Raw genomic sequence first — 72,089 nt, forward strand, 5'->3', positions numbered from 1 at the left:
CCAATATTCCAGTGTTTTCCAATATTTATATCCGACCGACTCTACCCCGGGCACTACACTCCCTGTGGGGTTGTCGAACGCATGTGTCTAATTTGAAGTCAGTGGGGCGAAAGGTTCTTATGGAGTTGCGTGGATTACACATGTACGTACAGACATCACCTAAAATGCCAGAATTAGTAGCTACAAGCTGCTATAAAGGCTCATAAAGGACTATGAACTCACACAGCACATTTAGCATAGTATCACAAGAATTGTCATTCTGCTCCTGCCACTAGTGGTTTCACACTCACTAATTATGCCTGGGCAGGCTGGGCTATGCTACGGTGGTTGAAATTCCAGTTACCAGCAGTACGCCCAAATCACTTCTTCTAAATCTGAGACTAAAAGAAAGCATAAATGGCAGCACTTTTGTTTTCAACATCTCAGCAATTAGAAACCACTTAATTACAATGTCAAATCCCCCACTCATAATTGCAACAACAGACATGCAGCAAGACTCTCTTCCATTGTGGAATTAAAACATGCAGTACACTCTGGTTGCTGAATTTCTGTTGGATTAAAGGAGTAGTTCGCCCAAAAACATGACTTATTTGTTATCAATTACACACCCCATGAAGCCTTGAATTCATGATAGAAATGCTTTGGGGTGAACTACTGCTTTAACCTACACCAGTTCATAGAACATTGCACCAATTATCACCCAGTCGCTACACTGGATAAGCACTGATGAACTTTGCCCACCGAAAACTCTTCCTGTACCATCTGTCAGGAGTGATAATACACTCTACTTAATTGCACCTGTGATCCATGCTCCACACCATTAGCTGGCTATAAAGCCTGGCTTCTGGGGTTTCCTTCTATTTCTGTGAAGAGTCCTTCATCGTCACCCTAACCACAAAACACAGATGTCACATACTTTATTACTGTACTGTATCGGTTTCTAGGGATTGATACAATTCTTCCAAACACATTTAGGCTTTGTTCAGAATACAGAGACACACATCCGATTTGCTTCTCAAATCTGACCTTTACGGCCGACTGTCCACACTAATATTTGCAAGATCAGATTTATCGTGTATTCAGATTTATCGTCAACCGATCTTAACTTGTGCTCCGTCCTACTAACGGTGAAATATTTTCTGTGAGCAAAACAGTCATACAATGAAGTAAAATCAGACTTCCTTTTCTGATTGTCCAAACTGAGACAATATTTGTGCTGTTCCAACTTGATAAAAACCCATCTGGTTAGGTAAAAATGTAGCATTGTTTTGTTTAAGTTATCTGCGTGTGGTGCTGAGGGTAAGCCTTCCTGGCAAACCCCAATATTTTACACATTTTCTAGAATAAACGCAAGGCAGCTAAATTATACAGCTAGCAAGAAAGGCTAACTGCTATGTCCCCAGCTGTAAAAGGTGGCTTTTAAAAAGGGTCGAGAGCATGTCACACTGTGTTTTAGCCTGTTGCGTGGAGACTGCAGTCCAGGTGATGCATCAGCCAATGGCAGGAAGCCAGAGACAGCGACGGGCATCAAGGTTGGTAGTGCTGATGGATGATAGTGTAGCACCAGCACTTGCCCAGCCATTCACACTGCCATAAATTACATGTTTACGGCTGCCTGTGGCTCTCTGCGGTAGCGGACAGTTCTTCTGATGTCAGCAGAACATTATCATATTTAATCGTCCCCAGCAACCTGCATTAAATTTGGAAGGGATTGAAGTGCCCCCAACGTTACATCTCTGTAAACATGATTTACATCACAAATAAGAAAATTTCTATATTTATAGACCTGTTTATTAAGTTCAGCTCAAACTCTGAAAGCTTAATGGTTTGTTTTTCAATAACATTTTTATTTAATGTAATCCTTTTTACGATGACATACGTGTTGTGCAACCCTTTATCAGAAGTTGTAAGGCAGCAAATATAACTCCTGTTAAAGCATGTACAGTTGGACATCAGTTCATCACAGAAGAACGAAAAGGATGACTGGTTCATTTGAACAAGCATGGCTAACAACCAGGGATATTTACAGCTGTGACTATCTGTAGAAAGATGAATGGAGGTATATGATCCTACACAGCATGCCGTCGCTCTCACACTCACTCTCTCTCTCACACACACACACACACACACACACACACACACACACAGTCGGTCAGAAAGCCTTCTAAATTTCATCTGTGTATTTTGTAAATGAATGCCCTATTCTACACATCATATGGCAGTGTGTCACGCAATAGTAGCGAAAAAAAGAAGAAAAAATATATGTTTTTGGGAGGAAAAAAATTGAAATGTTTGAACGGTTACACCCATAATGACATTCCACAAATACGGACACCAAGTTCAATGTGGTTAAGTCTGTCTATAGGTTTCATAAATATTTAACCAACGGAAAGTATTAAGAGCTTGTGACAAAATAACTACATTGGATCCATTTCCTGTAAAGTAACATTTTGGACACATGCTGTTTCTGCCCGACAGTGATGCCTTCTTACACACATACTCGACCACTTGAACCCTCCTTGTGTCCCTATTCTGGGGCGAAGACCTTTGGTGTAGAGGGAGATACTAGTGGCCCTAGTAAGAGCCCTCAAGTACCTGTATATAGTGGATAACATGGGCATACGGCTGACTTCTGCTGGACTCCACCACACACACTGAACTGTTGAGTTGCGGCTGGTATGGGGAAAATCATGTGTTCCTGAAAAGTAAAGAAAAGCTAATACGTTTCCACTGATGGTTAAGCAGCAGATTAAAGGGGGAAAGGCAAAGCTGAAAAGGATCTACAGCTAGAACTGGCCAAGTGATCCTTGATATGAACTTTAAGATAATTTCTTGTAGCAACTGCCCCTATGGACTATATTCCAAAAAACAAAACAAAAAAATGGATCAAACCATAGCATCCTTGTACAAAAAGAAAATAATTCAAATATGGTAATAAAAATAAGAGTACAGTGTAAATATATATTCATATTTATAAATTTCTAACTGTATTTACAAGTCTGAATGATGCAATGGACCACTGTGCTAACATATACTGTACAAGGTATGCACGTCCCCATGGTAATATATTCTCTGGATTTGGTCTGAAATGCAGAACAGCCTCATTCATTATTGATGGAAAAATACAACCGTTGCAGTCTGAACGCCCACTGAATTCATAGTCCTTTTAAGTCAGTCCTTTTGTAACTCTTGACCCGTGGAATGTGGTGATAAGAGTGGGAATATGTCCCTTTCCAGCACTGTGACAAACCACCACTCTTGGTAATACAAAGTGCCCCATGAACAACGTAGCCACCTCACCACTAGGAGAAACGACTGCATTCTTCCGTCCTTTCGAACCCAACAAGTTCCAGAGGGTGCCTCCGAACCCCCCTTTCTCCGCAGAGCACCAGTGTTCTAGCTTCATCTCTGGGGATGTAGGGATAGAGTCCAACCCTGTGAGGAGGTCACTCAGGAAGAGGAGATGTCAGGGTTTTGCTCAGAAAGAAGACAAGGTATCAGCGTTTCTTAATGGCTGCCCCATTGGGGTGGGGAGGGAACTTTGGCAAGCAAGGCTCCTCAACTCCGGCGTCATGGGAGAAGACCGAGTCCTCACCGGAGGAGCATGTGGAACTGCGAGTATCAGGGTAACTGGGGGAATACTGGTCCAGAGGCACAGACAGCTCCAGGTACTCCTAGGGAAACATTAAGACAAGATTATTCTATTGTCCAGGCTCCCATTCTATGCAGTGTGGGTATGCTCACTGGGATAAAAGATTTACAATTAATGACAGAAATGCCAGCATTTTATTGGTATACATAATTTTGGCATAATGTTACCGATGCTGTTTACCGTTACGATAATGACTTGCTTATGTAAGAGACGTAAGAGAAGTAAAAAAATTAAAAGAGTGCCATCTGGTTGTGTTCTTGTGTAGTCATTCAGAGAGGGATTATAGAGAGAGCCTAACCTCCCCAGATAACCTTTCTTCAAAACTACTACTGTCCAACTATGCGAGTTAGTGTAACACTTATTAGTGTGCTGTGCGTAGGGGAGTGGGTAGGTAGGCAAGCGAGAGAGAGATAGTTAAATTACATGGTCTGCCAGCCTGAGACGGATATTTATTGTTTCCGTTCTTCCCAAGTACATATTTTATCATCCCCAATTGTCTAGTGTTGCGTGCTTATGACCCTGTATTTAATGATCGCACCTCTTGTGCGACCATTAAATATATAATGCAGGGCAATGTGGGAACGACTGCTCTCCCACTGCTTATGCCAGCAATTTATCTTCATGTTTTACCCAGCAATGTACGTTATACCAGTGGAAATACCGCTACCAAAGGGCTACTAATAGGACTGAACGGAATAACATTTTCTATACTGTATTAACAGAATACAGTATAGAAAATTGCACAGATGCAGATATAAGAAAATCTAACTCAGATTTAAACTAGCTAACGTTAGCGAGATTTAGGCTTTTTACTTAGGGACACAAATATTACAAGAAGTGAAGAGCAGTCTGCATTTAGTACGGATAGAAGCTGAATTTCAATGTGTATAATAGCCGGGGAGTCGGGGACCCATTTTAATGCCAGGTGTATCCAGGTGTATTAATCCGGTTAAATAATATCTGGAACAAATTCTGGAGGATACCAGACACATGTTGATGCCAGGTGCAAAGGAGACCATATTACATCACAGACATTTCAAGAAAATACAAGAGAATGAGAACAGCCAGTTTCCCTGTTTGGTGGTAACTGACCTGGTTGGATGACATTGCCAGAGTGCGGTCTAGGTCCTCCACTAACTGTTTGAATGTGGGCCTATGAGAGGGGACAGCATGCCAGCAGTCCCTCATCATCATGTACCTGGACAGAAGGAGAGTCGTTTTAATTACAGAACTGTGTTAAAGTAATTGCATCTTATGTGTGTTTAATGTACAATTCAAGAAAACAGTCTTACTTGAAATGTGGAAAGAAAATCTACCTTTCCCATTAATGCAGACATTTATTTTTACCAGTGGCTTGTAAAGCGCTGGTCAATGAAAGCCCATGAAAACTAGACGACAGCTCGACATGCTAGTCTGACGAGTAGTTCTGATTGGCTGCCTCGTCTCTACGCAACCAGATACTTTTAATGCCATCGTCTAAACGGTCACGTGCACGAGTGGCACCGCCGCCATGATGCCTCAGAATTCTTTAGGCTAACTAATTTCAGCATAACAGTGCAGCGCAGCAAAACAATGCGTAGACCTGCATGAGAGCAGAGCACACCGGAGCACACCCGCTGATTTAACAGTAACACATTTGAGTCTCAGTCGAGTCACGCAGACTACCGCGGACCCCCGCGCCGACCTCCGCGGGGACCCCCGTTGGACCCGCAGACTCCTGCGATTTTGACACATATGAGAGAAGTTCTTTAATACCTGCCAAGCCAATGTCAACACTACAACCGACAGCTGTGCGTGAGGTGTGACATATAATGGTTTGGAGAATGTGCTACCTGTGAGTGTACAAATACAACCAAATGGACCCATAACAGTCCATTTGTACAGTCTCAGAGTTTATTGTTATAAAAGGGTTCCATTTGTAGTAGGCTAAGGCTACACTGTCACAGTTACAGAGTCACCTTGACAGATCCTGTTGTTGTTAACTAGTTTCCACACACACATAAATACAGATATTTACATTTCATAGCACAATTCTGGAGATATAAGGCAGCCGCTGGTAATTAACTGATAATTGATCAGTTCTTGTTTTTATATAACTGAGAGGGGCTTTGATAGTCTTTCTATTCATGATTTAACTAACAAAGGACCATTCTATACTGTTAAGCAGAGTTACGGTATTTGCTAGACTGTGAGGTTTTCATATGAAAGCAACATTTATAAATCACAAAAGAGTGGACCCAACATCTGCCCAGAAATGTAAACTACACAAAAACCATGTCAGTCAATGAATGTGACAGAATGGTGTGCTCCCATCCTTACAGTTCATGAGTGCACGTTGAGGGCTTGTCCATGCGGTGCCCCTCCTTCAGCAGCTTGAACAGCTCTTCCACGGGAACCCCGGGGTATGGCGAACCCCCCAGGGTGAAGATCTCCCACAGCAGCACTCCAAATGACCAGCTGCAGAGACAAACAAGACATACACTAGTCAAGAGGCCTTGGGATTTGCGCTAAGAGACGTTGCGCTGGCAAGCCATCCGGAGTGAATAGGGGCAGAATCATAATGATATACGATACTCACACATCACTTTGGTGTGTGTATATCCGGTCAAAGAGAGCCTCGGGAGCCATCCACTTCACTGGCAAACGACCCTGTGGGGAAAGAGTACGTGTTATGGCAACCTGCAAGGAACATTAATGGATGCTGCAGGAGTGAATTTGTACAGTTTAAAACCACAGTAAAGGTGTCTTTCCATTGCAGTCCCGGCTCAGCATGCCACAGCTCTACCCTTATCTTTTGCCTTTCCATTAGTACCTGGTACTTGGAGGTACTTTTTAGTGCCAGTTTTGTTTAGTTTAGTTAAGGGAGTTAGGTTAGATTAACTATATTTTTCTTTTTCTTTCTAGCAGAGTTCAGGTAACCCGTTTTTCACAGAACTAGTTTCGGTATTTGTTGTTAGTTTGGCCATGTTCACCATGACGTTAAATGTTATGAATATAAAGGTCACTGATATCTTTTTAAAAGGATTGACATGGGCACATTTTCCCAGACACTGCTCCTGCTTCAACGTATAGGAAATGCTGTTGCTCTAGTCTTATATTAGTTTAGTAGCCAACTTTGATATTTAGATTTTATATTAGTTTGTATTGGCCATTTTATTAGATCTTCCTGTTCTTTCCTTGAGCTTCCTAGGTAGTGGGCACTGTGATTTAGAAAAATGGCATCCTATATTTGTTACTGGCAGAGTTGTGTAACATTATTTGCCTCTTCCTTTGGCCAGGTCACACTTGTAAAAGAGACTTCAGTCTCAATGTGTTTTTTACTGGTTAAATTAAGGTTAAATAAATCTTGATGTTACCAAAAAAAAGGGTTTGCTGGGACAGTTTGAAATAGAGATTATGTCCAGATGGCACTAGCTTTAGCGCCGGACAGTAGCCAGTTTCATGGCATAGTTGTAAGATGACGACCAGTTGTGGGGTATAAGGGGTATTCAGAGGGTTCAGTGAAATGAAAAACAAAATAAACTGAATAGAGGTGAGCTCAGCTCAGCTGATACTATGTATGGAAAAACGACATAAGCCAGCGACATGAATACACACATTGGTGGTCTTCTTGTAGTAATCAATATGGTGGATATCTCTCGCCAGGCCAAAGTCTGCTATCTTCATTACGTTGTCATCCGTTACTAGAACATTACGAGCTGCCAGGTCTCTGTGGATACACTACACAAAACACAGTACAAAACGTTATTAACGTACATGCATACATAGATACGAACAGTTCTTAGATCAGCTGAACCCGTGCTTTCATTTCACCACTGTAAGATGGCAAGACATTTTGTTTTATTGCAAATCCATAAACAAGTGTTGATTGGGGTCCGAGGACTGTGTCACTTTAATTTCACCATGTCACATTTGCACTTTTGTAAGCAAAGAATTTATTTTTGCATCAAAAGAGCCTCGGTTTTCATCCTTCAGTGTGCAAGCCCCTTCTTTTGTTTATGGACTTTCATGCTGGCATCTCCTGTTTACAACCCTATAGTAAGCCTTGAGTTTAGAGCGCAAACTTCCATACCGCCTTCACTTAGTATTATAACTTTAGTATTACCTTCTTGGAGGAAAGATATTCCATGCCACGGGCCACTTGGTAAGCACAGGAGATCAAGTCTTTGATGGACATGTTCTCCACGTGCGCCTGGTCAGGGTTGTAGCAGTACTCCATGCCTGGTGGACGCCGAGCTCGCAAATACTCCCGCAGGTTGCCTTTGGACGCGTATTCCACTATCACATACAGCGGACCTGGACACAACGGAAAGAACCAAATCATTATATAATCATAATATTTAAAATCCAAAGTGTGTGTTTTAAACGTTGGCCCCAGTTATTATAAGACATGGGAAAATCATCGTTCTTATCATAGCAGAGGATTTCATGGAGGATGCCATTCATCACTGCAGTGTCATATGTGAAAGATGAATCCTGCATAATGCCAAACAGCTGGGCGATACGCTGCATCTGACTGCTGCTACACTACAGTCGTCAAGAGTGAAGGAAAATATTCAACAGGACGAGAACTCATTTGCCGAAAAAAATGAAAAACGAGATAAGAACCCTTCATGTCAACGCTCAAATGTATCCATGGAATGGTCTCTTTTTTTTTGTGCTTTTTTCACCGAGATATGGCACATTTTCAATGTCAGTTGGCAGATAAGGCTTTAAGGTACAGCCATTTACTTATCAAGGAAGTGGAGTGGACAGCGAGCTTGTTAAGCATGCAGTGCTTTTAGGACAGAGGAAGCAGAGCTAAATAAACCACTGGGTCAGGAGAGGTTAGCTTCCTTCCACAGCAGACGTTGGTGAACAGTGCCAGGCCTTGTCAGGGATGATGTGAAAGATATAGCGAACCTGGCAGCAGCTGTGGTCATTTCAAACTGAGAGCTCGGAAGCCAATGTCAGAATCGCTTAATCATGCTGGAATACACATATCTCAATCTGCTGCTGGATTTGTTATACTCCTCTGCTACCATTTAATAGCGGGGTTCTAGTAATCCCGTGTTTGGGGGAGAGCAGTGTGTGTGTGTGTGTGTGTGTGTGTGTGTGTGTGTGTGTGTGTGTGCGTGCGTGCGTCTTGTCTGGGTCCTACCATCCTGGGTGCATGCTCCAAGCAGGTTAATGATGTTCTTGTGCTTTCCAATGATCTTCATCATCTCCATCTCTGAGATGAGGTCTGACAGGTCCTTCTCTGTGGCATCAGCTGGAGGGAAGGAAGGAACAGAATCGGCATATAACATCATGGCTGTAGAGAGTGATCAAGGATGGCTGAAGGGACTACTCCCTGTGGGAGGACACTTATACACAATAAACGCTTGTCCCCACTCCTTGCGGTTTTATTGGCACCATCATGTGGGATGTCAAGAGTTTCTATAAATTCTTATACTGGTCTCACATTTGCGTGGTGGCTGGGAGCCAGTGGCACATGCCCATTACAGAAATCAGTTCATCAAAGCTCAGACATTTTATCCTCCCTGGAGCTTACAAACTCTAGCTGCTGTCCATTAGATTTTATTAAGTTCAAAACCATAGGTTCAGTACCCATCAGCTTTAAGTGCAGTTCAAAACCATAGGTTCAGCTTTAAGTGCAGACCCATTTGAACGACTTAACTTACATTTAAGCATCTTCACAGCAACATTGGTCTCACGGTTTGGTTTGTCCTTGTCCAAACCCAAGGCCTCACCCATCACCACCTGACCGAAGCAACCTTCGCCCAAGGGCTTCCCAAGGACCAGTCTACAATACAGAGAAGAAACAACAAATCAATGCATGGTATTATAGACAGACACATTTCATCACAATCATTAAACTCTATCCAGTGGCCTGGAACCAATATCCACATTTATTTCTGTGTTGACTATGAGGCTCTTTGTGGCCCATCAGTGGAATGTTGAGTGTCCATGATATCCCCAACAACCTGTGGTTAGCTTCACCACTCATAAGCGATGACGGACAATCCCAGCACAGTTGTTAAATTAAAAATTGTGGTTTCTGGTATTTATTCTGGTTGTGCTTCATTATTTTGAGGAAGGAATGTATGCTGAAACGCAACAACAGACAATTGTTTTGGGAGCTACATTGCAGTGTGCTAACATTTCAGATTATATTTATTTCTGTCCTGTTACTGTACCTATTACATGGTTAATGCATATGAAGCTCTGTACAATCACCAACCTGCTCATCAGAAGCAGTCAAAGGTAGGGTAAGTGATATTTTTGGTGAAGTGAGGGGCGCTAATATATTAAAGCCTAACTCATGTTGATTAGGTGATGTAATGGTGATGTAAAACAAAACAAACATTAAACCCTCTTCATTGTCAATGGCATTTTTAAAACAAACATTGAACTAAAAACAAACATTAGAGGCTAGCGCCCTTCAAAAAAAAGAAACATTTTGTGAAAAGGTTAAAGAAAGCTCTATATTAGTAATTATAATTATTAGTAATAGTAATTATTGTTATAGTGTTTGTTCAGTCTCTCCAGCTCTTTAATAAACTAAATTTGTTTTTTAGGTAGGTGACAAAATGTCAGCCAATCAGGAGAGAATACCCCTTTATCAGCTTTTTATAGTGTTCCAATTTTGTGTTACCACTTCCAATTTCACTTTAACTTTAATAGAGTTCTCTATCCTGATTGGATACATTTATTATGAATTGTTAATTCATTCATTGTTATCCTGACCTGAAATATGCATATTTTGCACACTTATTTTAACCAAAGGAAATCACTTAACCTACCTTTAACCCAATTAGACCCGAGGTTGATTCTACAAATGCCTTCTAAATCCTGAAAAACCTATGTTTCTATGTCAGTGGTTCTCAAAGTTTTTCATGTCAACTTAAAGGAACCAAAATTATGTAATTGGCCGCTGAGCCCCATCTGCAAAGGGTTCCAGGGACCCCCCAAGAAGTAAAGATGAGTTTAAAACGTTCGCTCTGAAAGAATATACAGTATATTCAAAGATTTGGACCACATTTTCACAAATTTTCAAAAATAGCAGATCTACAAGCTATTTTTCAATAGCTAAAGTATAACAATGTTTAAAACACCAAGCACCAATTCCCGTCCAGAATGGGGTAAGGCTTAAATGTCAAGCTTGAGAATACTTCGAGACCAACACAAGGGGGAACCAGGGATCGAACCAAGAACCTTTCGATTACCAAGCAAATCCTGACCCACTGCCGTCCCTGGTTCTTGGTAAATGTGCATAATTGAACGTGTGCATGTTTTTGATTTTAAAATGCTCATTTGATGGTACCCTGATAGAGCGTCCTGGCCATACCTATCTCTGGGAAGCTCCCAGCGGGGATCCTGAGGCAACTCATACTCAGACACCCCAGACAGCATGGGGGATCCACTGGATGAGAGGCGGGAGGGACGAACCAGCATCACCCCAGAATGGATGGAAGAGCTGGAGTCAACTGATACCTGCAGGAATGGAAGTCCGACATTACTCCCCTAGTACTGGAAACAGCATGGCTACAAAGAACTGATCAAATGAAAGGTATTGCAAATTGACAGAAAAGAATACAAATAATAAACAGCATAGTAGTACCGGTAGTCTTTATTTATTTTTTAAACATTACTTAAGAACAGTGGACACATTATGTATCTTAGCAACAGGTGTGTAGGATAATATAAAGATCTAAGTGTTAAATGAGAGTGATCTCGCACACTTACTGTGGTATCAGCTAGAAGGTCTAAAGCTCAGTCCACAACAAAGATTTGCAATGCAACTAGTCGCAAATTGTAATATTATCCCTAAACTGAAAGGTTTTGAACAGGTTGCAAGTTGCAACTAATTGCACTGCAAATCATTGGTGTGGATTGAGCTTAAGGACCAAAATGTTGTTGAAGGGCACTAGCCCATCCTATGTCCAGCTTTGAAGGTGTGTGTGTGTAAACACAAACAAACATTGTGCTAACGTACGTAATGTTTGTGTTTAGTCTGTTTACACATTAAACACAAAAAAATGGCCATTCATTGTCAATGGCATTTGTGTAAACACACACATTGAAGACAAAAGTGAGGACGCAAATTGTGAATGGCCGTAATGAGATGATGTATGATAAGAGCGTCCCTCACTTCACACGGGTGATTTTGCAAGTTTCAGACAGTGTGTGGGATCACTCTCTTTTTACAGTAGTAATTTTTGAGGCATGAAAATAGGCTACATTCACCCGTGCGTTAACCACATAACCTACCTGATTTAGTAGACCTCAAGGATTTTCTAGGAACCTGGACGCTCACTGAATGAACGCTTTTTATTTTACCCAACAAATAGAAACACCATTTGGTAGTGCATGCAGTCACGTAAACCCAAAGGATATAAACACTATTGAAAACACTGAGGAAAATGGATAGGGTTACTAAAATAAACTAAGAAAAGGTGAAAGGTATAAATATTCCAAACCCCCTATCTACTTTCTGTTACCTGTCTGCGTAGGGGGATGCTCTTAGCCAGCTTGTGGACAGCCAACTGGCTGTTGAAGTCACTCTTTTTAGACGAGGTACGCATCTTGAAGATGACTGCCGTGGCCACCATCACCACGATAATAAAGAATCCCACACAGTAGATCACTACCTCCAGGTATGTGTGGTTGGCTGGGGGATACTGTTGGACTTCTAGAGGGGGAGGGGGGGGGGGGTGTGAAGTGAATGAAATCCAACTACCTCGGAGGGAGTACATATTCCCAAACACACCACACATACCCACGTGTTGTGGTACACTTAACTCAAGCAGAACAGATAACCCTCCCCATCACACACACACACACACACACACACACACACACACACACACACACACACAAACCTGCCATGTCTAAAAACCAGAGCCTTTTGACACAGAGACACACGGGTACAGAAGGCCTAGGCACAAACTCCTATTGTGGCACTATAATCACTTCTTTGAAGCATTGAGTTTCAGTCTACATTCTTTGCCAGTGTGAGAAGTGGTCATAGTCCCTAGAATCAGAGAGCAGCCAAGTTCTTGACAGGCGCATGCTAGCATTGCAGAGGAAGCGCTTGGACCAATCCAAAGGATTCAAATATCTGTGTTACGCAAGCTAATGGCACTTGAGTTTGGATTTTCTACTGTTAAAGATTATGCCGTGTTTAGTTTAAATGATAAATATAAAAATCCTCTGTAAAATAGCAGTTAATGGACATTGGACAATAGTGCACAAAGCCTCAATAGTGTACAAAGGCTCTGATTTTTGTGTACAAAATAAAAAAGGGGGCATTTTACCCATAATAAATAATATGAATAGTATTTTCAGTGAATCCGATTCTCTCTGAGAATTAGATACTTGCAATTCCTGAAAGGCCAAACTTACTGTGCTATGTGTCAAAACAACTTGTAATCGGAAACCTGTATGTTCCCAGAAGTCTCCCCCAGATGCTATGCCAAGCCCCCCTCCCCCCAACATTTCAATGAGCTCTATTTAATATTACATTATTTCATCTAAACTCTATCAACTCAAGACGATGAGTTAGTATGAGGCAATTTACAGTTTTGGAGATATGTGTGAGAATGTTTGCAGATAACCAGATGCAGATAACCAGATGGAATATTTTGGTAAAATGCCCCTTTTCTTTACACACAAAACAAATTTTAACTTGTAAACGCAGAGCATCACTTCCATTTCAAACATCTCATTCATACAGCCTAGCTAGCAAGACAAAATACAATTCAACAACATAATTACTCATCTAATATATTGGATATGTCCCATTCTGACTCGCTGCAGCATAGCATACTTTTTTTCCCTTCTATTGTAAAGACAATAACTGTGTGTTGGTTGTTGGTACTACCCACTATGGCTGGTGGGAAATCTTTTGCTGTTAATGTGAAACATACTGAAATTAATATGTATATCAGTTTGTGCAACGATCCAATTCAGTTTTTTTCCTCCCCTTGAGAGAAAACACCAACATTTAACGATACCAAAACGAGGGGTGCAACGGAACATATACTGTATACACTGTGTGTATATATATGTATATATATATATATGCATGTGTGTGTGTGTGTGTGTGTGTGTGTGTGTGTGTGTGTGTGTATGTATTACAGTACGATTGAAAAATGAAAATCAGCCCGATTGAAAAAGTAGCACTCCTGCTGCATAGCCTCCTGCTCGCTCCGTCTCGCGCCCATCAGAAAACAAGCGCTCCTTTCTCAATCTGACTGATGTCCCACATGTACTGTAACACATATATTTATATATAAGATACAGTAGGATAATATATGGCAATGTAAGCACTGCCTCCTTGCCAAGGCAATATATGCCACTCATGTATCTCAAGACATCCACATAGTTGTTGCCTTTGTTCATCTCTAATATCCTAAATGCTTTACGTTTTAACACTCAAATAGAAGACCTAAATAATGCTGAAGGCTTTTTTTATTTTGTAGATTCAGAGACTACCTCAAACAGGTAGTAAATGTGTTTTGGGTTGTTTAGTTTAGTGTGAATGTGCACCGTTACACCCCTAACCAACACCAGCAACACAAGTGAGCTGAACTTGTGTGAAGAAGCTGACTGACAAGCAGCTTGATAATTGGATAAATGCCCATTCCAGCGCTCAGGAATGAGACACCTCCACTACATTGGGCCAATTATCAAAGCCAGGAGCTGTGCTCACAGCAGGAAATGACATCAGGGATACATGCCATTTGTGGTGCTTGTCAAAGAACATCAGCTTTATACCACATCAAAATGTAAACACCAATTAAAAATAGCAGAATGGGAGACACAGTTTAGAGTGAAACCCCAATCAGAGCTGCCAAACAACCCCGCTCTAAATGTGTAAATATCTATGTAAGAAAATCAAGGACGATGCTTTACACATAGGCCGTGATTGGAGCATTGGCTGGTCTGGATTTAACTGTAAACATGAACATTGTCATAAGAGTCCATGAAGCTGAGTCTCATGGGTTGTTTGGTGTTCTGTGGTTTTGTTTCAGACAGAAGAACATGACCCATGAGCTCCCATCCAGAGAGTTTAGATGGAGCAGGGGCCATGTTGAGCACAGTACAGGAGGAAGGGGAGATTTAGTAGAGTAGTAAACCTCTCCTGGCTTCCCTCACACATTATTTTCACAGAAGTAGAGTCAAGCAATACTCCATTCTGGCCAATGTGTGGATGTCAGATAGCCAGGGTGAAGACAGGAGGAGAGACAGAAGGAAGAAAAGAGGAGAACAACCAGTAGAGAGACAGAACCACTGATACCTTCGCGAACGGTCAACCATGCAGAGTGATGAGAGAACCCGATAGAATTGCCCGCCAAGCAGGTATACTCCCCAGCGTCATCAAAAGACACATTCCTCAGTTGGAGGACTTCCATTTCCTTGTCCGTGGTGTTAAGGCCAGCGGTCTAGAAAATAACAAAAAGGGAAGCAGACCCAATAAAAGGCCCAAGAGGAAAACACAGGGAGCCATGAGTAAAAGAGGGATTGTAAAAGAGAAAAGCCTTATAGTAAAAGAGAGAACAGGATCAGAAGAGAGGAGCATTCCCCCTCCTCAGTCCGACACCAAACTTGCTCAAAAAGATATCACCCAGAGACCCTGCGGAGGACTTTGTCAGGGAGAGCCTTCCAGTCGCTGTTAGTGGAGGAACTGGTTAGATAGAGAGATAATGGCCACAATGCCAAAACCCTCTATTGGATCCATCCCATCACCAGACACTTTATACCTCAGTCACATCTCTACATGCAAGAGATGGGTAACATGGAAACCTCCACAGCAGAACAGCGCGCGCGCACGCACACACACACACACACACACACACACACACCCTAAATGGACAAATAAAGGGGGGAGTCATTGAAAGAGGGGTAGCAAGACAACTGGGGAAGAAAATGGTTGTAAACAAACCAAAGATTAGTTAATAGAGGGAACCAAAGATTAGTTAATAGAGGGTGAGGTAGGAGCAGAGAGGACATTGAAGCGCGAGGGAGTGAGAGGAATAAAGAGGATGGCAAGAGAGGCCCTTATTAGGAGGGCACAGCAGAGGCATGGGGCAGGAATGAGTGAGAGAGGTCCAACAAAAACCTGCGACTAAACACTTTCAACTGTTCTGCTGGGAATTTTCCATAGCGTCATTTACAGTCAGGAGCACTGAGGCAGGAGCGAGAGGGAGGGAGCGAGGGAGGGAGGAGAGAAACGGCAGAGGTATATGACCCTAGCTCTCCACGTGGTCCTAGCAGCACCTCAACTGTGTGGCCTTATAGTATGTTAGTGTCCTGTGCTACTGCAGTGGTTTACCTTGGGGCCTGGTGACAGCCAGCCAGGCCGACTGATTGGCCTCTCCTATATAATTGGACACTTTACATATATACTCCCCGCTCTCCTCCTCAGTGACATTGTAGAGGGTCAGCACCTGAGTATCCGAGCTATTGACCCCAGAATGCTGGAAATAAAAACAGGTCATATATGCAGCTCAGACAAAAAATAACACAGAAACATTCTGAAAATGTATAAAGGGAAAGGCAAGTCAAACTGAGCACGGTAAAAGGAAAAGCATGTGTTCGTATGGATATGATTTCCATTTTCCTTAGTTACAGTGATTAGAGACAAAGGAAACTTTCAATTCCAGTGGAGAAATCAAATGATCAAATCAAGTCCTTCAAGAGGGTTACTATGAGTCAACGTTTTAGCAGACAGACAATACTGAGATAGCAATAGAGATCACACACCTGGTTGCTAAAAAACTTTTAAAACAGTGTTTCAGTAATATCCACCACAAGTTGCCAGACAGTATTACATTACATTACATTACATTAGTATTAGTTTGGGTATTACAAAGACTTTTCAGCTCAGATGAATTTAAACACAGCTTTCCATTTTGTCACTTTCACTAAACAGGCACAATTAAGTCTCGTTGTTGACAGATACCAATACATTGTGGTCAGACTAAATTCCTACCTTGAGTATACGGACATACGGTAAGCCATCAGGGCCAACACTGCTCCCATTGACCTCAATGTGTTTCAGCCACTGGATGTGAGGCTGAGGGTCGCTGAACACTTTACACTCAAACTCCACATCGCTTCCCACCACCACCGTACGATTGGCTGGCAGGCCAGCCTGTAGGATCGGCCTGTGGGGAGAGCGCTCTGGAAGACAACAGTCGAGACGTACAAGTTAGTTTTCAAGTATCGTGTAGCCTATACACTATAGTATACACACTGAGCGACATGTATTATCGACAAAAATGCACAAGTAAAAATAATCCCAAAGTACACATGCCTGGCTGATTCTAAGTAGATAAAACCAAACCATTTATGTCAATGGATATGATTACAGGCAGGGTTGGCAATTTAATCAGATCTGATACCATGTAATTCCAAGAGTAATAGACAGCAATTTCTGAGACTGAGGATTAAATTACTGTGTTCCACAGCTATATGCCGCCTGTATAATTGCTGAGATTAGGTGGAAATAGATGGAAGTTAACGGTCTGATCTAGTGCAGTTACTGTACAATGAAATGATCTTGGGGCTCCATTCTGATGTCTGATAACACTACAAAAGAAAACTAATGTGCAAAGCATTTGGCAGGGTAACAAATGTTCAGGCTTGCCGCTTATGTGAGCCAGGCATTAGTGTGGAATTTAGCATGCACAGCTAATGATACAATCCCTCATTGAAGTCATCTCGCTGTTGATCAGGGTCTACTCTGGGGCTCTAATGAAGTCATGCTAAGCCCAGGGGACAACGATGACAGAGGGAGCATGGCTGTGATTTATAGATCCAACAGTGCATGAGGGAGTCACAGGGCACATGCTAAAGTGAGTCATTTCATTCTTCCAAATAGCCACTACATATCTTCTTTATTCTGCATATAAGCATCCATAATTCAACAAAAGTTGCTGGCGTAACACACAGGTTCCAAACAAACACATGCAAGATGACTTAGGGCTCTAGCTGATTAATCCGGTCTATAGCGTATTAGCATGGTTTACAGAAATCCTCAAGAAAATGGAACAGGGTGCAGAATGTAGAATAGATGATCAACATCCATTAGCAATATATACACAAGCAACCAACGCCGGACCCCCAAAGAAAACACAAAAATAAGTAATAAGTAAGTAACACTTACCGACTACGTCAAGCTGGTACGTGTGGTTGATACTGCCATGTTGGTTTTCAACCACACAGGTATAGTTTCCCTTGTCAGAGGGCACTACAGACTCCATGATAATAGTCCATACATGGTCTCGAACCTAGACAGAGGAACAGAGAAACAATATTATAGTGCCAGTTTCTAGAAAAATTTAATTAAATGGGCAATGCATTCATCTTCAGCCATCTGACGCATCCAAATACACAGGAGAGAAAAATAAAACGTACAGTACAGGTGCATTTGTCTCTAGTGTACAACAAAAGAACAATTGGATCACAATAAAAAACAACTGGGATCCTACGCATTTACATTCTAAATGGAAAGAGAGACAGAGTGACTAACGTTCCAATTCAAAACTGGACTGTATGCCATTTTAGTTTATTGATTTAGGTGAGATTTCATTTCATTATCCTGCTTAATTATGCAAGCAAACTTAAACTACCGGTAGACTGACAATAGCAACCACTTAAGAGCTCATGCTTTTTACTTGGATGTTTTTTTCCACTGATTGTCACTTGCTCTCAATGAAGATTACGAAACCCTGACCTCTCAATATCACATTTGTCATATTGGTTAATGTTTTACCAGTATGTACAATTCACTCACAGACTCAATGGTGTGTGATGTGCTGTGTGTGGTTCACAAGAAACAGAGGCTTATTGTGCCATTCCAGGAACACCACTCTCAATCAAACTTTATAACTGTACGTAAAAAACTTTGCATTAGTCAGCAATGTCACTCACACATTCTCATGCCTGTGTCCAACACACAGGCAGTGATTTTTTGTCCTACCAGACAACAGCATAAGAACATAAAGGTGGCGCGGGCACACACACACGCACACATACACACAACCTGTCCTATTAGCATCAAGACTTGTCTCCGGTAACGTCTGGCTCTCTCTTTTCCGAGACAAGTTATAATTTTTCTTCCATAAATCTGCCAAGACCGGCAGTGTGTGATTAAACCAACAAACCTCTAAGGCAATGGCAACATCAAACATGCATATACACACAAAGACCCAGCCATACAGTTTCCCTCATTTAGCTAAAATGTAATAGGGGATTGGGATATGGGGGGGGGGGGGGGTGTCCAGCTGCCTGTTGCCAGATGTGTTGCGCTCGGCTTCATACATGTGGTGCACATTACTCCCTCCCTCCTGCTCCACTCTATGTAGACTGTATGAACAATAGAGGCCTGGTCATAAAAGGCAGAGTGTGGGAGGGATGAGAGACGTCCCCAGCCGCCGATGCAGACCTTTGCACCTTGACTGCAAAAACAGCAGCCAGATGGTGAAGTGTGCAGCCTAGCTGCTCTAAGGGAGGGGTGGTATGGGGGGGCAGACAGCTGAGAGGAAACTCCTAAATGTGTCCCAGCTGGGGAGGGAAGAGTGGGGGGGTGCAAAGGACAAGGCTGGACTAAGCTGCACCTCGATGGGAAGAGCAGATGCAGTGACAGGGGTCCGAGCTTATGAAAAAGGAGGAGGAAGTGAACATCCATGGAGATTCTACACCTGTGAGGCTGTCACTAGTGAATAAATATGTGCTTAGATTAAAGTCTAAGTTAAACCATGCAAAGAGACATCGAGATGGCTTATTTTACATAGTGATTTATTGCATTAAGACCTACAATGATCAATTATTTTCTTAACGATTGTTCCATCGATTAATCGAATAATCGAGAAGTATTGTTTGTTTATATTTTTGTATATATCAATGAATCAATTAACAGCGTAAGTGCTTGTAGATCAGCAAGTAAGCTAGCTTGTAGATATTTTTATATTACGGTATCCATTTATTATCACCTCACCAATAATGTCATTATAATAAGTTAAATCAATTAGTTTGATTAACTGTTACAGCCCTAAATTATATGATTTTACTGATGACCCAATGGAATGATTAATGATTGTAAAATTGTGTGCGGCCATAATCACAATACAACATGAAAACAATGTAATCATGGAGTAATTCTACTGTTATACAGATATGTGCACAGCAGCAACTAACAGTAACTTCTGGACAGCACTAAAACAAGTACGTCTTGGATGGAACTGTAACGGCCAACCTATTGTTTACTTATTAAATCCAGACTGGTGTCCACAGAATTACATTTTTCCAACCGGAAGCTTTATGTAACTGCTAATTATTCTGACGTCCTCATGCTGCGCTCTCAGCAAAAGGAAACTTTAAAGTGGGAACAATCAGACCAGATCTAAAATGAGGAAATTAATGAGTCTTGTGTGAAATCATAACATAGTGGGAGAAAGGGCTCAATTTACAAAAGAACTCGACAAGAAAAGAAAGGAATTTCCTGAAGTTAAGTAGCCTGGGAAATTATGTTTTGCCATGAATATTAATATTGTTTAAATTCAGATTAAAACAAGATCAATGGCATAAAAATGCAGTTAAAAATGTACTGCGAGTAATTCAGTGAGGGAATAATTATGTTTATCCCAAAGTTTCACAGACACTATTTTAATTTTATATGGAGGGAAACATAAAGTAAACCAACTCTGGTCCACACCCTTTACAGTGAACTGTTTATCCAACTCTCATTTCCTCTGCGACACTGAGCCGTCTGGCTGTAACCCAAAGACTTATCGACCGTTATAGACTCACAGCTTGTCAACACTTTGCATCGAAATATAAGTACAGCTTTAAACTAACCGAAGCACGTCGAAAAGTCACCATATCTCGTCCCGAATTTAATCAATAAAATGTGTACATACGCATAGGACTGTGAAGACACCATTACTTTCAAAGCGGATATACTGAAACACAGAATGAGGACACCCAACGGTATCCTACCCTGAAGCGGATGGCTAGGATTGCCCACCTGGAGGTATTGTTATTGTGGCACAGCCATCCCTTTGTGGTATAGGATTTCTTGCATTGTTTCCTGGGTCAGGTGTGAAACTTGCCCCCTGCTTTCCACTTGCAGGAAAGCCTTCCTTGCTCAAGGAGAGGTGGGGTGTGGCGTTACAGGGGTTGCTAGTGATCTAATGTAGTGATGAGATCACGACACATCTGCACTCACGGCCAATAGGCTGAGAGTGATTTGATAAGGATTCCCTGAACAGTTGTAGTGATTTATCTGGTGGAACCGAGGCAGAGCTTAATGGACCACTTTCTATGTCTTATCTGTACCTTGAAGCCTCCGATGCGTTGATCTCTCTTGAACTCCCTGCCGTTCTTGAACCATTTGAGCGTGGGTACTGGGTTTCCACTGGCCTGACATCGGAACTTGACAGTCTTGCTAGCCGGAACGGCATGGAGCTTCTTCTCCATCTTTTCTGGATGAGCCCACTGGGGAGCCATCGCTAACAGGGAAGACAGAAGGTTAGAAGATGTTCGATTGGTGTACAATAATGTCCTTGCCTGCAATGTTGCTACCCTGTATAACTATAAAAAAATAAAAAAATAAAAAAATCCTTGAATCACATCACACCATGTGTGATGTGATTCACACCATAATGATAGGCTTGTTCAAAACAAGGCCTTCCTTTAACTTCATTTATTGTTGTTTTGACCAAAGTGTCAAGATAGTCGTAAATGAGTCACGGTGGTCTTAAAACATCCACCATGAGAGCACATAGTAAGCTCTCATGAGCTCGATAAGGCTGTAGGAGTCAAGGCACAAGGTCAGAGTCAGTGAGCCTGCCACGGTTGGCGGCTGCTGCTTTCCTTGTGAACAAACAGCACTAGCAGCCAGCTCATCATGCCTGACTGACTTAACTGCTCTCTAGACTCAAACTTTAATCAGAGAGACACAAGGTTAACCAGGGCTGGTCACCACCAGGACATTCCTGATGTAGTCACCAAGGTAACGAAAGCCATCTGAATCATAAGAGTGCAAGCCACAAATATACTATGGGCATACCGATGAATCAGAACTGACAAATCATCATCTAGTCATAAACACTTACGCAGCAGTTTCTGACCGCCTAAGAGTTTGGTTTCTTCGGAGGAAGACTCATCCTCCTCATCGTCATCCTCAGATGATGCCAGGGTATCAACTTGTGGACAAAAAAGAAAGAAGGGAGATTAAACGACTAGTTTGTTTGATTTAATACTTTTTATATTAACATGACTATTAACAGTACAGGTAGCCCAGGGGCTTGTTTCCATTGTGGTGCACGCACTCTTCTCAATGCACCAGTATTGCATATTACATACAATACAAATACATTACAAAACACAATAAAGCTCAATAATAAAGAATAAAGCTCAGTAGAATCATAAGGTAGGCTATATTTACAGAGAAAGGAGCTCCAAACTAAATGCAAGTACGGTATGATATACAGGTATGGAATATTTCCATGTGTTTCATGCATGGATAATAATATTAAATCTATTTCTATTAGCATGTAATATGTATACACTAAAGTTAGTATACTATATGATTTTGCCCAAAACTGACACTATATTTATATATTTTATACTATGTAATAGCTAAACATAATAGAGACAAATATAGGTCTTGTTTCATGTAACTGGTATGGTCCTCTGGACCATAGACACATAGGACAATATAACTATGCCACGAAAACAGCAACTTTAGAACATTTACACTGGAAACGAAGTCCGTACCTGTGACATTGAAGTACTCGCTGTGGTTTCCAAAGGTGGTACATGCGTACAGTCCAGAGTCTGCCGGTTCCAGACTCTCTATCGTCAGCTGGCCACTGCGGAGTCGCATGTGCTCACCATCCACCACCACCACATGGTCTTTGGTCCAGTTGACAGCCGGCAGGGCATCTTTGTCCTTTGTGCAGATCAGATCTAGCTGGTCCCCGGGGTAGAGGGTGTACAGCTTGGCTTGACTTTCCACAGGGGCTAAAAAGGTTAACAGGGGGAGACGGTGAGGTTGAAGTGGCTCAATTGGATTACACAACGCAGATTGCCGATGTTCGGAGGTCATTTCAGATTTTCCGGTGATCGCGATTGGAATTTTGCCATTGATGGACCTCGCCTTTGATCGCTAGCATTGGCGCTATTTCTATTAGCATCCTAGATGGCGACAAACCGGACGCGTGTCATACTAAAATTGCTTCTCATCACGTGACACCCAAGCACCACCAGGTGGCACTCATTGTTTAATGTGCACTAAGGTCTAATCTGTGTGCAATCACGTATGTAGATGAAAGGCATCCTAGAGCAGGGTTCCCCAATTGGCAGCCCGCGAGGCGCCCCCTTGTGGACGCTGGAAGAATTTCAACTACATTGTTTTTTAGGGCTAATGAAAGTTACAGGTATGGTGTGTGGGATATGAAGTGTGAGATGACCATAATGACAGTAATCCTTAATAATATTCAAGGGCTTTTGGCACTCAGAGTTGACCATGATTTTACTATATAAAAAGAAATAAGTTATAATAAATTGCGGTCCCAGATATAAATGGAATTAAATGGGGGTCAGTAGCCTTAGCCTATGCATGTCAAACTGGGCATTCTTCAAATTAAAATTATGAGAATCACTGCTAAAGCCCTGCCATATCATTTCAAATGGGGTCTTGCCCTGAAAATGAATTCATTTTACACTCTCAAGAGTTAAATATCTATAAAGATCCATTTAGTTACCAACTCTCCATCATTTAGCTGGGGACAAACTGGAACCCCCTCAAGGACCACTGGGTCCCCGGACCACTGGTTGAGAAACACTGTTCTACATCTATTCTAAGCTTAATTAATTAATGAAAAAAATAAAAAATGTGGCACCTCCTACCATAGTCAAAATATGGCCCTTGAGTAAAATGTATTGGGGAACCCTGTCCTATATGTATTGCATAAAAGAGAGAAGAGAAGCTCTTTCCTTGCCGTCCCTAAAAATATAGACGTTCTTCTCAATGATTGATTAATTGAATACTTCAATGACAAATTGTTAACAGTACATGATGTAGGACAGGTACAGTCAAAAGTTATGCTAATAGGATAACACAAAATGGGCTTGTTTTCATTGCACACACACACACACACACACACACACACACACACACACACACACACACACACACACACACACACACACACACACGCCAAGCTTCTGCCAGGCTGATGGAGCCATTAGTGTTGCCAACTCTTGTGAGAGAAATAAACAAGCCCACAACAAGCCAACTCTTAGCGAGAGAAATTAATATTTTATGCATTTATCATTATAAATAATATCTATTTCTATAATTATTAATGTTTTGGTAATTTATTATACTATTACAAACATAGTAGACACCAGACCGATTCTGTTACTCAGAGTGATTCACACTCCCTCAAACCTATGGGAATTCATAGCATATACATCAAAGAAATGTTGGCTTGTTTGATATTCAAAACAAGCCACCAAATTTTTTAAAACAAGCCCAAAAAAACGCAACCCGCGACCCAGGAAAAAAACGCAACTCAAAACAAGCCAACTTTGGCGGGAAACAAGCCAACCCTGGGAGCCATTGTTCCTTCTCAGTGGAGTGTGGTCACTGTGGTGCCTGCCTAACCTCTTGCTGAAATTAAATCGCATCTCAAATTAGTCAAGGCCCAATCGTCAGGCTGGCAATGAGCTACCAGGGAAAGGATGGTGAAATTCAATTAGAGGGATACAGATGGGAAGGGGGGTATCACAGAGTGAGACACCTGAGCCCCCCTGTTCCCAGTAACTACACAGTGGAAGAGAGGGGGGTGTAACCCAATTATGTTGACACATTGTCCATCACAATGGTGTTGTTTGTCCGGTGACAAAGGCAGAGATCGTGGGTGACCGCCCGGCGCCCGGCAAACTGGCTTATGATCTTCACTCTACAAAACAACCAACAGTGTGAACTTTCATACTAAGAAGAAAAAAACATCCCTCCCATTAAATGCCAATTAATAGTATGCTTCTAAAACATGCTTTGTGAGAATACCATGGTCAAAAGAGGCATATTCAAATATCCAATTAATTCCTTGTTTTTCACAAATGTACATTACACTAGAACAAAAAAACGAACACCCACTGCAATCAACTGCCACCACACAGTGATCAACAACAAACCCAAGACGGGACGTTCTGAGAACAACGCTAACCCTGAAATACACAAAATGAAAAAACTGCACAGTGCGTAGGACTCTGTGTTATTGTAACATAAATGTTCCTGCTCAAAACAGGAAGCACACCCATATAGCATAACCTCAGGACAACGCTGGCAAACCCGATCACGGTAATCCCTCCCTCCATCACAACAAAGGACTCTAAACAATAAAAAGAGGGGAGGGGGGTGAAGAGAGCGAGGAGGGCACAAGAGCATGTGCACGAGTGAGTGAGTGAGAGAGCGAGAGAGAGGGCCTGCAGCGGCAGGTTCTAGTGCCAGTTGCTATGGTGACCCCAGTTGGGTCTAGTAAAGGTATTTCCTGGATCACATATGTCTGACAGGCCCTTAATCCCAGCAGGAAAGGGGGCCAGGGGGTAGGATCAACTTTCTCTCCTCCAAAACAAAACTAAAAGAGGGGGAAAGCAAAGCAAACGGGGAAGCATTTAGTGATGGGAGGAAGAGCTATCTAACCTCGACCTCGTCACCAGCTAGCTCCACACGGCGCTCCATGCGTTGTGTAGTGCGTGGGGCCCATTTCCAGTTTGTTTTTGCTCCTCGCCCTCTAAAATCGCTGATGCCACTGATAAGGCTGTGTCAACATTCCAGCTATTAATCTAGTGACAGACCTCATAAAGAGCCCATAAAAGCCATAATTCTTCTCTGCTTGTGGCTTCATTGTACAGCACAGTTGGAATCCTTTGTGCTTCTGTGACAACCTACTTAAAAGTGCAGTAAGACAAACTGTGGTGGTATAACCACCACAGTTTCAAGGACATTCAGAGCACAATTATTGCATTTTCACCTTCATCGTCTACTTTCAGGCCACGCCACTATATATTTTATTGAATTAAAGGAATTTTCAATAAAGTCAGTCGCAAGACGATCCATCTTTAAAAAACTTTTTTTCTTTTACATTTAATTATTAGCCCACACACCTAGGGGCATGTAACTTTATTATTTATCTGTCATTCATAACATTTGTAATCGCATCTGTTCAAATGGAGTTGAATATTAGTTTTGTAACATCCTTCTTTTAATGTTCGGATGTTTCAGCTGAATTAATGAACCAGGTCCTGTGATCGGATTAACCTGGTTTTGGGCCATATTTTCTAAAAGCAACCCAGCTGGAACAGTGCTCTCATGGGTTCTTCCAACCATTTGGAAAAATTGATTGACATGCTTTAAAATCATACTAATTATACAAAGGGGTTTTGTCAAGGAGGAAAACGGGCAGCATAAGGTTCTGAATTACGGGGGAATGTGAGTCTTTAAATTCCAAGATTGACTAAAACCCACATGAAAAGGTCTAGAGCAAGTTGGCGCCAGTCTATGGAACCTTCTCTGCTTCAAGATAGGAAGCAATATGCCGCGTGAATGACTGTTGGGATTTCCTGCTCTTGCTGGAGTGATGGTTGAGTGCAGTAAAGACCGGCTTGTAGAAGCACTGTGATGGCATAAAGACAAAAATTCACTAGGAGGGCCAGTTTTCCCTTGCTGATTTGACCACAAGCAGAGTGAAGGGGAGTAGTGGGTGGGGGTGTTGATAAGTGACAATAGGCAGGACTGGCAGGAAGTGAAAGAATAGCACAAGGCCTATTAGCAAGCCCAAAACCTTCTCTGAGTAAAGTGTCCTTCTAAAAGCACTCCAATTGAGGATGTTTTCATCCCTAAATGAGGCATTGACAATCACCATGAATTAGCACTCTACAGGGGGGGTACCCTGTGGTGTAAGACATGAACCTTAAAAGTTATTCTTGTATCATTACAATGAATGAGCTACACTGCATTTACAATATGCCTTATTTACTGGAAAACCAAGCCTTTAAGCTAAATTCACTATCAGTTTAATTCCATCCATCTCTGATAGTAAAGTTCATCTCTGAGCCCTCCTGTCTGAGACAAGTCTGCCTTAGGGCTATGACAGCTGTAGATTTTTTCTTCACCGGGTCAGCGTCTTTTTGTGACTTTGATTGGCAGCATATGACACATCCCCAAATTACCTAAAATTAATGAGTTCCTCCCTTTAGACACACACCGTCTCATGATTTAACCACGACCAGCTCTAATCTCAGGCCACACTATAAGATAAAAACATATGCCTTGAATGAAGGCACTGTGGCCGAGGAGGAGGGGGTACCGACTATTAGAATGGTAGTCGTGGTAGGCCTGAACACCAAATTAAACTGAATTGATTGAGAGAATGCCCTTTTCTTATGTCAACAACACACAACCAAAAAACAAGAGAAAACAAACAAAAGGGGCACGCATAAACACAACCATTTCCATATAACCATTTTGCTTCACCACTGGAGACAAAAGGAATGCAACCAAATGGTTCTGCTGTGATTGTTTGTCGACAGCTGAAGCCATCCGTCACCCAGCAGGGGGTGCGGGGGTGCATTCCCAAGCGGAATTGGTGGGGTAAGCAGGAGGAAGGGGGGGGGGGGGGGGGGGGGATTGGTCGGAGATAGTACCTGGCCATTTGGTGATTGAGATTTGGTGATTGAGAACTGGGTGGAGGGTCAATGCATCAAACTGCCCCAAACCAAACCAACTCCCCCCCCCCAGCCTGGGCTGCGCTATATTGCTTCGTCTGAGAAGAGAAACGGAAAATATTATTCTCAGAAACCCTATCTTTTAAGATGAGGACTCAGTAGCATCTTACCTCCTTTTTTCTCTCTTCTTTTTTTTAACAGTTAATTTATAGTTTTCCTGGCAGTTAACTCCTCTCTCAGTGACAACAAATACCTTTTCATTACAAAAGGAGCAGAGGAGCAGGCAGGCAGTTGCCCTCGGGCTGCAGATGGGAGTCATTTACTCCTCCCTGTTCCACTGCTGGCTTAAACACAGCCATGGCAAGTTTATTTTAGGGCTCACAGCCCAAGAGAGACCCTCGTGCATAATTACTCTAATTATAATGCTGAGCTTTATCATATTCTTTTTGCTGGGCTCCACTTCCGACTGCTGAGGGTAAACATCCAAAAACTATCTACCCACAAGTCCAGGCAGCTATTACACTGTTGGACTGCTTCCAAGAGACACATTTTTAAGGATTCAATTTCAATGTGTCTTTCCCCTTTTGAGGTCTGAACTTGTGCAACCACCCGGCCAGGGTAACCTTTTTCCTATTAAAGCAAACTTTAAGTTATAGTTTTCAGTTACCTTTTCGATAAAAGCAAAATAACAATTGAAACCAGCTTCACATTTTTGCCAAGCCGATAAGAATTTGGTTTAGTTTAGATTTAGTTAGGACAAAAGGGCATTGCTGCTAGTTGCAAACAACAGTTCACTAGCTAAGCCAGAGTCAGTAAAGCCCACTGAAACAACACCAGACAGTGAAATGGAGGTGGGGGGATCACTTACTCAACAAAGAAGCAGATCTTACCAGAAGACCAGAGACAAAATGAGATAACATTCCTAAAACTAAAGCACTTATCCCCAGAGGACTGTGCCAATAACCATCTAAATCAGTGGTTCCCAAACATTTCAGGTCGAGGCCCAAAAGAGAGATTAGACTTTTGCCCGGGACCCAAAACTAGTGAAAATAGCAGATCTACAAGCACACTATGCGTCACTTTGCACATGTTGAGAGCTTATAGATCGATTTTCATTCCCATTTTCACTACTTCTTAATTTTGATTATTTATAGCATTTCTTAGATTTGTTTGTTTTAAAATCTATACAATTAATGTACATTTTTATTTATTTAAAAACAAATCTTTTGAAATAAATACATTTTTAAACGTAGGAGAAGACTCCAGACTCGAGTTGCTCGAGTCGTGACCCTTAAAAATTGGTCCGTGACCCACAAATTGGTACCGACCCACTGTTAATGAAACAGTGATCTAAATGACAATATATGTACGTCATCTACCTTTCGATACCATCAACGAAGCTCAATTAATCATGAGAAAATAAGAATATTTACAAACAAGGGGATTAATGAGAGTTAACAATTCATTAAGTGAAAGTAAGTATTAAATAGCTCTATATTCCTATAGCAATCATTGCTACAGGATTTGTTCAGCAACCTGAGTAAATACAGTTTCAGGTCAGGTTTTAACCATTCAATTTACAATTTATGCGTTTAGCTCTTTATCCAGAGCGAATTAAAGTGGATCGCCATGTTGTTAACCCATCTAGACTTTCAAGCACCAAACTGAATGTGTCCATATTTGTATATCATTTTTTGGTTCAATGTAGGTAATGGGTATATGTGTATAACTGTGTCCTTTGTTCCACAACGTGTCTGAGCTGAGCTCTGTTTTTGTTTTGTTTGTTTTTTCCTGTCTTGTCTTTGTCAGTCATAAAATATAAAAATCAATAAAAATATTATTGAAAAAAAAAAGTGGATCTCCATTCACACTTTTAGTGCATCAGCACTGGGCCATTCACATTGTTCCTTACCCCCTAAACAGGAGAGAGAACAGGATACACAAGTGAAATTGATGAAACAAAGGAATGAGCAGAGACATTTTTAACAGGAACACAAGCTGAAAAATGTATTTTCGAGCTGACTTTCTTCCCATCCATGAATTCAGCCATTCTCACTGATCACACACACTCACACTGGTCAAGATACCGCTCACACTGGTCAAGATACCCCCCCAGCTCATAGAAATACACAGAGCCTATGTATTACTAGGGTGACCAAACGTTCCAGGGATTGGCGAGAACAGTCGCACACAAACATGTGCTGCACGCACATGTTTGTGTGTGAATGTTCTCGCCAATAAGACGCGTGAGACTTTTTGGGTGGGTTCCGTGCTGAGCTAACACTTATGATTACTATCACAAAACAGTTACAGTTATCACTTACAGCACCTTTAAGTTAAGTAAACAGAAGACATGTACTTTACAAAGAGTAGTACAAGAAAGACTGGAGTAATGAATCTTACCTTCATCATTACTGGCCGGCCGGCATTGGGCCGGTAAGATCTGGGCGAGCAACGCCAGAAACAGCAGTATACTCGGCCCCGCTAGCATCCTGTTGAGGAAGCTATAGCTGCTGGCTTCTTTGCGAGTGGACCTCCATTCAGACTTTTGGTGCATCAGCACTGGATCACTCACAGTGCTAGGCTGAAAAGAATAAAACAAACATGGTTGAATGAGCATACAAAGCTTGTTAGAAAAGTCCCTAATGCAGTTATCAAAAAAACAACAACTGTAGCTTTGAGGTAATGTGTCGAAAACTATTTATGATCCGTGTTGTGTGGAATCACATTTTTAATTTTACCTCAAAAACAGAGGGTGGGGGGGGCGACTGAATATTTCAACAATTAAGACCAGGTTATATGCTGTAGAAAACTAAACTTCAGCACTAGTCTGCAATTGTTCAATTGTTCTTGAAACAGTTCTGCTTTCATCAAAAAACGTTTTGTAATTTCACAAAGTTCAAGGAAAGTACTAGAAGTATTTAGGCCTACTTGTACACTGTGCACACACACTGTGATAAGAAAATAACACCACAAGCATAGTGAATGAGCCTTACACATTCATAAATAACACCACAAGCATAGTGAATGAGCCTTACACATTTATAAATAACAATCTTTCGTTTTTGCAGACTCAAATAATGTTTAGTTCAAAACTAATTTGCCTTGCCTTTAAAAAAAACGTAATACAAAATTCGGTCTATTCCATGGCTACTCAAACCATTCTTGGTCTGATTATGTCATTGCTTTCATTAACATACTGTGGTTAAGGACAGACAGTCTAAATGGGCATACAGCAGAAGCGGGTGAACCTCAGATGCACATCTGCTCGCATCATCACCTCTGCAGCATCTGGCCATTGAGATTAACACTTGCCCCTAACCCCCATAATCCCCCTTGAGGAATTTGTGAAGGACCAAAAAAAACTACGGTCTGTTATATGACACCCCTGTAGAGAGACCGCCAAGCCATCATTTCCACACTCAAAGATCTATCACCTAACAGTTGGTTTTGGTCCCAAACCCAACATGACCCTCAACCACCATTTGCTGCCATGCTTGTCAACTTGTGTGAAACAAATGCTGGTTGTAGGCTCCTACACTCTGGATGACATGCCAAACTTGAAAAGTGTAGGTACACTCTAAAATCCATTACAGGTACATTTTTACACTCATATTTGGGATTTTGCAGTTTAAAACCCATTTTGGACTGAGGCCTTCTAAATCCTGATGTACAGTAAGTTTTCTGAAAAACTTAAAATATATATAAAGCAGCATCAACAAATATATATAATTTTGAATACTGTACATACTGTACAGAACCCCAAAAAGGGTTCCCGTCCAGAAGGTTTAAAACACCAAAAGGGGTTCCCGCCCAGAATGGGTTAAGATCAACTAAAAAAACATTTGAAAGCTCCTTCAGTAAAACACAAACTTTGATGTACTTAGGACAGTGAGAATGTATGACAACTAAAATAAACTTTGGGTCTACGCCATCAAGACATGCAAGCTTTTTGATTTCTTTGAGGAGCTAGTGGTTTCTGTGAGAGTCCTTCATTAAAACACTTATTGTGTTCTCTTAACAAACCAATTCAATTTCACTTTCTAAGAATGGGCCAGTGTTCCGGCAGCTGAGTTGGATCATGGGGTCCATGGGGATAAAGCAGCTTGGTCATCCCAGCCCTGTAAGCAGTGAGTCAGTGTTTGGGCAGGATCCAAGAATCCACTTCTGCTGCCAGACAGAAGGAAGTCCAAAGAGCATGCAGCCGGCGACCACGTTCCCTGGGCTCTCATCACGACATGACCACTAAGACAACAGTCCATAATTGAGGGAGATGAAAACAGTGTCTTCAAGTGTGGGACACAGAATGCTCTGTCATGCTACAGTATGCTCACGTTGAAGCATTGGCTCAACCTGTGGCTTACTATACATGAGTCACATAGAATGCACTCATTGTGTGCTCACAGTGACTTCTGATCTGATTTTGGAGTCCTAGACCACCTATTACCGTTGTTTTGTCAAAAAGTGCAAAATATATTGAACAAAATAATAATAATAATATTTTACTTTTTAAATTAAATAAACCCTTTTGAAAATATTCTCCTATGGCCAAAATAGAGATGCCAGGTTTAAAGTGGTTTAAAAAAAGGCGCTCGGTAGTGTAGTGATGTCCACGACTGATTCGTTCTAAATTATTCGTGAAGACACTAGTTAACTTCGTGAAACTGTTACGTTCAGGCTTTCGTTCATGCTCCACGAGTCCACGGTCCCCCCGTTGTTCTTCCCAATTTGGTTTAGTCTAGTAATATATCGGTGGCATAATGGATATCGGCTGATATTTCATTAAAAATGCAATTCCAATATTTGCTGTTAACTGTCATATATTCAAAGACAACTTTTCACTCCCATCAAGGGAGTGAAACAGGTCATCAGTTCTCACAGGTTAGGTCACTTTCAAAAGTAAATGCCAGTGATGTGAATAGGTTTTCAATGTAATGGCCTCCCGGGACCCAGGGGTGGTCTTTTAGATGGGTCCCAGAGACATTTTATGAGTCCTACTTCAATGACTTTAGAGTACAGTACTGAGTACAGTATTGCATCCCAGGACCCTCAGAGGGTGAGACAATGATTGCATCCTTTCTCAATTTAGTGAGTCTAAGGATGCATTCTTCAGTGATTTCCATCACTGAATAATGCGTATACATTGGAAAGTGGAAAATCATTTGCTCACATTTATACCACCACCAACATCAGAGCTAAATGCTTTGGGATTTTGATTTGTATTGGAAGCAAAACATTTTCAACTTGAGTTAGACCAATTATTGATGCAACCGGACAGTGCCTGCCCTGAATGCATTCAGATTTGCAAAGCTTGAGTCAGTAAGCAGTGAGTGGTTCTGTAAGGCTGCAGTCAGTGTAATGGTGAAGGTAAAACTTCTAAATGTTTGAGAATTGGCTACATAGATCGATAGCAATAATTAAAGCTGCTATAAGCAATATGTCAATTTTTGACCTTTTCTCATTTTTAAAGGTCATTAGAATTTTGACATATTATTGCTTATAGCAGCTTTAAGTAGTATGCTTATTGATTTAAATAATAAAAATCACTACGTCATTATGCGCTCTGGGTCTCCCAGTCTGTCATCATGAACTTTTGGCCGGGGATTAGAGCATCTCAGTTGGGACACAACTGGTAACTGGGGGAGATCACGACAACAACAGTTACTGTTAAAAAAAATGTAACTAAGATATTCGATAGAAATTAATATTTTTTTAATGCCATATTTAGCAGGGGTTGATAATAAGGTCTCAGAGGCACTTGCCATCGCGTTAGTACAGGTCATGTTCTACTTGCCCACTAAATTGGCCATTATTTCTGGGGATGTGCGATAAAAATGCCTACATTTTTATGCCAAATATGAATATGAGTGAATATAAATATGAATACCTATATTGTTTAAGTGTAGCAACAGTGAACAGCACATTATAGGTAAACGGTGCTCTTATTTTACATTCAACAGACCAGAAGACAGAGCACTCTGGCCACGTTCAGGTGTTTTAGACAGATATCTGGTGTTGTATTTATAGACGGTTGTGTCCACTCTCAAACGAGCACTCGCTCGGTCGGGCAACCTGAAAGCAAACTCCACCTGCCCCAAAGTTTTATTTACCTGTCAGGGGCAGGTGGCCGTGGGCAACCCTTAGTGTCAACATATGCATTTTTACTAGCCATTAGGACTGCAAATATCCCATGCAAACTGATAGCCGACTAAGCCTAGTAGCGAGTGCGAACTCAGAGAAAATGCCAATCAATTCAGTCCATACGCCCCGCCCTGTATCAGACTGTTTTCACTGAGACCACGTGATGTAAAGTATTTTCGGACCATGTCATAGATACCCAAAGAGATCAAACACCAGGGAAAAGCCTAGTTGTTTTTCTACGTTCTTTAGGGATCACATCATATCTGAAAGTCAGACAAATCAGATCAGCTTAGATTAGTGGATATTTACATGGAAGACAGATACATCTAGCTTCTGTCATCATACAATGACACCGGTTACTGGCTTACGCCAAAGTGTGGCCAGCCCCATAATTACTGTTCAATGGCATCCATGCATAAAATTCCTCAGCTCTCCGATTCTGTAGCCCAACCCCAGTCAATCCTGCATTCCCAGGAATAGGCCAGGCGGCTGGCGCACGGATACTGTTTTTGCCATGATGGTGCAATTCAGCACAAGTAACTCCATTTGACTATTCCCCCCAGGCTACTGTTTTCAGGAAAACTAAAAAAGCTCCAGGTTTTTCCTCATCAGAGTCAGTCTGTAGGTTTCCAATAGCATCATATGACGTCACATTAATGAAATTGAATGGCAGTATTGACTGAATGACATTGCATGTCAGTACTGCCAGAGTTTGAAATTCTTTGGTATGGGGTGTCCCAATAATAATGAAACTTGAAACCCTGGCTGATAGTATACCAGTGATCAACAATTTTTTTCACACCAAATCAACTTTACATTACACATCAATTGAAAAACAACCTAAGACCATACACCACCCTGTACAAATGTTACTGTAACGTCATGTTCCTTAAAGAGCTGTTTAGAATAATAACTAGCACACTTTTCTTTATTTGATGAGTTGCACAACTCTAAAAAGCTTTAAAACCACCGGTCCAAACCTAATCATATGTCGACCAAACAGCATTCAGGCTAGGAATTGAAGCATGGGACACCTTAGCCACGTCTTTCTCCATGGACTTACTGGATGTAGGTATGATTATACAAACAATCATTTCTGTGCCAGTTGAGCTGCCTAGAAAATTAAAGGGCAGAAGAATTCCACACTTCCCCATGGTGGCTCAACAGAAAACATCTTTTGCTTCAATTCCCTGTGGTTTTTCTGCCCTTTCCTCAACTATCTATTTTCTCCATATAATTTTAAAATATTTGAAACAAAACAGAAGTCCATACATCATTTCACTGAAGCCAGGCTTAGTGATTTGTGCCATTTAAGTATCTAAAAAAGGAAAAACACTGAATTCCCTGAATGTATCCAGCTTGTATCAAATTATATTGTGTTAGCGTTAATTTAGTTTCACACTATCGCCTAGGCTCAGGAAAACAAAGAAGCAGAGTTTTGTCAGACCATCTGTCTACTACTGACATGACTGGCATCACTTGACAAAGACCCTAAGGGTGAAATTGAAAACACATATCATGACAATGCTTCAAAACTCAAGCCCCATGAAGAGCAATTCCAGAGTGTGCATTTACAGGCAATTAATTAGGCCTAAAACCTATAGTTTATGGTGGTGGTTGTTGTTGTTCTAGTTTGCTCTCAATGCATACTGAGAGCTACTCAAACACAACTGATTCTACTATAACTCTGTTACGTGCATTCTCCTTTGAGCAATGTGTTGTGGGTGTCTTTGGGTGTTTTTCAATGATAATGCAGGCCATCCAAAAAGGGATGAGTAGCCTAGTATTCATTACAGTAACTTACCCAACCTCTCTAGCAGGCTACTGCTATTACTTGAAATATAAAACTATTAACCTAAAGAAAGGGCTTTCCTGTGTTTTTGGAGTGCTCCGTTTGGGCCTAGCATGCAGCCCCCCAGCGTGGGGATTGAGGTGTTAATACAGCAGTAACAGCACAGCAAGACAGCAGACTATTTTCTTTTTTAATAAATAAAAAGTATAACAAAAAATGTTTTCAAGTCTGAAGTCTGAAGTTTGAGAACTGCAATTATATTTTGGGGTGTTGCTGAAATCAAATAAATGACAATCAAATTAAATAAAAGTGTACATTCTTTCGTTTTTCTCAAGAGAACCAGAAGCTTATATAAAAGTAAAACACATAGAAATGTTTATAATAATGGGATCATCCACTATACAGACACACGGTAGACACAATCATGAAATGAACACAATCAAGTGCATAAAAAACTCACCTTATTGGCGGGGGGCTGTAGAACAGCCAGTGTAGAACAGCTACGTTGACCAGCCGGGGGACAACTGGCAGACTGAGATTTAATGTTGAAAACTTTCCCCTCCAAGAAGAAAACCAACTGCTATATCCACACTGGATCGCGTGTTCCGTCCGTGAACGTAGAGTAGCGCAACTACTCAAAACCAGCAACTTTTTGCAAGTTTGACCATGTTTTTACCAACTTCTCTTGAAGTACAAACAACGCACGCATCAAAAGAATGTGTGCTCCTCCACGCTCCGTAAAACCCAAGGATTTAGCGGAGGGGGTGAAACGAAATGTAAAGATATATGCGCTCTGAAATGAAATGGTGGCGTTTTATGGAACCGCGTTGTTTTCCCTTTAAGATCGAATCCGTGCCTTAGTTAAAACCGTGGAAAAATCCAAGTAATGACTACTACTAGACCCCGCGAGTCAAGCGAGGGCAGCCGTAGCAGTTGTTGATCCCAAACAGTTTCGCTCACGGTAGAAAAAGTCCATTCGCCGCCGAAAAACTATATACTAAAGTTGATCAACTTCCCTTAACACAAAACGCCGATACATAGGTGCGACTTCCTTTGGCTGAAAGAAGATTACATCTACAAATCCAAACTATTTTGGTCATTCCGGTGCAAAACAGTGCAGCAGCGCTACGCGATTGCGGACTCTCCGTTTTCAGTGTCGATATACTATACGCGCATCCTCCTCCCCTGTGTGAAAGAAACCTGGCTCCCCCTGCCATCCGCATCACCTCTCTACTCTCTACCCGTCCCGAAAAGTGACCGCTTTGCATTGTGGGGTTTGTAGTTTAGTTCTGCGTAGCCTAAAACGATGCTTTGGGTAAGGGTTGCTTGCCATAAAGTTGCCAAATTGCCAATAAATTATGTGTATAAGATAGTATCAATCTGTTCATTTTAGACACTATAAATTGTGTCTAAAATAAATTATATATTAAACATTTGGCTACATCTAAATATAAATTCACCAAGTCTCTGTGTGTACGTCTGTAATCCACGTAGGCCTAACTCGAGAACCGTTCGCCCCACGACTTTAAATTCGACACATGCGTTCCACACCACCACAGTGAGTGCAGTGTCTGGTGTCGAGTCGGTCGGACAACGGTTGTCCAGAACCGCCCCCAAAAAGTCCTCTGCCCGGGCTCTGGACCGGGCCCCTGCCCAGGGTCTATATTTGGAGCTGGCCTGTTCTGACCTCACAACACTATATCTGGGCATGCCTGACACATAACTCCATAAGCTGGCCTGTTCTGACATCCCAACACTCCATATTTGGGCATGGCTGACACAGAACTCCATAAAAGGGACACAGAGACACACATACAGAAATCTGACATCATTCTGACGTCGGGCATAAAAGGGACACAGACATAATATCTGGGTGGGACATGCATTTCCAACTTGCATCATTCCATGTAGGCCAGTGCCCAACGGGCACTGCCGTAGAGGTCCCACAGGCACCTCTTTAGTTGAATATAAATTAAGATCATCAACACTAACGCCACCTGACCTGTGTTAAAGTCAACTTTGTTTAATACGAAACGTATAGGCCTATCTCTCATTTTGAATACCAGACGACTCGCCCCTTTACTCACCCGAGTAATGGCCGCGAGATGTGTTAATGCACTTAACAGTTAATTTAGTATTTCCCTCCCTCTCTGAAATCTTAAATTATTTTGTATACAGATTTATTTGATTGTATAGTAGTCGATCTCTCTATACTCTGTAAAATTAAGAAAGAATAACATGAGACAGAGACGGTGAGTCGGTGACTGCTTAATTAAGTTAATTTAGGACCTTCTAGCAGTTAATTTCGTGTTATTAAACTAATTTCTTCCATGTAGCCCATGTTTTGTAATGGCAACATCATATATGCCCGTGGATATACAGAGTGAACTTAATATGATAATCACCAACATGAATTATGTTTGTTATTTACGGCTGTGTAGAGTAGTGGGGCGAGATGGAATATAGGGGCGACCGTACCTGTTACCCTCACTTTTATATAGGGGCCTGGCCTAAGTAATGTTACAGCCTTTGACAGTTTTGCAGATAGGTCTAAAACAAAGAGTTCAGTGCAGATGTCAATGTTAAGACAAAAGACATGGCTCGTCTTTTAATTCAGCACCTGGGACAATGGACTCTTGTAGTTGTAATATTGTCAAATAGATAACTTGAGTGAAAATGAGATTTCCTTCATGGCCTCAAAGGAGGGGTTCATCGAAGTCAAAGAACAAAGACAGTTGAGTTGTTTGCTGTGCAAACAGCAGGGGTGTGGGATTTTATCTCTCTGGGGCAAAAACGTTCAAAGTGACTAAACATTGTAGGCCTTAAATGGGATATGATATTATCATGTATTATAAATATGTTTTTCTTAGATTTTTGTACCAAAAAAGGGGGGAAAAAGCATTTCAAATTTTCAGTAGGCCTACTTTTACTTGTAGGCTAGGCTATACACTAAATCTCTGATATTGTACTTTTACTCCACTACAATTACGGTATTTGAAAACTTTAGTTAGTTACATACGATACATACAAATTAAGCCGTAGCCCTATAGTCATACTTTGGCTATTTGAAAATAGCTGATCTACAAGCTCACAACACACTGTGACGTGTTGTGAGCTTGTCAGCTATTTTCAAAAGATTATTATACCGGTACATGTGAAATGGGACATTCTGCACAATGAGTACTTTTACTGTAGGTACTTTAAGCAGCCTATATTTTGATGCCAACACTTTTGTACTTTTACTCAAGTAAAAATTTAAGACTTTTACTTGCAAAACCACTTTTCAATCCTTAAACATAGGTATTACCATGAGTGCACTGACTAAACCAACATTGAAGTTGCATGGTGTCAAATCTGGCCTATCACAATCTGTGGCCCAGTTGACACTGGAGAACAGTTGTCGGTGTCAGATGTTAGAAGCCACATCAGTGTAAACACCAAGACTGTTTCAATTAGCTCAAGAGGTCAATCTCTGCACAATGACATTAACATACAGTGTGTATCAAATTATTTCAGTCATAATACAAAGTATACATTTTAATCAACTTCTTGTCTTGTCCATTACAGGTGAATCATGTCCATAAAACCTGTAATTCTGTGAATAAAACGAAAACAAAGGGTAGGCCTATTTAATAAATTATATAACAGGCTTGAAATAATTTATATCAATATTTTTGTAAATCTCTACGGGAAAAATGAATGGCCAATATTTCAGTGGAGCCAGACCACTGCCATGTTGCATAAAACTAGTGAAAATAGTAGATCTACAAGCTCACAAAGCGTTGCGGTGCATTGTGAGCATGTACATAGATCGGCTATTTTCACTATTTTTAAATGTTTTAAAAATAATAATAAAAAGGAACTGGTTTGGATTTAAAATGTTTCCATCAGACAGCAATGATATGAACTGGCAATGTTTCAAAGAGTAATCACTTAAAATGCATCTGCCAACTCAGCATGAACATGTCTGATCAAACACATCGTTTACTTTGTATCTGAACTCATATGTCTTTGCTTTAATGTCACCATAACACATGATTGATGAGTGAAGATGCAAAGTCACACATGAACCCCAGCTTGGCATCTCCATCATTAAAGAAGTTGGAATTCAGACATTAATGTTTTAGACATTAATGTTTCAAACATCTGTTTATCTTTGCTTACGATTATAATGTTCAGTAAGCCTGGATGGATATTCCTCAGAAATAGGTTACAACAATTTGACTCAAATGATTGCGAACGCACTGAGCACTTACTATGAGACCTAGCAGATCACGTCTGTGTGTCCGTGTGTCTGTCTGTCCCGCTATCCAAATAGTGAGTGTGTTGCATCAGCAATCACTCAGCTCCTCCATATATGGGCACAAAAGGGGCCAGGTCCACTCAGCTCCATATATGGGCACAAAAGGGGCCAGGTCCACTCAGCTCCATATATGGGCACAAAAGGGGCCAGTGATTTGTTTGTTGTGGACCTGGCCCCTTTTGTGCCCATATATGGAGCTGAGTGCGTTCGCTTCCCGCGTTCGCGCGTCTTACTCGTACATTTAATGTGTCAGTGTACATTTGTGTGCATGCGTCATGCGTGCTACTTATGTATATAACAATGCAAGTTGTTCCATTTATTCTGACTATGTGGCACAAACGTGATGCAAATCTCTGCCAATCAGTTAAAGATGGAGTGCCACAATTTTTGTATTTTTCCAGTTTTTCATGTGTCTATGAGGTGACAGTACTTCATTAGACACCCTGGAGTCGTTTTATGTGCAATGATGTATTCCCTTTGTATTTAGGGTTTCTTCCTGGGGGCTGAACCCTTGACAGTCAAACCAGTGCCAATGAAAAAAACAGTAATATAGTGACATCACATTATCAGCCCCTCCCCTAACCCCTCCCCCTTTAGCATACAACTACAGCTGTGGGTGCGGCTTAAGTTCAGGTGGATCACCACCCACCAGGCAAACCAGGCATACAGTACTTGGTGCCTGCCCGTTCACATAAAAACGACATTTTAACAAATACTGTACACTTTAAAAAAAAACGTCTTCCTCCTTATATAACAATAAGACCTGATGATCATGTTTTAGGGTGGGAAAAAAATCATGGCACTCCATCTTTAAGCTAGAGGTCAGGAAAACCTAGCCACTCAGAGACTTAGTGATAAGTTAACCGGAAAGGTTGCAACTCCCCTCTCCCTCTCTCCTCTGCAGACAAGAATAGAACTGAAAAAACAGTATCAACAAAAAACAGCAGACATCAGTGTCTACAAAAGGAAAAAAAGGATTAAGAAAATTAACACAGTCCAACAATTATTTAAACATACATAACACTGGCAATTAGCTCTGTCTGATTCTTGCACAATTCCCAGAAGGCACACAATTTGGTGAGGATATAGTCCCTGCCTACCTGCTAGTTGTGAGGAAACTTCTGGAAAAGATGGATCCTTTATTCAGGTCTGAGGAAGAGCTTTGGCTCTAAACGTTACCACTGAAGTAAAGATATATCTGGGAGAAGAAATGGTACACCAACTCTACAAATGGTCTCCTACAGTAAGTGGGTGTTGGTGTCTGACGGCAAATCTCGCAAACGCGTTATTTTTTACTGGTGCTAGATCCCGCAAGAGTGCGTTGCTAGGACAGAGAAAGGTTGATAATAAAGATGATTTTCTCCTGATTTGTATATTGTGTGGCTTGTGCCTATACAGTAGCTTGTGGCGTCCAATTTGGTCAAATATTTAGTTAAGACAGTGACCATGGGGCTAAAGAATCGTTCACCACTAGGGAGGTCCAACAGTGGACTGGGTGGAGAAGGAACGTGTTCATTTGGGCAGTGGTTCCCAGACGTTTTCGTGTTTGACACTAATTAGTCCGCGGACCCCCATTTGAAAAGATATTCCAGGGACCCCATAAAAGAAGATTTTTGCGGCTCTAGCAGTGATTCTCAACCCGTTTCGTTTCAAGGACCTGCAGTTTGACATGCATTAGTCTACGGACCCCCATTTAATGTCATTTCTATCTCTGAGACCCCAATATATATTGTAAAATCAAAGTTAGTTTAACTCTGAGTTACAGACCCATAAGGCATAAGGGTCCATTTGGTTCCTAACTATCATTTAGCTGGGGAACCCCTGGAACTCCCTCAAGGACACCTAGGGGTCCCTGGACCCTTGGGAACCACTGCATTAGGGACCATGGTGAGGACATTGCCTTTGTCAGTGCATCACGGACTATATCAAGTTCTGTGAGAAGATCGGCCCTTCTTAGCAGCAACAGGCCCATTCAGTGTCCAGTCAGTGGCACTATACAGTTGCAGCAGGCCCATGCACACCGTCCTCCTCACATCAGCAAGAACCCCCACAGTGGTACTGTATAGCAACATTAGTACATTAAGTGGTAATAGCCCCTAGCCCAGGCGACACCTCGCAACTGTGGCCTAGTTGGATGCCAGCATGCATGGGAAAGTAAGCCGATGGGAAAGATGCAAATAGGTGCAAGAGATTTGACACTATTAGGAACATAATGTTGGTCCCTCTTAATTCTGCAATTCTGGCATCTGCCACACTCATTAGTCTCAAGAAAACATGGGTACAATTTTGTTGGCAGAAAGCGCAAGTTAGCCACATAAAACCAGCATTCTAAAACAGTTGGTTTCTTATTAGACCGCACACTAAATGTCACGATAATCTACACCATAACTCAGTTTATATCAATCACAGGTACATTACAGTGATCCAGCATATTTGTAGCTGAACTAGGGAAGGGAAGCGCTTGATTTCCTTACAAGTTACAAACCCTGGCCATGCAGGCTTCTAAGCACCGCCCGCACTCATAGGACTGAGTGGCTCCGGGCAGGCTTGTAAAGACGGCAAGCGCCTCCTATATTCCCCCTTGAATAGCTGACCTAAAACTAAAATGGATACCCTGCCTAGAGAGGAGAGGACCAAGAGCCACTACAACCTTGGCTCAATGGCCTCCACCATGAACTCATCTTTACCTGTGTTGGGAAACAGTGCAGTTAAGAAGAGCAGGGAAAGAGCCATGTCAGGCAAACAGGCCAGTAGACAGGCCCCAGGGCCGCCCATTATTCACTTTTATAGAGAGCAAACAATCTCACAGCTGTTGCATTGCGTTTTACCTCAAGGCAAATGGAACAGAATTTTCGGATGAACCCAATGGCTCTCCTGCCCCAATAATATTAGCCATAATATAAAAACAAGACTGGATCTTGGCTTGTCTTTACAAGTTTACAGGGTGATTTTGCCACATCCAGATTAGATTGTCATGCCTGCAGTGCAGGCACAGGTGTCAAGTTTTTCTAGCCCTGGTACTGAGACAAGGTTACCCGCTGAATTTGTTTCGGTTAACAGAATGAAAGAAATGTTGACTTGTAGTTGTAGAATAGATTGTAAGAGTCAGTAAATTTGATGAAGGTATGCCAAAAATAAACGAGTCATCTTTGCTATAGGCAGCTAAAAGTGAATACCACATCTTACCATTTCATAACAAAAGCTGGATCAGTACATACAGTAATCTTTGATGCAGTCAAACCATATATTTTATAGATGAGTTTTGTGTTACCAGTTATTTTGGTTTCCTCAACAAAGAGACTGCTGGAGCTATATCCATAAGGACATTTATTAAATTATGTGACAGGGACATGAAAGACATTCTGCTATTCATAACATGTGCTCATAATATTTCTTCTTCTTTGATTTATTTTTAAAGTCTTCTGATGAGGGGACATGATTGATGTATTGTGTCAAATTGAAAAAGCGTGTGCTTAAAATGCTGTAAACTTCCATTCCAATGTGATCACAGATAGATTTAAAGTTAGAGACATTATCACCACATTAAAATGAGTATGCCTTGCTATGTTTAACGATAGTCTTAGTTTGACTATTTATAACAACACAGAAGGGACACATGTGCATTTGCTTGCACATGAGAATGATGAGGTAAGAAGAAAATAAACTAGACTGAGCAAAGGGACTTTGAATGGAAAAATATTTTCTGGTGGCACTATACCATTACCAGGGCGATGTGAAAAATCCAAGGAGTGTGCGTGCAAAGTTTCATGCCGATCAATCCAACGGTGCCGGAGATTAGCGCACGCACGCATGCACGCACGGTCAGACAGAGACAAAAACATGGCCATGGCCTTCAGCCTGGCTGGCAGAGACAGTAACCATTAATCAATCTTTGTGATGTCCACATGCCATGGTCATTCAAGAAGCATACAGGCTAAATTCCTTAGGGATTCACTTGTCACCATGCAGGCACAATAAATGAACATGTGTTGAACATGTTTTAACCACTTAAACAGCGATACGCAATTGACCAGCGGTGTTAGGATCTACTACTAAATTATGGCATGTTGTGAGCTTGTAGATCTGCTACTTTTTCTAAATGTTTAATCTACAATGACATAAGCATTACATTAATTTAAAAAAAAAAAACTCTTTATTTGAACAGTTTGTTCAAAAGGGACAAATTTACATGATTCGTGACAGGGTTATTCTTCCACATCAGTTGAACCAGGAGACAAAAGCACAGCCTAGGCCCACAGTCTGTTTTAAGTTGAGGTGGGGCATTTCTTATCACTCCTCTTCCTTTCAATGTAAGGAAATGTGCCGGACATTGTTAAAGCCTGGGCTACCTTATGCAAAAGCAAACTGAAGGGACACAAACCCACACATCAGCATGGGACAAACAGCGAGTCATGCAATGCTGAGATGGAACAATATAGGACCCAGGCATGCTTTGCATGATAATTTCCCTAGCAGCTTCTTCACAGCCAAAAGTGGAGTTTTATTGTCCCTTCCCTCACTGTTTGCATTCCATTGTTAGTGGGCAAGTACAAATATCCTTCTTTATTCAGGAAAAAGAAGAAGAAAAAAAACTTCCACTAAACTACAATGACTGAACCCCCCGTCCTTCTCCATCCATCAGCATTGCTACTAACGGCTACACAAGGCCTCCCAGCAATCACTACCCCCACCCTAGTCTTTGACATAACGCTGTTGTGGCTTTCCGGGCCTTTATGCTGGCTGTTGTCTGAGGCAGATTGAAGACCCTTTTGTGTGCGTCAGACCCCAGTCCTGTGAGGCCTGGAGGAACCTGCTGAGCTCTGAGTGGAGAAACAGGAATGCGCATATGAATGGGCTAGTGTGTTCTGGGCACCTGCTGATAGAGGGCCGGTATGCCTCGATGAGTCTCGGTTCATCAGCGTAATCATCTTGTTCAATTACACGTGTAGCGTGCCGCTGTGTCCCCCTGTCATTTACACTGAATGAGAGGGTCCGTTGTTTCTGTTGTTGTCAATGTTGCACGGTGACAGTTTGAAGCAACTATCAATGGACATGGCAGGAAAGAAAGCCAGTCAGCTCCATTGTTTTACCAGTGAATGATTAATAACAGACAAGATGCAGCTATTTTGTTGTCATTCTATTGTATTCTAACCACATTGCCTCATGAATGATTAGAGGGGAAGGGGGATTGTAGTGCATATCTCCCTGCATGTGGAATCTAAAGGTGAAAACAGGGGGGAAAAGGTTTGCTCAACAAGTCCTTACATCCAGCATAATTGACTACACATGTAATTTGTCTATTTACTGCCTATCATTTCTGACAATATTATGTAGTTGAACGGAAGCCAGTCATTCAGCTGCAGTCCAAAGATATCAGACTGTTCCTGTGCATTAAGTGCCGAACTAGTGCCGAATCAGTTAGGCCACTCTGATTGTATCATGGAAAATGACAATCCTTGATGTTATTCAGAATATTTTATTTATGTTTGCGTATGTGTCCTGTCCTTACACTACTATGGTGTCAGAAACATATTTCACTGTACTGCATTTTCCAACACATTTATGTCAACATCAGAACAGGTAACCTTGAACATGTCCTTGTGCATAATGTATTCAGCATCAAAGTTCAAGCTTTTTTCTGACTTTCTGGCTTTAGCATCAGTAGCATGTGTGGATTTAGTAGTTTGTGTGTGGGATCTGGGATATTCAGACTAATAAAGTATATTAAAGTCCTGTGAGTAACATACATCACAGGCCAGCCGATGTTAGTGGCTCACTCACCATCAAGTGGATTTGGTTTTGTTATCCTCAGAGAATTCAACCCCCATATCCTAGTGCACAAAAACATCGCTTTTGACAACTTTACCACATAAATGTCTTCGAAAAACCATGTCTGGATTTGGCTAATGCACTTGAATTTACAATGACGTTGGAATTAACAGATGCCAACTGCAACCAATCTTTCAAAGTACTATAGTGATGAAAAGGCCTTAGAGGTTCAATGGCAGCTCTTGATGATACTGTAAACGGCATCTTTTAAAATGACTGGTAGACAGGAGCTTGTAATATAGACAGCATGTAAATGTTAAATATAGACACACCCAATAATCTAGAAGCGCAAATTTGACACAAGGCTAAAGACTGAGCCAGGTGAGAGCATTACAGTCCAGTATAAATACAAAAAGCCTTGCACACTGACAAAAATGTTGAGGATCTTTTAGATTATTTATTTATATAGTAAAGTAGACCATAGCAACACGTAGTGAATGTGACAATTTGGTCCTCAGAGCATATAAGCACTACAGTATACTTCCCAAGTTCCCATGTTGTCCATGTTGGCTTTAAATAAGCTACCCAGTGTACTGTACCATCAGAGTGCCACCAATCAGCTCATTAATACAAATGGAGATATACATGCAATGTATTGCAATATACAAGATATTGTACAGGTGTACAAGTATAAACTTAAATATAAATACTAGGAGGCCCTGATGAGAGAAAGGTTACAAAAAGAAAGAGACTGAGACAACCCTTCATTAAGACCGTCTGGATGCATTGTCCTCATGTAGAAAACCATTTACATTCAGATGCAAGTAATTAACATCACCCCCTCTAAATGTTTTAGAGATCTGTTGAATAACAAAACGAAAAGAGTGTTGAGAGAGACAGTATGACTGGCTTCATGGAAGTGTCTACCAATAGACACTTTTCATGTTGAGGCATGTCTTACAGACCTGTTAGTCTTTCTTATACTGTATATTGCAGCTAACATGAGAGAAGCTGAGAAGGTATGAGAGAAGTGATATGACGGGTGAAAGCATTTGTTCTATGCAGTACAGTTGCAACAAAGAAAGAATAAAGTCCTCCTGTCCAAACGCCTCTAGACAGAAACAGATTGGATGGAGGTTTCAGCATCAGCATATACAAGAAAGCCACAAACCTTCCTAGGTCTGTAGTGAGAAAAGAGAGGAGAATCAGAGAACAATATTAATATTGTAATAAAGATAGAAATAGAATATAGTAGTTTTCTAATGACTACTCAAAACACATTTCCAAGCCTCTGTTCAGAATCCTTCAAAGTGGTACAAAAAGAAAGGTAGGGTGTGAACTTTTTTTCACTTAGTTTATTGAATTTCAGAAATACTAGAGTTTGCGGCCCTCAGGCCTACGTTGCACCACCGACAATATTTCTCAGTCATGGGCATAGCGGTCGGATCTGTGGCTCTGGACAACCGGATCTCCATATAGTATCAAGTTTGTTAATGGTTATGTCTGAACGTGGCTATATATGGGAGTATCAGGTTTGTTTATGGTTATGTCTGAGTCATAGTAACAAGGCCGTGGTCCTCCCACCCTCCCATTAGCCAATTTGAATATATAAAGTAATCACACAAGCAGTACTTTTCTCTTGCTGAATTATTAATTTTTGGCGGGGACATGGGGTAGCTCACCATTTATTTTCTTTAAAGATATTTTTGGGGCTTTTCTGCCTTTATTGATAGGATATAGTGGAGACTGGAGAGAAACAGAAAACAGGGAGAGAGAGATAGGGAATGACACACAGCAAAGGTTGCCGGGATCGGGACACGAATATAGTATAGTATATGTGGTATAGTAATGCGTCTGGACCGATAGGCCAGCAGGCGCCCCAAGCTTTTTTTTTTTTTTTACTTTTAAAAGAGGGAGAGAGGTTTGGTCCTACATGTAGCTACAGAAACACAAAATATCAATGTAATCCTATTGCCAAGTCCAGGTGGCAGGATTGGTCCGTTTCCTGATCCAAATATAAGAGAAAAAGATACAGGAAAAACGGTTTCCAAAGACTTGAAGAATATCCATCACACAGTACTGCTTGTTTTGGGTATAATGAAGAGGTAAGACTGACATCTCTGCCAGTCATGGTGCTGATTGCCTGGGAGAGACAGGCAGAAGCCCTGTGCACGCATGCCTCCCATCACCCGCTGACCTGGAAAGAGATCTACAACATCACTTCAATCATCAGACAACATGCTGCTTTGAAGTGGGAGTGGACCTAAATTGGATTATGTAGGATCTCTGAGGAGCAGCTCCCGTAGATTTGATTATGGCAGTCCCAAACTTCCCAACCCCCACCACTGCCACCTATCCTGCATGCCAGCCCCTCAGTGCATTGCAGATGAGATCATACAGGGCGGTGCTTCATGCCAGTGTGTCTGGAGCACCACTCTTTTAGCATGTGCCCATTTATTTATATATTTGACCATATATCCATCTGCCCACCATTTAGCTGATTATTTCAGGATAGCTCAAAAACATGGGGGGGTTCTTCAGGCTGACTCAATGTTCGATTGTCATGCGTCATGTCCGATTGCTATCGCTCTGTCCAGAATTACATATACAGTGTATGTTACAATAAAATCGAGAAACCAGTGAAATTGAGAAAAACTAGGTGAGGACAAATGGACAAATAGCTAATGGCTGTATTATATTTGTAACATCACACAGATTGAGTGTAATGGTGAATTATAATTATGAAATATACTGAGACAAAATGGTAAAAGCTACCAGTCACACTTTTCTGCAACTGATTGGAATTTTGAAATTTAAACAGTTCTTATTTGAGATGTTTTTGTACAGGAAAGGATTTCCCCAAGAAACAGTTTGGACCGTTTTAAAACCCAACAGACGAAAAATCCTTCTAACACCAACATCAAATCCTACACACCAGAGTGGCAATTCTATTTTGGAAGGGAATAACACCCAGTCCTGGTTTAACATGGGCTCATTATGGAGGAAGTGGGTTCTACAGCCAGGAAGTTTCATTGCTTTCCAAATAAATCTCACTAAATAGAGCTATAATCCAAATACCTCATCTTGTGGAGTCCTCCCTAAGTCCTCACATTACTTGCGTTTGAAAAGCAGGCATGAGATCACATGCGATCTTCAGAGACATTTTGCATGAAACATCCTCCAGATCACTCACTCAAGCATATGCATTAATGATTAACAATAGACTGCGTAAGTATACATGGGTGTTTAAACAAAAAGCCAAGAATCGAAAGGGAGGTCGTATTTTTCCTTTTCTTTTATAGAAAACTGCAACTTTTTGCCCAACACAGGCCAGTTTTTCACATAAAGGGGCATGCAGCTCTCAAATTCAAACCAGCCCATGAAAATATATCAAAAAAGAATGAGGCCTTTTAACATTCCTCCACTTTTCCCCGATGACACATAGGGTTTTCATTAGCTTGCTGACTGCTGGCAAATCCAAGACATCAACTTTGATTATCCTTCATGGAATCTGGCAGTCGAACAATCAATGCCTGCCATGACTGGGTATAACAGTCTGTGTGCCATTTGAAAAGGATTAACTAATTCAAATAACACATACTTTGTTATAATGCCACCAGAAATGAATAGTGATATCACCATGCCAATATCCTCACAATAATCAATGAGGAAAAGGCAGGGTAAATTAAAATCACTGACATGAGGCATTCAAGTTGGGTGACTCAACTGACAGTCCCCTGTTGCTGCATGTGGATACTTGTCACTGAGGGTAAACAGCTCTCTTGGCCTGGTTTTCTAAGCTGACATCCACCCCCCACCCCATCTCCTTGTGCAGTGTGGCGTCAGCTGCAATGAGCTCCAGATGTGGCCTGGCACCCCTCCAGTCACGGCACTGGATGTGGTTAGAAGGACTGCAATGGAAACACCACCCACCACCCGACCCAATGAAAGTTCCTTAGACTTCAGTGTGTGGTTTCTGTCGCGACTCCATATTTACAGTGACTCTGCAGACACAGAAGCAGTGCACCATGGCTTGGTATAGCTGGGTAGGGATGACTGAAAATAGATTTCCCTGTAAGTATTCATGCACACATATGATAATGTTTGATACTCAATCTGTTTGAAAGAAATACTTCCATGAACCACTTTTTCCCCATCGATGTTGGCATCTGCTTTTAAATGCACGTAACAAATCATCCATCATATACATTACATACAAAAAGAAGAAAAATAATATAGTCACTCATAACTTCATTAATGATCTGAAAGTGAAACAGCAGTTTGCAAATACTGAGATGGATGCTTCTACAATACCTTTAATGATATCAGATTATTGGATTCATGTCACTGCCCTTCCTAAATGGAAGAGCCAAACATGATTGCCAGTTGAGAAACTGTGTTTTGCCTAAAACAGTAGGTACTAACAGATGGCACTTCTCTCACTGGCCATTTGTAAAGTTGTCACTTTAGCAGGCATGTCCAGTAAAATGGTTAGTCATTTTGAATATGTCAGCCTCTGCTGTTCAATAAAAACAATACAGGCTAAGAATGCCTCCCTGCCACCCTGAGCACTGTAATAACTATAAAAATAGTTTTAAAAATGGTTCTAACTTAAATCAAGTGGATGGCAGAGGTCACACCAACTATAAAAGAAACACAATGGTGAACGATATAGTTATAGTTATCTTTCAAGTTCTAGTGCTCAGTGTGAATGGCACTTTACCCTGGCCTCACCAGTGTTTAAGCTAATATTATATTTAAGTCTTTGGACAAAAAATACATATTTTCAAATGAAAAAGTGAAAATGTTCAGTTGAATTTATTTATTTATTTTTTGTGGAAGGGTCATGGGACAAAGTATATTAAATTATACTGAAAGTTCGGTGTAAACAAAGTTGTATAACATTTAAAGCAGAAAATAAACACATTTAATAAGTGATAATAAATTGAAATAAATTGATATAACTAGATTTTGTGTCTACTACTTTATTTGGGATTACTTAACAGTGACAATGTTCCTGAGTGCCCACTCCAGTGCTGTATGTAGGCTAATTTAGTTTTGCACTTTGCTTTAGCATGATGCATTAGTAGCATTACAATCAAGACAGTTATGTTAAACCTTTGCCTCATTTTAACAACCACTCGCTTTAGTGTTCCAACAGTGATAGGAGGATTGAATGAGGTCAATCCAAGGAGCTTCTGCACATCAACATAGACTATTACCATAAATCTAGGTGAAGACTGCAGACAGGGTAAAGCAGTTGTTGGTACAACAGCACCCCCTACTGTTTGTCATGGACAGTACATTGGCTGACATTTGGGTGCATTTAAGGTTGGTGATATAGTGTGGTTACACACAACTTGCTCTCAACTGCCCCAGAGTGTGAGTGTGACACGTGTGTGTGTGTGTGTGTGTGTGTGTGTGTGTGTGTGTGTGTGTGTGTGTGTGTGTGTGTGTGTGTGTCACGAGAGAGAGAGAGAGAGAGAGAGAGAGACAGAGAGAGAGAGAGAGAAGAGAGAGGGAACAATCCTCAATATCCATTCATGCCAGTTCGGACAAAAGGAATACAGCAGAAGAGCAAACAATGTGCATTGCACAATGAAACTATCTGCAGAACAAATGACTGGGAGCCTGCCATTTGTCACACACCTTGTAAGGTTGAGGAAAAGTTAATACACATAGTAACATAACCCCCAGTTTTCCTGAAGACTTACATTACACAATGTAAATTAGGTTCATGTGAACTTCTCCAAAACTATGTGGTAACGACTGAGTTTTCCAAGCAAGACAACATAAGTTATCTGGGCATTCAGATATTCTACTCAACAAGTAGCTCACCTTCAGTGTCCAGTCCACACAACACCCTTGTCAACTTGAAAAAGTACAGTCCAAGCACCCCCTCCCTCATGAAAGTATATTCACAATAGCTCATTGTGCTACCAATAGATTCATTACTAAACTGAACTGATGGAAGTAATGTGGGCATGATTGGTATGTTTTCATGATCATCTCTTTGGCTTATAGTATTAAGGTTTTAAAAAAAAATCCTATTCCACCACACTACAGCACAGATGACACTCTGATGTGATGAATGACCAAATCCAGGTCCACAACTTATCCCCTTCAGTTTGGAGTTCATATAGTTTATTGCTCACTGGTAGGGTACCTCTTTTTGGCGTTTCCCATGAGTAGTCTTGGTTCAGCACAGATGAACAGATGAAAATCATCCTTGTTTCACTCTGATGGTTTTAGCAGGTCCTGCAGATGACCCTCTTTGACTAGCTGGTAAGGAAGCTGGTCCTTCTTGTTCACCTGAATGTGGAGGGAGGGACAGTGCTGGAGCAGCAGCTTGCATACCTCCTCCTGGCCACGTTCTGCAGCCTGCTCAGCCATTTAAGAAAACAACACACATAACGGTAGAAGTTAAAAACAACAAACTACTCTCTCTCTCTCTCTCTCTCTTTAGTTTTTGGTTGTAGTTTTTTGCACTGGTGTAGTATTGTATCACACCAAAAGCTGGACATGTGTAGCAGGCAGCCTTCTTTCTATTTCAGTAGCGACTTTGTAGCTTACCTTGTGTAAAGCTGATGCTCCGTCATCATCACATAGCCGGGGGTCTGCTCTATGGTCTAACAGGAGCTGAACCACTTCCACATGACCACAGTATGCAGCTCGATGGAGCGGTGTTGCACCACCTGGTGTCTGGGGCGAGGCACACGCGCCGCTCTCCAGAAGGAACTTGCATACAGCAAGCTGGCCACTGCGACTCGCATAGTGCTAAAATGAAACATGCAAGGAAATATCAGAGAAATTTACATCCATTAACACTGCTAACAATCGAACATATTTCTGTCACCCTCACCAGGGCAGTGTATTTCGACGAGTCTCTCAAGTTGGGGTCTGCGCCCTTCTGGACAAAGTTCCTGACTCTCTGCAGGTCTCCATCCATTGCTGCAGTCCAGATACCTGTAGTGTATATAATGACAGGGGTATAGCTATATGACCTTCCCATTCCCAATGAACCATTCACCATGGATGAGGGCCATGGCTACCAAGCTGTGGGGAGGATGGACAGACAACGGAGGTTCTAAAATACATGCCCGTAGAATAGATGATGAAGTGGTGGAATTTATCAACAAAGCTTACAGGTCTGGTGAGCTACCCGAGCTGTAACATCCAATTGATCATTTTTCTGGTACTTTATGTGATCTCAAACCAACCTTTTTCAGGGCAATTAAGTTCTTAAAGTAAAGGATCCCAATGTTCACCACCAGTCACTTTCACAATTTTAACAAGTAGCTAATGTTTAGAACTGAATAGGGAAGTGAACTGAATAGGAACTTTACAAAGTGTCGCATAGCCAAAAATATTAGCCAACACCATATTGCCATAATTTGACTGCATGGTACACCAAGTTTTCATCCTTCCAATTTCAACTCTAATGGGCCAATATAATAAGAACTAATTTTGACTTATACTTGTCTTGAATGTGTTTGGCTGACTGAGAATAATTTATGGTGTAACTGAGGACATAGAATAGCTGATTTTCCATACATTCATTACATTTGCAGGTATTCCATTTCCATAGAACCACAGAACACTTACAGTCGCAGATCTATGATACGAAAGTTGAAGTCAGACTCGATCAAATACATCTACACTGTAGTCTTGACCCAAGGCTATTTATTCACTGAATACTTTAGCTGCGACGTAACATCATCCATTCTGGTGAGAGTGTAACTCAGTAGTAGTCAATTTGTTAACCTCTTTCGAAGTCCATTTCATCCAGAGTCTGGTAGACACTGGGCGACGTAACTGTATGGGTGCAACAAGAACATTGTTCCGAATCAGACGACATCAAGAGAAATAAGTAAGCAGAACACAATTCGTGTTAAACGTTTGTTCTGACACAAACAAATAAACAACAACACTGTGACGTCCGGCTTCCGGGTTTCTCCTTCTTCTTCGTCTACATACGGATGGTAAATACTTGGCGCATTGGCACCACCAACTGGCGTATCCGAAGAACTACGCCCATCCCCAGAAGGACCCACAGTCTTGATCACATCCTAAAATAAACAGTGATATTGATGATGAAATATTTTTTAGGCTTCCCAAATAATCACTGCATGATGCCCCCACACCCTGCACGAGTAATACCCCAGTAATAATCGATAATTCGAGGCGACATTCAAATATTCAAGGTATTCAAAGCAAATCGCCGCAGGCCCCAGCCCGTCGCATTAATCGAGCATCCCCTCCGTGGTCTCTGCACTGCAGTAAGTACTCGGGTTCCGCAAATTCCACTCCACACAACTGAATCTCGGAGTCGGAAGTGGGTCGGCTTTGCCTTCAAAATAAATGTCAAAAATATTGTCTGCTCATCATACCAAACATTGTAGGGGAGGGGGAGAGAATCACCAAATCCACGATCTTGTGTAATGTGTAATGCTTAATTGGGTTGTCCACTCACAATTAACAGTCTTTGTATCAGAGTTTGTGCTTGAAATGTACTGTAATTATGCAAACTGTTAATACATATTTCAATCAATCAATCAAAGATTCACAGTACCTCTATAAAAAATAAACTGTATCTTTAAAATACAAAAGAGACTCATTGTTGTTCATTTTTCCTAGTAAAATAAATAAAGGGAGGCTCAGTTATTATAACAAGGAAACAATATTTATTCCTCAACTGTATTTTGAAATCGGAAGTCTTGCCTTTATATTTTTCCTTGGTGACGCACTTGACGCTGTGCTTACTGCTTACTGCTCTGCCCTATGCGTGTGAGACTGTGAGTCTCGTGTTGTCTTGTTATAACCAGCTAATAGCAAAGCCAGACAGAGTTAGAAAGCAAACATTACGTTTTCTTTTCAACTGTAGCTATACCCTCAAGCCAAAGCGTCCAAAATAATGAGAAGAGTCAACTTATTTGTTAACGGGACATCTAAAGATGGCAAGGTGCGTAATATACTGTAGCTTCCTAGTCAACTCAACGAGCCATGGGCCGCAGAATGACTGGCCTTAGCTTAAGGTGTTTCATTGTTTAGGCTTTGCGAATTGCTGCATACATTGTCGTATAAATTGTTTATTACAATGTTACATGTTACCCGTTAGGCAGCAGGTTACAAGTTCAGCTGTAAATGTGCTTCTCTTCTCTGGTCCAGGGTTTTAGGCTATGTTAAAGATCACATTGATTTCGCTCCAACTATGAGAAATCATGCGATTTATATAGTACTACAGCCTACCATATAATATCTCAAGTTCGTCAGATTCAGACAGTTAGAAGAAAATAATGCCGACGCTTCCTCCCCTTTCATCTCAGGTTGTAGCAGTTTATGGAACCTTGGCCGACCTCTTATCTGTAGCAAGCAATAAGTTGGGAATCAAAGCCACCAATTTATACAATGGGAAAGGTGGTCTCATAGATGACATTGCGCTGATCAGGTAATATATTGCTGTCCTGCCTTCTTCATGTACTTTGGAAAGGTAAAAATAAAATATGTGCCTATAGGGACATAATCCCACAGTGGCACTGGCCTAAATGGTGCTAGACTGCTAGTCCCATGGGTGCTGCCCCAGTGGCTGACCCCTGTTAAGAGATCAATAAAGTAGGCCTATATCTTGTACACCAAAATATGTTCTGCCTGACTGTGTGATAATTAAGTTGCTGCATACTTTTACTGTAGGGATGATGATGTTCTGTATGTCTCAGAGGGAGATGATCCATTTATTGGTGAGTATATTTACCAATGTGTCTTTTTCCAGACTCCTTGGAAATGTCATGCCTTATTACTTTACTGTCTACTTGTATGCTTTTCAGATCCTCAGAATGAAGTCAAAGTTCCATCTGAGCTACCAGGAGCGCATACTGATTGGTTAACCCTCAATATTGGTGGGCGTCTCTTTACCACTACCCGGTAGGTGCATAATATATTATTGTGCTGTGCAGTGTTCGCATACATGCTTAGTAAACGGATTGCAAAATCTCAAATCAACAAAGTGACAGTTTAATTGTAATCAATTTGGATCATTTCTGTCTTGCACACAGGAGCACTTTGGTCAGTAAGGAGCCAGAGAGTATGCTTGCACACATGTTTCGAGAGAAGGGTAAGTTAACAGTAACAGTATGGAACATATTGTTACGGTGTGGCTCTGTAGGAGACTATTTGTCTAGAGATGGGTGTGTCTGTCTGTCTTTGAGTATGTACTGGACAGATCATGTGCTAAATGGAGGCAAAAGAATTGCCTCCATTTGAAATATTTAACTTCAATTTTATAATGTAAGTCAATGGCCGTTAGATTGGTCTGAAACCGTGTCCAAATTTGATAGATATGACTGAGATATATATACTGATGCCATAGACTGGCCATATGCGGTCAGAGATCCACAGGGATCCTTAAAGGCCTATTCATACTCCAGTTTTAGGTATAAGGTGAGCAGTGAGTCGCTTATCACCACAGCGTGATGTCATGTTGTAGTTTTCGGTGGCCACCTTATCACCAAAGTATGAATAGGCCTTATGTCCTTAATAGGAGCCATCTGTCAGACTGGGTGTTGTGAACCTCTGTGTTTGCTTTAGATGTGTGGGGGAACAGACAGGATGAACACGGGGCATATCTGATCGACCGCAGCCCTGAATACTTTGAGCCTATTCTTAATTACCTGAGACATGGTCAGCTTATAATCAATGAAGGCATCAATATACGGGGTAAGTCTTACCGTTTTTCAAGATGTAAAACATTTACATGATCCTTCTGAATAGACTCATAGAAATCATCTGGGAATTCACTGTAAAATGGGTGCTAATTTAACTCAAATGGACCCATAATGAGCTTACTGTACACATACATGAAGAACTGTAATTTATTTTATTAGTTGTATTATCCAAATGGTCTTTTAAGGTGTCCTAGAGGAGGCTCGCTTCTTTGGAATTGAGCAGCTTGCTGAGCAGTTGGAAGTAGCAATAAAGGTGACCAAAAGCCTGGAAAATAGCATATGCATACTTGATAAATGTACTCTTTTGAGAGTATACTTACATACTATTTCTGCTTTTAAACAGAACTCCCAGCCACCAGAGGACCACTCTCCAATCTCTCGTAAAGAATTTGTTCGTTTTCTGCTTGCCACGCCCACCAAATCAGAGCTCCGCTGTCAGGTACAACCAAGTTTGTACTTTAACACTGAATACATGGTATATTTAAACAATTCAATGATCAAATCACAGCAAATTAATATTTAACCTTCATTTCCCCTTTAGGGTCTTAATTTCAGTGGGGCTGACCTCTCTCGGCTTGACCTACGTTACATCAACTTTAAGATGGCTAACCTCAGCCGCTGCAACCTGACACATGCCAATTTATGCTGCGCAAATCTGGAACGGGCTGATCTCTCTGGAGCCAACCTGGATGTAAGCCTAAAAACGAAATTATTGTTCACAAATCACAACCACTACGTCCTGAGTCCTCTGTCTAGGCAGTGCAGTCATCTGTTCTTCATATCTCATCTTCATCTCTGTGAACCTTTCTGTTCAGTTAAATTGACAATACATCAATTCCACGTCAGAGCAGTGGTTGTGGGTCACCAGAAATGTTTACATTTTTTTTGCTTGTCCTCTTGTTCACCAAAATGTCACTCTCCTGCACATCTTCATTCAGGATATTTTTCTGGCAAAAAGCCAGCAACCCCAAAAAACACAAGGTATTAGTTTCAAATTCAGTAAAAAACTATAACAGATGAGATGCACATTTATACAGTACACATTTTCCAGGTATTTTGCAAACTGCACATGAATTCATCCCCCAGAGAGTGGCAAAATGATGAACTACAGAACAATGCTATTTTTTGGGGGGTACTTGTTGGCTGGGAGTGGGAAGCATGAATCAGTTCTAATATTTTACTACTGAAATGTACTGTAAATACTCATGGTGTCTGGTGTATCTATTGAAGGGTGCTAACTTACAAGGGGTGAAGATGCTCTGTTCCAATGCAGAAGGGGCTTCTCTGAAAGGATGCAATTTTGAAGATCCATCTGGACTGAAGGCCAATTTGGAGGGTAATCCATCATATTTCTTAAACCACATAATAATCATAAAAGGAATGGCCCATAACCTTGTCTTGAATTAAAATATGATTGTATTTAGGTGCTAATCTCAAAGGAGTTGACATGGAGGGAAGCCAGATGACTGGTGTAAATCTGCGTGTGGCCACTCTCAAAAATGCGAAACTGAAGAACTGTAACCTGCGAGGTGCCACTTTAGCAGGGACTGATCTCGAAGTAAGTAAAGTTGAAAGAGCTGCCCACCACTCAGGGTTCAATTCCTGGCTGCAGTGCCTCTACTTCTGTGTGCATTACGCTCTTTGTAACATTCTTTATTTTCAGGTGAAAGTAGAATAGATAGGCTACTTGAATACAGAGATCGTACAATAATGAAGTGAAGAGCTGTCATTAATGCCTCTATTGTGGGCATTTACATACAGTAGCTTGCCTACATTGCGTAATCAGTGTGGTGTGTAGCAACGACATCTGGGTCTAGTCACATTCCACTATGCTGTTTGATAGTGTAATTCACAAAATACAAGATGGACTCACGTAGCAAACTACAGTCACAGAAGCTCCTGTACTGATGCATTTCCCATCACATTTTTTTCCAAATAAGTAGAGCATGCTCAAGTTGTGAGTCAAAACAAATGACACTAAACTAAAGTTACAAAACTAACATAATGTAATTTCACTCTCCTGTTCTCTTGTTTGCTCTCTCTTTTTCTCTCCCTCTATTCTAGTGGTTCCACAGATAAATATTGTGAATATAGCCGATCTACAAGCTCACAACGCGAGACGTGGTGAGCTTGTAGTTCAGCTATTTTCACAATGTTCTCCTCTTTCTTATATTATGTGATAATCTTATAATAATTTACACATTCTCCTTTATGATTTATTTTTATACATTTGCAAAGTTGGATATTGCGTAATATCCTACTACCCTAATTGAAAAGGGATGCAAAGAGTATGCCCATTTATCTGTTTGCACAAATCTCAAACACTTGACTAATACATGCCATAGGAAACCACACGCACTACATTGCATGCTTCCAACTTGCATATTTACTGTACAGTTTGTGTTTGAATTAAATACTGTTATTTGCAACATTTTACTGTGATGCAAATGCCATCACATATTCGGCCCCTCCCCTTTTCACTACACACACAGCACAGTATGAGTAGTACAGTACACTACAGCACAGTACCAGTAGTACAGTATGAGTAGTACAGTAGTAACAGTACACAGCATTATTTTAAGTATTTATATAGTGTTATTTGTGTTCTAATCTGGAGTGGAACAATATACACTGTGTAGACTCATAAGGCAAGTTTTATAGCCAAAATATGAAATCTCAAGGATAATACAATCAAGCCTTGTTGCTTGCCTGCATTAATGGGATGCATGACACGTGTTTTCTTTCGTCTTCTTTTTTCCATATTTAAAACTTCCACAGTCCAGGCATAGACAATGATATGTATCACTGTAACATATGCATACATTATTAGTATGCAGGATTGCCTACAGGATTGCCTACAGGATTTCCTTGTTGTTGTACATGGGAGTCCTGGCTTATTGTTATTGTGTCTAATTTCCTTCTCTTAGAACTGTGACCTGTCCGGATGTGATTTACAAGAAGCCAACCTGAGAGGGTCTAATGTGAAAGGAGCCATTTTTGAGGAGATGCTAACTCCACTGCACATGTCCCAGAGCGTCAGATAACTCTAGCAGCAACTTAAGGTCTGCAAGTTCCACTTAGGCTGTTATTGCTTTGTCTCTCTTTTCTCTGGTCAGCCTGCCCCTTTCCTGTTATCAAACTTGTAATGCAGGAGAGGGGCGCTTGAATTGCAGGTAGTTACAGTATATGCACATCTCTGGCATTCCACTGAATATTATGTTAGCTTTAAATGCCTTGCACTAGAGTTTATCCAGGGTTATTCATTTCTGTTTTGTGGCAGAATACTTCTAGAGAAATCTAAACTATCTCATCTTTTGTCACCAAAACAAAAGAAAGGCATTTCTTCTTGTATTTGGATTCAGCTGTTTAAATTTTAAGGTTTATGATTTACATCATTTTTATTTGTATTATTTGACACAGTTCTGGAAGTTGAAACGTATCAGACTGTGTACAGTAGGATTTCATGTCCAGAAGAAAAAAAAGAGCCTCATCTACTGCAGTGGTGGGGCTGAGTTATGACTGTGTAACAGTACGGTCTTCTCAAAGTATATAGTTTACTTTGCTGGACACAGCATGATAAAAGGAGCTGATACAAGCCAAAGCCATACAATAGCACTGACTAAATGTACTGTTACTGCAACATAAAACTATGCCGGGGTTTTGTTTTTCAACCCAACTTCAGTATGCAATACATCATTTACAGCTGTGAGTGTTCCTGTCCCGTCCTACTTTTGAGTATTCCTTAAAGCTAATTTATACTTGGATGACCGTGTCATATGTCATATATATATATAGTGCTCCAGTGCTCCACTGAGTAAGTGCATAACACATAAGTAAGGCTAAGTAAGGTCCTTTGTGCAGCTGGCCCAGGTTAAAGGCTAAGTAAGGTCCTTTGTGTAGCTGGCCCAGGATACTCTTTACTGCATGTCATCCCAACTCTCAACCCCACCAAAATGATATCTTAAGAAACTCAATACATTGATTTTTAAGAAGTAGAAATTGGCTTTTGCACCAAAAGTCATTTGTTTTGTGCTCTGTCGATCTACCTCTGTTTGTTTTATTACATTGTGAATGAATGTGCCGTAATCGCATGTGTTTCACTGTGGCGTTGCTTATCGTGTATGTTATTCATTATATCTATCGCCAAATACGAAAGAACAATGTCCAATTTTGTGCTTCAATGAAAGTCATTGTTAATGTGTATGATGTTCTGATGTCCAATCGTCACTGTTGTATCACCTAATCAGGAGAAGTGTGGTTGTCGATCCGGACACAGGCCAGCTAACCGTAAAGGTGATCAACAGCAGCTTATTATATAAACATTCTTCTGCTTTGCACAATGTTGTAAATGTAAAACCTTTTGCGTTGTATCTTTTAACCTAAAGAAATGTATGGTGCTTCTAAATGTAAAGTCAAATCCAATACTTCCAAAACATCCCAAAGTTCATAGAGTAGTCAAATGTTACCATGTCCTGCACTATGTCTGTCAAGGAACAATCTTGTGTTTTTACTGGACTCTTAACTGTCCGCCTGCATGTTTGAAGAGCTATACTCCTCTTTGGCGAAGTTACTGTAGGTGTAGTAGCTTAAGCTTTATGGAATGTGCAATGTGCTGTTTAACCCAGCTCAATAGTAGGTACCCTGCCTGTGAGAATGACCAATGAAGGCAATCATGTGTATATTAATTTCACCTTGAGTGAAGATCAGTGTAAGAGTTATGGTTATTTATTTTGATACATAATACTGATTAGTTTTGAAAGACAGTGTAGCAGAGTCCCACCTGTCTATAATTATTGCACTTGACCGTGGAAATATATTTTCCATAAATGACTGTTATAAATAAACGTATAAAGATGATAAAGTGCTGTTTGTCATGCGTTTTGCAACATAATCAGCTGCATGTATCTCAGTTGCAAGAGATTACGTTTGTCTTAACTGCAGACAATGTATGACAATGTAATTATTTGAAATGAGAAGCAAGTAAGTCGACCTATGATTCATTTTATAGCCATGCTCAGCTTGCCTCGTGTGTGTCATTTGTTTTCCCCCAGACCGTATAAGAGCAAATATCACAAAGTGTAATCTTTTAAAAGGCCTGGCAGTAGATGTTCTTTTAAAGATATGAAATTCCACTTTGTGACCCCCACCAGTGAAGGGTTAGATGTTAACTACCTATAAAAGCTTCAGAAAATAGTGTGCAGCTCCATTCATGTAGAACTACAGATAACAGCTAATCAAAGAGAGAGGCAGTCCTGCATGTGCCTGGAAAGGCAAGAGGAAGTCCTGTGCTGGACAAAATAAGCAATGCCGCTCTGTATTGATCAGAAATGAGATATTTCATTGTGTGTTGGAACAAGATCAATTTTATTTTAAAGAACAAAGCTAACCTATTTTCCATTTGTAATGTGAAAGTGCCTCATTTTTAACGGAAAGCAATAACCTGGTACTGTGCTGCTCATTTTAGCATAGATAGACCATATGGTCTCTGAGCCCAGGGGGAAAGGAAATCAGAGAACCTTTCAGATAGAACCCACACAGGACAGTGTAAGAACTACCAGTAAGTGCATACTCTTGTGGTTGCTATCACTGTCAGCCAAAGGCCCTGCACAATCTGTGCCTTCTTGTGCAGACTACCAGTAGCTACTAATACTACAACTTGACCCCAAATGTTTCAAGTTGGCCTCATGGTGATACTAAACCCATTTTGGGCGGGTACCCCTTTTGGTGTTTTAAATATTATGTTATAATTTAGCTATTGAAAAATAGCAGATCTACAAGCTCATAGCGTGCCACCGAGTGGCACGCTACGAGCTTGTAGGTCTGCTATTTTTGAAAAATCGTGCAAATGTGACACAAATCTTTGAATATATATATTCTTTCAGAAGACTTTTTTTTTTTTTTTAACGTCAGGCCTAAATTTAACAGCCCGCTTTATGTTTTGACCTATAACTGTTGTACAGTATGTCATACAATAAAAAAATACTTTTTGGATCATGATATTACTCGAACATATATATTATAATATTATAGACCATTTGTGCTTAACAAAATTTTCTGTCACTTAGCATTTTCTTCAAAACACTCTTTGCTACTACTCAATACTACAGATTTTGTCAAAAACTCAATACCACACATCTATGGAGTCATGTGATGAGCATGTACAGATTTTTACATGCTGCTTGCCTATAATTGTGTTCCAAAGTTGGTGGGAGGAGCCTATTTTTAAATCCTCATGAATCAAGATTCAAATGATTCCAAATGTTAATCATACATTGATTTTTTAATTTGTTGGGGGGGATTCGAAACGGGGTGTGTTAAAAATATATAGTCCCCTCCTAGCCACTGCTTGGGAGCAATATTAAGCCAGCAGAGGGCACTAGCAAATAGTGTGAACTTCACTCCTTGATCTTTTCTTTGACATTTTAGAATATTTAAGAATATGAATAAGAATATGAAAGAATATTTTAACGCCTCAGTGATTCATAAAATATTTCCTACCAGAATAGTGACATCACATCACATGTAAAACCTATACACAAATAATGTAAAAAACATATTTGGAAGTTATGAAGTTGGTGTAATCGATAAAACCGTGAAGGGAACATTGGGAATGCGTTTGTTGTGTTTTTTTCCTGTTACTTGCCACCTGAGAGTTCTTTTAGATCTAGAACAATTTCTTCAAAGTTTTTAGCCATATATTGGCTCAGATATATAGTTTGTCTGATGTAGATGATATACTATTTGTGGGGATTGTAATGGACGTATTGGCAATCCTAATGATTATATACCAGACATTGATAATGTATCCCCCAGAAACAATCTAGACCCTTCTGTTAATAAACATGGAGAGGTTTTAATTGAATTTTTGAGAGATGCAAAATGCTGTGTAGTTAATGGGAGAATATCAGGTACTGATCATTTTACCTCAGTCTCCACTATAGTGGAGAGCTGTAGTAGACTACATTATTGTCCCCCATGAAGGGTTAAATAACTGTAATATGTGTGATTTCACAGAAGTGCCCAGGAGCCAAAATAATTTATAGACGAATCCCTGAATGTTTTTTGTCATCTAACGTATGTAATAGTATCTGATTGGAGCTTAATGACCAGTTGAAGTTAAATATGAGTAACCAAGTTCATATGGATGCTGACAAAGTTTGAGTGTTTAATATAGAATTGGATAAATGTGTTAAAAACAGTATTCCAAAAAGATCAAAAAGAATACATAAACCTTATTGGAATCAAGAGTTACAAACGCTATGGGACCATGAAGAGCAGTAGATAGGAAATTCCTAAAGTGTGAAAATAAAAACTTAAGAAATAAATTTAAATATAGTCAAGGGGAATTCGATAAAAGGTTACGTGCAGTGAAGTGCAAGTTTAACCGAGGAATGTCATTATATATTGAGCAATAATAATAAACTCATAATAGTCCATAAGCTTATGACAACTTTTGCTATTAACGGAGATATGGGTGAGATGTTGAGACTTTGGAATAGACTTTTAGTATGTCCGACAACAGACTAACCAAACATATGTTTAACTGGGACTTTCTAATGGTTACCCCTGGGCCAATGAAGTAAAATCTTTATTCTTCATGAATAATTCATAATTTATTTATTTAAATGGATTATGCTGTAGCATACATGAAATGCAGAATTATATGTTCCTTTCCTTACATACTGTATAAAGATAGGTGGGCTGTTGACCTATGGTGCAAACCGAAATTATTACAAATAATTGGGGCCCTGGCCCCAATGATGTTATGTTATGTTATGTTATGTTGTTGTAAAGGCATTTTTGTTTTAGCAGATCTTTTATGCAAGGCTTGGGGGAAAAAATGCAGAATGTTCTGTTTGCTTATGCAACACATAAATAAAAAAAGAATATAACTATCATAATGACTGTAAATAATCAGTTTAGAGTGTAACCAGAATTTGGATCTGATCTTGTCAATACTATAATTTATATTAATTTAATTTAATTCGTTTGGGTTCAGACATGCATCCATCTAAATATAAACGAAGCAGTCCTGCAATTATAGTGCATCACTGCACCAGATAGGCTAATGACAATTCTCATTGTTTGCCTGGCTTACTCCAAAAATACACCACAATCTCTTCTGGATAACAAAAGACCAGCTGACAATTCATTCGACCAGTAACATAAAAATTATTGGAACATGTACACATATGGAATTTAAACAAACAATGAAAATGGCATTCATCATGACCATTCGACTGTGAAAGCACAATTTCCTGCTGATTAGTGAATAGGTCAGACTTAAAATAAAATCTCAAATGGACTGTGATTTTCAAAGTATTTCAATCTGTCTGCCACTCTGCTCTGCTACTCAGCAAACACACAAAACAGATAATCACTTCCACAGGCATCTTGTTGATGAAATCGCAAACATTGGCAGTGAGGACACTCATTGCATCATATGGAAGAAGTATTGCCCTGAAGTTGATAAGGAATAAACATAACACATACTGTGAGCTACAGTATCACAGGTGAATGAAGAAAAACATTTACACAAGCTTGATTTTGTTAGGAGCAGCAATTCTATGATTACATACACTATTTTGAAATGACCGTACCAGACTGTACTGTACTGTACTGTACCGCACTGTACCATTACTGTACGGTATTGTACCATACTGTACCGTACAATACTGTACCGTACTGTACTGTACCATAATGTGCCGTACTGTACTGTACCATACTGTGCTGTACTTATAGGACATCGCAGTCTCGGAAGACCATGGATATCTTGTGCCTGGGAGTTAGGTCTTGACGCAGGTTCTGCTGTGGCTGCGAAGACCAGCAAGTGTGAGGCAGGCTCGGCCGGTCCCACGTGACATGACTGATGTTGAATGACTTGAGGTCATGTTTGCAGACGTCCTTGTAGCGTAGCTGAGGGCGTCCAATCGGTCTCTTGCCAGATGACAGTTCCACATAGAGGATGTCCTTTGGGATGCGACCATCGTCCATCCGACGGACATGGCCCGGCCAGCGGAGGCGTCGCTGCCTCAGGAGAGAGTACATGCTGGGAAGCTGTGCTCTCTCCAGGACTGCTGTGTTGGTGACCATATCCCTCCAGGTGACGCCCAGTAAATGCCTAAGGCAGCGAAGGTAGAAGCTGTTTAGCCGCCGCTCTTGGTGGGAGTATAGGGTCCAGGTTTCACTACCGTACAGGAGTGTGCTGATGACACAAGCTCTGTACACCTGTACCCTTGTGTGGAGAGTAAGCTTTCCGTTGTCCCAGACTCTCTCAGTGAGCTTTCCGTTGTCCCACACTCTCTCAGTGAACTTTCCGTTGTCCCAGACTCTCTCAGTGAGCTTCCCAAAGGTAGAGGCAGCTTTTCCGATGCGGCCACTGATTTCAGCATCGAGCGACAAGTTGTCGGTGATGGTGGACCCAAGGTAGGTGAAGGTGTTTACGGCTTCCAGTGTGTAATTGTTGATGGTGATAGAGGGGGGATCTCCAGTGCCTTGACCCATCGTCTTGGTTTTGTTTATGCTGATGGTCAGGCTGAAGTCCTGACAGGCTTGGGTGAACTGATCCATGAGGGTTTGCAGGTCCTCCTGGGTGTGCGCTACCACTGCTACGTCGTCAGCAAACAGCATGTCCTGGATGACGTGTGGCCTGACCTTTGTTTTGGCTTTCAGACGGGCAAGGTTGAATAGATTATCATCTGTCTTTGTGTGAAGGTAGACTCCCTCAGTTGCTGTACCGAAAGCTTGGCACAGGAGGAGGGAAAAGAAGATCACGAACAGGGTGGTCGCCAACACGCATCCCTGCTTGACACCACAACAGATTCTGAAGGGGTCTGAGGTGGACCCATCAAACTGGATGGTGCCTTGCATGTCAGTGTGAAAGGACTGAAGGATACAGAGGAGTTTGGGGGGACAGCCTATCCGTTCGACCAACTGGAAGAGGCCACTCCTACTCACAAGGTCGAAAGCTTTTGTTAGGTTGATAAACGCCATGTAGAGTGGTTTCCTCTGCTCTCTGCACTTCTTGCATTAAAGTCACCCAGCAGGCATAGCTGATCTTGTTTGGGGATGTTTTTTACAGTCGCCATATTCAAGTTCATCAAGTTCATCATATAATTTGTCCTTTGTTTCTTGTGAGGCGCTAAGTGTTGGTGCGTACACACTCACCAGGTGGACAGGTCCCATGGTAGTGTTCAGGCAGAGGGTTAGGATTATCTCTGAGCCACCTGTGGGTGGTACTATTGCACCCAGTAGAGTGTTTTGGACTGCAAAGCCAACTCCATATTCCCTGGTTTCACCAGGAGGCTTCCCCTGCCAAAAAAAGGTGTAGTCTCTTTCTCTCAGTGAGCCTGATGAGAGGAGTCAGGTTTCCTGAAGTGTAGAGATGTCTATCTGACGCTTCAGGAGTTCGTTGTTAATAACTGCAGTCTTGCGTGCATCGTTTATGTCTAGCAGGTTGTCATTTAGTCCGGGCGTCATGGTCCTAACGTTCCAGAATCCCAGACATAATGCTGGAGTCTTAACTTTATTTGTTTTGTTTGGTGCACAGATTTACAGCCCACTTGTCAGGATGAATCCCTTAGCTTCATGCACCCAATGAAGCAGGCAGGCTGTGGCGGGACAGTACCTAATTGGCTGGGGGCTGCCCAGCTTGAGGTGGGCGGTAGCTGTCCAGTGAGATTAATCAACTCTCCCACCGACGGAGGCAGCCGCTGGCGCCCATCTCTACGCCAAACGAAAGGGCTTATAACCGGTAACTGCTGACCTCCCGTGTTGTGTCTTCACTGCACAGTGAAGCTGGAGTTTCCTCTCCAGGACACAAGATGCCTGAGCAAGATGTATGGAGACCCTGTGTTGCCCAGGCAACAGGGTCCCCCTCTCTGCCTCGCTGGCGTGATCCAAAGGAATGGAGAACCAATACATTCGGCGTCAGTTCGGCTGCAGGAGTTGCCAGAGCACACTGAACTGCCTAACGGAGTCCAAGCCGTGTTTTCTGTCAGGGTTTGCTCAAGGCAGCGGGGGGGACGGGGGGACGGACTATTTGACCCATAGATGTGGCAGTGGTTGGCGGTAGCCTGAGTCCACGAGGATGCAATTACTGTGTGGCCACGAGGAGGCACTGTAGGGGTCCTGGTGGTGGAGAGGCTATGTACCAGCAGGAGGAGGCTTACACACTCGGCTCCTCTTTTCACCCCCCGAGGGGGGCTAGCTGGCGGCGGTAGCTGTAAGCAGAGAGTAGCAAGCAGGAGCAGCATGCATCATGCACTAACTACAAGCACGTCTACCACAATTCTATCGCACCACATACTGTAGCATCACACACACACCCTGTGTGCAAGCACACACACACCATACTACCATACTGTGCCGTACTGTACCATACTGTGCTGTACTGTACTGTAGCTGACAGTACAGTACAGTACAGTAGAACGAGGTGTGGCCTAAAATGTGATGTAATTTGCATCACTGTGAAATGTAACATGGTATTTGCAAATGCAAACTGTACAGTAATTATGACAGTTGCATGGATGCAACAGTGCGTTATGTGTGGACAGGCATGCAGTAGGTATTGTGCATGGAGACATGTGGGCAAACGGAGTGGTTTGGTAGGAGAAGGCGAACAAAGGCGAACGTTTGGGCGCAGGGCTTTCAATTAGTGTGGCAAGATGATAATAAAGTTGTCTCATCTCTTATAATAATGTGTATTTGCCCCACTTCCTTATCAGACAACTTATCATTGATGATGTGAAAAGTAATATCACAATGAAATGATGATGTTAACAATATTAATAGCAATTAAACACATATGGCATATTTCACAGTAGAGAGTTTAGTGATTCTTGTTCAGTGTGTGTGTTGTAGTAAATATTTAGTAATAGTATATTTGAAATCAAATAATGACAAATCAATTAACACTGTACCCAGAAAACACTTGTTGGAGGCTCAGGTATGGGTCATGTTGGTAACTGTACTAAATAATGGTAACTACTAAATTAAAACTAAACTGGTCTCCACAAGATGTTCTTGAAGCAGGTGAAGTGAAGTGAAGTGAAGTGAACATCCATCCATCCATCCATCTTCAACCGCTTATCCGTAGTTGGGTCGCGGGGGCAACAGCTCCAGACTTCCCTCTCCAGAGCAACATTAGTGACTTCCTCCTGGGGGATTCCGAGACGTTCCAAGGCCAGTGAGTCGATGTATTTCCTCCAACTGCGCCTTGGTCTGCCCCGGGGTCTCCTCCCAGTGGGATGTGCGTCGAGGACCTCCCTAGGGAGGCGCCCGAGAGGCATCCTAACCAGATGCCTGAACCACCTCAGCGGACTCCTTTCCAGACGAAGGAGCAGCGGTTCTACTCCGAGTCTCTCTCGTGTGACTGAACTTCTCACGCTATCTCTAAGGGAGATGCCAGCCACCCGTCGAAGAAAACTCATTTTGGCCGCTTGTATTCGCAACCTTATTCTTTCAGTCATGACCCACACTTCATGACAATAGGTGAGATTGCTTGGTAGATAGAGAGCTTTGCCTCTCTGTCTTTGAAGTGAACATCAGGGAGGGAAATAAAGCCCATATGCAATGCTGTAGTTGAAGATAGGAACCACAACACCACCTCCTGCTGAGATGACTCAGGCCAGCAATTGAGTCTAAGTCCTCCCACATTAATATTACATGTGCAGTGCGTGCAGACGGGTGTGCTTGAACTTATGGGAATGAATCTAAAACAGATTTTCAGTATTTTAAATCAGGGAGCCTGACATGAAAGATCTTTATGCCTAGCACACCAATCACTTCTTCTAATTGATCTAATTCCCTACCCTCTTTGGATCCATACTGATCAATTCATCTTTCCCCTAACATCCATTAGTATTTTTGTGAACTGAGGTGTGAAAATACTGGTACAGTAAGTACGCAATAGTTGATTATACATTGACGCATGTATTATGCAATTTCTGCATGATAGTCCAAAATAATGGTAATAGAATAATGAGTCCACAGCAGCACTGTATGTTAGTGCCCCCCCCCCTACACACACTATCGCTATTACAATTATATCTCACATTCTTTCATTGATTTATTTCTTCTCTATCTGTATGAACACCTTTGTAGCCGAGGGACGGTTAAATCAGGTAGAAGCAGCCTCTGTCAGAGGGTTCAATAAAGTGTATTTAATGTGATGCTCCTCAGTTGAAAAGAAACACTGAATTTCCTATAATGATGTTGTACGTAGCTATCGTCAACTAATCCTAACTATAGTCTTCTAATCCAAGCAAAAGACGTATATGTCTGCTCAGAATTCACCCACTATATATATCTATCTATCTATCTATCTATCTATCTATCTATCTATCTATCTATCTATCTATCTATCTATCTATCTATCTATCTATCTATCTATCTATCTATCTATTAATTATATCAATATATCTAATGCAGTGTGTTTAATTAGTCATGTATGGTTGAGATGTTGGTGCCAAATGTATTTTTGCTACAACAGAAGCATAAATGAAAGCACAAACATGCTGTGCTGCCTAATACAATCCTGGGGGAAAACTGTCTGACACCAATCAGGTTCTGTTAATCCCTGCTGTCGAGTCTACTTGTGTCATGCAAGACCAAAAAAGTGTGTGCATGCGTGCATGTGTGAATGCAATACCACACATGCGTCATACAGGATGATAGTTATATTTATTTCAGCAGAGGAACAGATACTTCTACATTTAATTTTGAAAGATAACGTGCATTATCAAGGATGGCCAATGGAGCAACCAAGCAAAATTTATATCCTAACTAGAAAAAGTGCCCTTCTGGGCACAGGTCTCCACCAGGAGGATAGGACTGTGTGAGATGTTTGGCAAAATGTTTAGGAGTAATATAAACTCCTTTTTTGTTAGTTTTTTGCAACAATTTTCTTCATTTTGTTGAAGAAATGCAGAGCCAGATCACTCATAGCATGAGGATAGAATTCTGGATGAGCAGGACATGTGCACTGTGCAGCATTTTGTACAAAACAGGCCACTCCTGAAAACTTTGGAAGGCAATGTTAGCCAATCAGTGTAGAATCTGAGAAATCCAACAGACTCATCTTGATCACATGACTACAGAGATCATGTGTACCGATTTGGGTGACATTTGGATGAAATCTGTGCGACTAACATAAGCAATATGTTTTGCAGAAATCGGCCTCGTGGTGGCGCTATAACGGGCAGAGGTTCGGCATCCAGGGAGTGTGTGTGCAAAGTTTGGCATGGATCGGGCCAACGGTGGCGGAGATTAGCTGGTAACGGACGGAAGGAAGGACGGACACACACACACACACACACAGATAGAGTGCAAAACATACTCTCTCCCCATGCCTTCGGTGTGGAGACAATTAAGTCAAGTAGATCAGTTGATTACACAAAATACTCTCAGCTAGAAAAAAAAGGAATCATATCAGGGATGTGGTTGATTCTACAGTCAATTAGGGCAAAAGATGGGGGAGCTAGCCAATATTGATTGAGCCGATAAACGTGTTTAACCCCAAGGTGAGTTACTTGCATGTTCAATCTCTATAGATGTTTGCATTTCTAATACAATAATTGGAATTCTAGAAGCAGCATAGTAACTCCCTGTGACCTTTTCATCTGCCAAGACAGAAAAGATTAGTTCACTTGCATGAAGTAGCAAAGGGCCATTGGGACCCATTTTGTTAACATTTTTAATATACTGTACATGTTTCATGCAGCTCTAAATGACAATTGTTATTATTATTCATATATTGAGAGGTGCTCGGTTCGTGATACATGCATACCGTCTATATAACCACAAACAACAGCTTCGTCAAAGTTATTCTCACTATCCCTGTGATCTTGGTGCATCTAGCATTTACCTTTGTCCTCAAATGAGTTTAATTTCTTAGAAGCACTAACAACTCTAAGCCAATAAAATAAATATATCCATATCCTATCACAACATCTATAAAATTCACTTTGACTGTGTTATGAGGTGATGTCACCTGGTTATATTGTTCCTACCTTTTGGACCAACTTGTCCATGTAGTAATAGGGGCCTAGTTCTTGACTAAGCCTTCTGTTAGTGTTCTGCATCAGGTTCAATAGCTTTTCCTGTTGACTGTACTTACAGTATATGACAAAAATTCTAATTCTAGATGAGACATTTTTAATTAATGAGAATTATGTGTATATCTTTATCAACAAACAATACAATACAGAGAGAGAGATGAAATATCTATAGGACCAGGCCATAATCCCTAATGCAGTATCGATTGGCTCTTTTTGACTGCACGAACCGAAACATTTCCTGGGATCTGGGTTCCATACACTACAACTTGATTTCAATTAAAATAGCCAATCTACATAAGGTCACAGTGCGTGATGAGTTTTTATTGAATTTCCCTCTTCACAGATTTCCTGGTTAATGGAGATGTACACAAAAGAACACCACATAACTTTATGGGTTCTGAACCATTCTAGAAAGTTCCAGGTTATATAAAAGGTTCTGCGTTACCGGTCCCCTTAGGGGCTCCATACATATGAGACATACTTTATGGGCTGTATTATTTTGTTGAAGCTAAATGCACAGACAAACTATGTGGGTTTGCGTGGAAGATGAGAACACATTCATTCATGGGGTTATCATCAAGCTTAATGGACAGTGAAATAGGACAACTATTGTTTTGTTAGTTCATATCACCCTTATTAGCAGGCTGGATCACAATACAAATAACGTTAAAAAAAATGATAACATGCATTTTCCTCTGCATGCCTGACTAGTTTCCAATGTCCACATTTCCTCTCGAAGTTTAATACCTAAAGGACCAGGCACACCAAGAATAGAGAATAGAGAGTTTGTTTGTATGTTTGTAAAAATAATTAAAGCTATATTTTAGTATATTAGTAATCACATTTTAAGATTAAGATGTCAATTTCATCCAATCCGAAGAGCACCCCACAATTTTATCAATCTATTCATCAAATTTGATAG

The 72,089-nt window shown here is 41.1% G+C and overlaps 3 protein-coding genes across 5 annotated transcripts; 1 reads left to right on the plus strand and 2 right to left on the minus strand.

Annotated features, from left to right (window-relative positions):
- Window positions 1–900: 900 nt before the first annotated feature.
- fgfr1a (fibroblast growth factor receptor 1a) lies at window positions 901–36,510 on the minus strand. 2 transcript variants are annotated; one of them, XM_080766208.1, is made up of 18 exons: window positions 35,776–36,510; window positions 29,786–29,966; window positions 22,424–22,669; window positions 21,760–21,849; window positions 20,981–21,153; window positions 17,808–17,931; window positions 16,632–16,822; window positions 14,937–15,081; window positions 12,136–12,326; window positions 10,983–11,128; window positions 9,316–9,437; window positions 8,793–8,903; window positions 7,758–7,948; window positions 7,250–7,372; window positions 6,231–6,301; window positions 5,972–6,109; window positions 4,745–4,850; window positions 901–3,674 (listed from the first exon to the last, which is right to left on the minus strand). In XM_080766208.1, exons 2-18 carry the CDS (start codon window positions 29,937–29,939, stop codon window positions 3,498–3,500), a joined length of 2,499 nt encoding a protein of 832 aa, XP_080622334.1. In that variant the 5' UTR covers window positions 29,940–29,966; window positions 35,776–36,510; the 3' UTR covers window positions 901–3,497. The 2 variants fall into 2 exon arrangements, with proteins under 2 accessions (XP_080622334.1, XP_080622335.1); XM_080766209.1 differs by lacking the exon at window positions 14,937–15,081 and adding an exon at window positions 15,972–16,116.
- Window positions 36,511–51,072: 14,562 nt separating this feature from the next.
- Window positions 51,073–53,324, minus strand: ankrd39 (ankyrin repeat domain 39). The gene is made up of 4 exons (XM_080766261.1): window positions 53,152–53,324; window positions 52,250–52,353; window positions 51,961–52,164; window positions 51,073–51,768 (listed from the first exon to the last, which is right to left on the minus strand). Exons 1-4 carry the CDS (start codon window positions 53,243–53,245, stop codon window positions 51,622–51,624), a joined length of 549 nt encoding a protein of 182 aa, XP_080622387.1. The 5' UTR covers window positions 53,246–53,324; the 3' UTR covers window positions 51,073–51,621.
- An 832-nt stretch (window positions 53,325–54,156) lies between these two features.
- kctd9a (potassium channel tetramerization domain containing 9a) lies at window positions 54,157–61,797 on the plus strand. Of its 2 annotated transcripts, XM_080765513.1 has the most exons (12): window positions 54,157–54,349; window positions 54,714–54,835; window positions 55,078–55,124; window positions 55,212–55,308; window positions 55,440–55,498; window positions 55,972–56,100; window positions 56,294–56,361; window positions 56,452–56,547; window positions 56,650–56,799; window positions 57,339–57,444; window positions 57,533–57,666; window positions 59,036–61,797. In XM_080765513.1, exons 1-12 carry the CDS (start codon window positions 54,302–54,304, stop codon window positions 59,150–59,152), a joined length of 1,173 nt encoding a protein of 390 aa, XP_080621639.1. In that variant the 5' UTR covers window positions 54,157–54,301; the 3' UTR covers window positions 59,153–61,797. The 2 variants fall into 2 exon arrangements, with proteins under 2 accessions (XP_080621639.1, XP_080621638.1); XM_080765512.1 differs by having other exon boundaries at window positions 55,078–55,308.
- Window positions 61,798–72,089: the final 10,292 nt, after the last annotated feature.

This window comes from Protomyctophum bolini, assembly GCF_963924005.1.
Source record: "Protomyctophum bolini genome assembly, chromosome: 6".
Classification (NCBI taxonomy): Eukaryota; Metazoa; Chordata; class Actinopteri; order Myctophiformes; family Myctophidae; genus Protomyctophum; species Protomyctophum bolini.

Excerpts from the sequence above, each read along its gene's own strand:
- fgfr1a (XM_080766208.1), bottom strand. The coding sequence starts at position 29,939 with ATGCACCAAAAGTCTGAATGGAGGTCCACTCGCAAAGAAGCCAGCAGC. Across the intron at positions 22,670-29,785 it reads GCCGGCCAGTAATGATGAAG|CCCCTGTGGAAAGTCAAGCC; the intron begins GTAAGATTCATT and ends TAACCTTTTTAG. Across the intron at positions 9,438-10,982 it reads TGGGAGCTTCCCAGAGATAG|ACTGGTCCTTGGGAAGCCCT; the intron begins GTATGGCCAGGA and ends TCTGTATTGTAG.
- ankrd39 (XM_080766261.1), bottom strand. The coding sequence starts at position 53,245 with ATGTCGTCTGATTCGGAACAATGTTCTTGTTGCACCCATACAGTTACG. Across the intron at positions 52,354-53,151 it reads TGAAATGGACTTCGAAAGAG|GTATCTGGACTGCAGCAATG; the intron begins GTTAACAAATTG and ends TATACACTACAG. Across the intron at positions 51,769-51,960 it reads GAGCATCAGCTTTACACAAG|GCTGCAGAACGTGGCCAGGA; the intron begins GTAAGCTACAAA and ends ATGGCTGAGCAG.
- kctd9a (XM_080765512.1), top strand. The coding sequence starts at position 54,302 with ATGAGAAGAGTCAACTTATTTGTTAACGGGACATCTAAAGATGGCAAG. Across the intron at positions 56,800-57,338 it reads TCTCTGGAGCCAACCTGGAT|GGTGCTAACTTACAAGGGGT; the intron begins GTAAGCCTAAAA and ends TATCTATTGAAG. Across the intron at positions 57,445-57,532 it reads ACTGAAGGCCAATTTGGAGG|GTGCTAATCTCAAAGGAGTT; the intron begins GTAATCCATCAT and ends GATTGTATTTAG.